Source organism: Miscanthus floridulus, chromosome 1, assembly GCF_019320115.1.
Source record: "Miscanthus floridulus cultivar M001 chromosome 1, ASM1932011v1, whole genome shotgun sequence".
In the NCBI taxonomy this organism is placed as follows: Eukaryota; Viridiplantae; Streptophyta; class Magnoliopsida; order Poales; family Poaceae; genus Miscanthus; species Miscanthus floridulus.
The window spans coordinates 12,485,446-12,557,534 of record NC_089580.1 but is presented as its reverse complement, the minus strand read 5'-3'; the positions used below and the strand labels follow the sequence as shown (position 1 = coordinate 12,557,534).

At 43.3% G+C, this 72,089-nt stretch overlaps 3 protein-coding genes, 1 non-coding gene and 1 pseudogene across 4 annotated transcripts; 1 reads left to right on the top strand and 4 right to left on the bottom strand.

The window, feature by feature from the left end:
* The first annotated feature begins 8,510 nt into the window (after nt 1-8,510).
* On the top strand, nt 8,511-10,324 carry LOC136473180 (transcription factor NAI1-like; annotated as a pseudogene).
* Nucleotides 10,325-17,555: 7,231 nt separating this feature from the next.
* TRNAT-AGU (transfer RNA threonine (anticodon AGU)) lies at nt 17,556-17,629 on the bottom strand. The gene has a single exon. It is a non-coding gene; the product is annotated as a tRNA-Thr (tRNA).
* Nucleotides 17,630-19,390: 1,761 nt separating this feature from the next.
* On the bottom strand, nt 19,391-24,217 carry LOC136473168 (pyruvate kinase isozyme A, chloroplastic-like). The gene is made up of 7 exons (XM_066470853.1): nt 23,685-24,217; nt 22,025-22,112; nt 21,742-21,932; nt 21,284-21,402; nt 20,501-20,744; nt 19,993-20,227; nt 19,391-19,919 (listed from the first exon to the last, which is right to left on the bottom strand). Exons 1-7 carry the CDS (start codon nt 24,099-24,101, stop codon nt 19,585-19,587), a joined length of 1,629 nt encoding a protein of 542 aa, XP_066326950.1. The 5' UTR covers nt 24,102-24,217; the 3' UTR covers nt 19,391-19,584.
* An 18,179-nt stretch (nt 24,218-42,396) lies between these two features.
* LOC136473160 (uncharacterized) lies at nt 42,397-45,292 on the bottom strand. The gene is made up of 3 exons (XM_066470846.1): nt 45,061-45,292; nt 42,706-44,933; nt 42,397-42,605 (listed from the first exon to the last, which is right to left on the bottom strand). Exons 1-3 carry the CDS (start codon nt 45,170-45,172, stop codon nt 42,528-42,530), a joined length of 2,418 nt encoding a protein of 805 aa, XP_066326943.1. The 5' UTR covers nt 45,173-45,292; the 3' UTR covers nt 42,397-42,527.
* A 4,136-nt stretch (nt 45,293-49,428) lies between these two features.
* Nucleotides 49,429-55,255, bottom strand: LOC136452121 (disease resistance protein RGA5-like). Its single transcript, XM_066452765.1, has 5 exons — nt 54,477-55,255; nt 53,640-53,805; nt 51,974-52,600; nt 50,794-51,813; nt 49,429-49,533 (listed from the first exon to the last, which is right to left on the bottom strand). The coding sequence occupies exons 1-5, from the start codon at nt 55,253-55,255 to the stop codon at nt 49,429-49,431; spliced, it is 2,697 nt and encodes an 898-aa protein (XP_066308862.1).
* Nucleotides 55,256-72,089: the final 16,834 nt, after the last annotated feature.

Genomic DNA, 72,089 nt, shown 5'->3' with positions numbered 1-72,089 from the left:
CGAGCTGACTACATGTCTATAGAACAAGACATGCTACAAACCAGGACATGTGGTCATATTCTTTCTCACAACATTGTCCACTCCCATTATTTTGAAAACCTCGGTTATCCTCATGTTGTGCAGGGTCAACTTCAAACAAAATCGACGCCAAGGACGGCTTTTCGCCAAGAAGGGGAGGATGATGAGGACATGACACCCATGCTTACGACCATGTTTGGCACATGGTTAGGAGGGGTAGGAGGCCAGCAAGGGTGTCCAAGTCAAGAAGGAGGCCCAAGGCTAATTCGGTTCGAGTCCCCGAGGTGGAGGCTGAAGGGTCAAGATGGCGACTAGAGGGGGGTGAATAGTCTTTTCTAAAACTTAATCGCATCGGCTAACCGATACAAATGCGGAATTAAAACTATCGGTCTAGCCAAGACTATACCCCACTATATATGTTCACTAGCACCTTGCAAAGATAACAATTATGCAACAAAGGTGCCGGGCTAGTTAGAGCTCTCCTAAACAATTCTAGGAGCAAGGTTACACAAACCTATGCCACTAGTACTTTAAGCAACAAGGGAGCTCCTACACATGCTAGTAAGCAAAAGTACAAAGCTAACTAAGCTCACTAGCAATGCTCAATAACAAGGCAACCAATGCCTAATTAGAGAGCGCAAATACTTAGCTACACAAACTAAGCAATGTGACTAATAAGGTTACTAAAACCAAATTAGCCACGCAAGGAAGCTACTTCTATGCTACACAAGCAAGAAGGTAATTAGTAAGCTACACAAGCTATCTAATTACAAGAGCAGCTACACAAGCTTAATATGTATAAAAGTAATTGCAAGCTTGTGTAATGGGGATGCAAACCAACGAGAAGAACAAGGTTGACACGATGATTTTTCTCCCGATGTTCACGTGTTTGCCAACACGCTAGTCCCCGTTGTGTCGACCACTCACTTGGTGGTTCGGCGGCTAATTAGCATCACCCGCTAAGCCCGCACGTCGGGCGCCGCAAGAACCTACCCCTTAGTGAGGGTAGCTCAATGACACGCTTTACTAGAGTTGCTCTTCGCGGCTCCCGCAGGGCGAGCACAAGTACCCCTCACAAGCTCTTCTCCGGAGCCCCGCACAAACTTCTTGTGGGCTTCGACAGAGACCACCACCAAGCCATCTAGGAGGTGGCAACCTCCAAGAGTAACAAGCACCACCGGCTTGCAACTCGATCATCTAGTGCCACTCGATGCAACCACACAATGCAATCGCACTAGAATCGCTCACTCACACAATCAGATGATCGCTATCAAGTATGTGTGAGATGGAGGGCTCCAAAGCACTCTCAAGCATGGACACAAAGTCCCCCAAGGTGCTCCACACCAGCCATGGCCGAAGGCCACTTCTATTTATAGCCCTAAGGGCTAAACTAGCCATTACCCCTTCACTGGGCAAAAATCGGGCCGACCGGACGCTCCGGTCGTGTTGACCGGACGCTAGACCTCAGTGTTCGGTCGCCCACAGACGGCCACGTGTCCCGATTCCAACGGTCACTTGACCTGACCGGACGCAGCAGCTTCAACTGACCGGACGCTAGACCCTCAGCGTCCGGTCGTTTCTAGTAAGGTACCGACCTCGACCGGACGCGTTCGGTCACACTTGATCAGACGTAGCCCAGCGTCCAGTCACACTCCAGCTTCTGCGTCACCGTACGTCAGCCTGATCGGACACACCCTGCCAGCGTCCGGTGCTTTTTGACCCAGCGTTCGGTCAGTTGACTGACACCAGCGTCTTCGCGATCAGCTCGTTTTCACTTCTAACTTCTTCACCCTTGCTCCAATGAGCCAACCACAAGAATTTGCATCCGGCGCAATAGAAAATAGGCATTCCATTTTCCCGAGAGAGGGACCCAAACCCATCTCACCCCTACAAACACCACCTCCTTTGTAAATGTGCCAACACCACCAAGTGTACACCACCATGTGTATGTGTGTTAGCATTTTCACAATCATTTCCCAAAGGATGTTAGCCACTCAACTTGCCACGCCACTCGATCCTAGCGACAATGCAAAGTTAGATCACTCGAGTGGCACTAGATGACCGATATGCAAACAAGTTTGCCCCTCTTGATAGTATGGCCATCTATCCTAAACCATGTCATAAACTTCTCTACACACCTATGACCGGTAAAATGAAATGCCCTAGGTTATACCTTTGCCTTGCGCATTCCATTCCATCTCCTTCAATGTCGATGCAACACATGCACCAACACGATCAACAATGATATGATCCACTTCATATCATCACATGATCATATTGGTTCATCGATCTTGACTTGCTCTTCACCGTTGCCATCGTCCATCGGCGCCAAGTCTTGCTCAAGCTTCACCGCCACACGGTCCATCACTCCAAAGCCTTCGACTTGCCCTTCACGCTTGCAACCGGTCCATCAAGCCAAGTCTTGTCTTGATCTTCTCCACCTTGATCACATGACTCAATGTCATGTCTCATGTGCATTTAAGCTCCTTCATCATCACATGTGTGAGCTTTGCAACATTTCCAAGCCATTTTCACCTTCATGGCATATGTTGCTCACACACATGTACCTGTGGACTAATCACCTGTGTATCTCACATAAATATAATTAGTCCACCTAGGTTGTCACTCAATTACCAAAACCAAACAAGGACCTTTTAGAGACCTAAAGCAACTCAAGTTCGAGTCTGCCTTCGTCTCCAGGACAAGTCTGCCTTAAATTGGTCACCCAGGACGTATCTGGACTCCGTTTTCAATGATCCACATATGGTTGGAAAGCTAATTTGATAAGGAAGCCAATTCAAGTGGTTTCACGTCAAAAGACCTTTGGAATCAACGGGAATCATCGAAACAAGTTAGCATCCAAAATCTGCCAGGGTGCTGCGACACCGTCTTTTGGTCCGTTGGACCGTGTATCGTGTTTGGGCCCATTAGGGGACGCATCCAGGGGTGACGCCTAAGACTCTATAAATATCAGTCATCACTCTTCTTAGGGTTTGGGTTTTGTTTAGTTCTTGATTTCCTCATGAAACAGACATCGTTTTGCTGCAACTGTGCCGCCAAGGCTGCTTGCTGTGAACCAGGGCCCGAGTTCTTGATCTTGTTTGCCTGTGGTGATTAGTCCTTTCGAATAAAGACTTGAATTCCTTCTCGTTATCATAAGCCTCATATTTATTTGCAGTTTTAGATTGCGTTCATCCTATTCTTGCTTGTGTTCTCGATCCGCTTGCAGGAAAGCCTTCTCGGCGAGGTCAATCGTGTTCGCGTGGTTGATAACCAATGGAGCAGTGGTGTAATGGTTGCGGGGGTCTAAATCAGTCTTGGTTCAAAGCCTAGATCATGAATGTCGAGTCTCCACTAATCGATGCTATCATAGCTATCGGAAGATCGGGCCTAGTCTACATCACAAATACTTTGGATGAAGGCCACTTTGAGTGACTTTGGAATCAAGTTCAAGGAAATGCCATTGTTATATGACAATGCGAGTGCAATCAAGTTAACCAACAATCCGGTTCAACATGCAAGAATAAAGCACGTTGATGTCCGCCACCATTTCATAAGAGGTCACTAACAAAAAGGGAACATTTGCATTGAGAGTGTAGGCACCGAAGATCAACTTATCGATATATTCACCAAGCCATTGGATGAGAAAAGGTTTTGCAAGCTAAGGAATGAGTTGAACATATTGGATTTCTCAAATATATGTTGATGCACCCCCCACTCATATGACATGCCTCTCCTTCGAGCAATCCAAGGTCAAAGTTGATTGGCATGGCATATATCCTCGCTAAGGACATGTTTAGTGCATCTAGTCATCTCTCATATTTAATGGGCTCATTCAAGAAAATCAAATGAATTTGATGATTGTATGGTACCACTATTGCTTCTATGCTTATTTTGATCTAGTGGTAGTATATGACATGTTTGTGGGCTTGTAAACCTAGTGTTTGATCTAGAAAATATGCTCTAAGTGTTTAACTCAACATGGTACAAGATAACCCTTATTTGGAGGTGTGAATAAGTTTGTCCTTGGATCAAACCGAGTTAAATATCTTTGGCAAATGATCTAGATTGGACCAAATTTGGGAAAATGATCCTCACCCCATTGATTGACATTGATAATCTCAACCTATCTATAATTTAAGCCTTTGTGGTCATTGATGATAAAGGAGGAGAAATAGTGTATAAAGATAGTGAAAAGATAACAAAGAGGGAGAACTTGACATAGGGGGAGAGATATGACAAAGAAAGGGGATCAATTAAAATTTTGAGCACACAAGTAGGGGGAGCAAGCTCATGAACTTGAATGATGCATTTGAATGTGCATTTCATATGTTTGCATGCATGGCACAAGTTTTAAATTTCAATATTCATGCTTGTGTGGTGTATGCTAGTTATAGGTTTGAATGATGAAATGAAAATCTAGCATGCATAGGTTATCTAGTGATTTCATTTCCAAAGTGTTTCCAAATGGTATCAAGCTAACCATGGTGTTAAGGATGGTATAATGGTGCACTCTGATTGGTATCACGCTTCAAAGGTCTATCTTTTATACCTTAGCATCATTTGGTAGACATTGTCTCCTATATTTCCTATCTAAGCATATGTGCAAGCTTCAATCTAAACTCTTAGCACATATGTAGGGGGAGCAATTGCTACCATTTAGGGTTCATGAAACTTGTCCATATCCTTTTACAAATGGTAAAAATGTTTGGGCAAGCAACATGGATTTAATTGAATTTTAATTCATATCTTTGTGTAAGGGTTGTCATCAATTACCAAAAAGGGAGAGATTGAAAGCTCTAGTTTGGTTTTGGTGAATTGATGAAACCCTAAGTGCTAACCTAGTTTATCAAGTGATCATGAGATAGGTAGCACATTCCAAGTGATGAAGCAAATGAAGATCATGACGTGATGATGGCAATGCCATGATGATGATCAAGTGCTTGAACTTGAAAAGAAGAAAGAGAAAAACAAAAGGCTCAAGGCAAAGGTATAAATTGTAGGAGCTATTTTGTTTTGGTGATCAAGACACTTAGAGAGTGTGATCACATTTAGGTTTGATAGCCGTACTATTAAGAGGGGTGAAACTCGTATTGAAATACGGTTATCAAAGTGTCACTAGATGCTCTAACTCATTGCATATGCATTTAGGATCTAGTGGAGTGCTAACACCCTTGAAAAATGGTTATGAAAATATGCTAACACATGTGCACAAGGTGATACACTTGGTGTTTGGCACATTTGATCAAGGGTGAAGAAGATAGAATTGAAATGGAGTTGGTCACGCAGTGACCGGACACTGGCCTCGGTTGGACTGGCGCGTCTGGTCAGTAGAAGCTACGAAGTCGCTGGTGTCGATCTCTGACCAAACGCTAGGACACTGAGTGACAAGACATTGAAGGGCTGCGTCCAGTCATGCTGATGTGGCAACACACAGTGAGGAAGGTGACTGACCGAACGCTAGTTGTGTCCGGTCAAGTGTGGCCGGACGCGTCTGGTCGAGAAATATTGTCTCTGGATACTTACTGGAAACGACCGGATACTAGGGTTCAGCATTCGGTCACTCTTAGCTACAGCGTCCGATCATCACATGACCATTGAGATCAGGCGATTAGCATTTGAAGAGAGGGGACACGTGGCACGCATCACATGACCGAACGCTGAAGACCAGCGTCCGATCAAGTATGACCGAACCATCCGGTCACCCCGTGTTGTGCCTAGTGAAGGGGTACAACGGCTCTATTTTGTGGGGGCTTCTATTTAAGCCCCATGGCCAGCTCAAGCTCACTCTCTTGACCATTTGCATTGATATAGCAACCTTGTGAGCTTAGCCAAAGCCCTCCCACTCATCTCCATCATTGATTTATCATCTTTTGGAGATTGGGAGAGAATCCAAGTGCATTGCTTGAGTGATTGCATCTAGAGGCACTTGGTGTTCGTGTTTCGCTGCGTGATTCGCTTGTATTCATCATTTGATTCTGAGGTGATTGGTCTTCATTGTTATTCATTCTTGTGATTGATTGGCTCCTTCCTCGACACGATGGTATAACCTTCTTGCTCACTCTCTTTACATTACCGCAAACTAGTTGTCAAGCTCTTTAGTGTAACTAGTAGTGAGAGCTTGTTAGTTTGGTTAGTGTGGCTCTTTAGTTAGCCTTTGAGAGCACACTAACTTAGTGTAGTGACATAGCTATTTGTGGATAGAAACTATATCAACTAGAATTGTGGTAGGTGGCTTGCAATTTTAGTAGGCTAGCGCAACACTTGCTTCGTCTTATAATTGTCTAACCGGTTTGCTAAGTGTTGTTGTAGAAATTTCTATTAGGCTATTCACTCCCCCCCTCTAGCCATTAGGACCTTTCACTTGCCCAACATTTAAGGGCAGACTCCGCTTCGTCTGACCCCCAAGGGCTGACTCCGCCTCGCCCGACCCCTGGGGGCTGGCTCCGCCTCACCCGACGTCTAGGAGCAGACTCCTCCTCGCCCAACGTCCGGAGGCTGGCTCCGCCTCGCCCAACGTCTGGGGGCTTGCTCCGCCTCACCCGACGTCTGGGGCAGACTTCGCCTCACCAGACATCCCGAGGCTAGCTCCACCTCGCCCAACGTCTAGGGGCAGACTCCGCCTCGCCCGACGTCCAGGGGCTGGCTTCGCCTCGCCCGACGTCTATGCGCTGCTCCTTCATAACTACGCGCGTAGATAAGGCAGGGCACTCAAGTCAACCACAATATCGAAGGACCATACCCTGCACGCCTGCAGAAAAGTACCAACAGGATATGACAAGATGGGTGCTTTAAGGCCCTTCCAGGCATGTCAGAGCCCGAACAATATTGTGGGCGCCGACATCTGTTTTACAGTGTTGTGGGCGCCACTGTTGGCCCTCGGGCGTGGATCCTGACGGGACCATACGACAACCACTACAGTCTAGGAGGAGACTCGCGTCCTCTATAGTGATGGACGTGCAGTCACTGCGCCGTCCACTCCCCATAGGGTTGCGGATCAACACCCCGGCCCGTCGCGCCACCCGTCAGGGTAGGATAGGACGTAACCACTTGTTGATTAAGCTAGAGCGTGGCATCATCAATGAACAGATGCCCAGCATGGAGCTATCCCTGGCACCGTCTGTCGTGTCAGCAGGACGGGCTCAGAGGAAAAGGAAGACCCGGCACCTTCGAAGGACCTTCTTGGCCTCTGGTTCTTTTTCTTTCTCCCATCTGTAATCCCTGCTTTCCCTTGGTCTATAAAAGGGAAGACAGAACACCCCACTTAGGGGACGGATCAAATAGAACACACCACGCATCACATAACACACATCTGAGCAGCAACCAAGCTCTTAGCGTCCTTTCAACTTTTCCATCAGAGACTTGGGACTTGTCCCCCTCTCACCCGTTTGTAACCCCTACTACGAACCTTTCAGTGCTAATAACACGAGCAGCAGTCGCAAATTGGACGTAGGGACATTCTGCTCGAACTAGTATAAACCTTGTGTCTTTTAGCACACCATTCGTACCCAACGCACAATAATACAAATTTACTCGTTGGTGTTTACTCGAAACACCGATACATATACCTACGATGTTAGAAGAATGTTGGATCGATAAAAGATCAGCTACCTCTGTTAAAATTATTTGTGGAGGCGGCTTTGGATTTCAGCCGCCTCTAAAAATAGATTTTTACAACCGCCTCTATAAATCTATTTCCAGAGGCGGTTGAACACCCTCCTCTACAAATCGCCGATTTATAGAGACAGAAAAATAGAGGTGGTTGGGAGAACCGCCTCTATAGAGGTTTTCCAGCTGCCTCTATTTGTGAAAACTGTAGTAGTGAATATGACATGTAAAAACGAGCGGATAGAGTAGTAGCATATGACTTATGTATGCTTTCATATTTTTATAAGGGTTGTTTATGTCCTTAATTAACTAAACCATGGACTAGCGGATCATCTAATGGTACAAAATCTTTTAGCTGACGTGTACTGTGGTTGTGGGTATATAACATTCACCTGTCATCAAAGCACCCCCAAATAGTTAGAGCTACTTGCTAGCTTTAAGATCTCTGTGTCATATCCATCTTAACAAGATGTATCTAAAGGATAATGTCTCCAATGGCCTAGCTTTTACTCATTGCTCAAATCTAATTTGGTCCCAAAGAAAAGAAAGATAATTGGATGAGCCACACTAAACATAGATAGATGCGCAAGAGACTATCTCATCATTAAGAGCCAGCTCTTTCCTCCTTCATCTCCCTCTCTTTTCCACGTAGGAAAAAATGATGATGTGGATCTTGTATACTAGCTGAGTCAGCAACTCAGCATTGTTGGAGCTGCCGTCGTATACGCAAGATCTGGGGCAAGTATGCCTGTGTCCCGTCTACTCCTACCTCTCTGTTGTGCTTCACGAGCTTTGTTTTTTTTTTTCCCTATTTGCCTTTTGATCTGGCAGTCCGCAGCAGACTGGCCAATTAGGGAGGTCACACTCACATCAGTCTTGCTGCCTGCAAAACTTTTGGTGCCACTATTTGGCAGTCATTTTTACGTGATCGGGTTGATTTCTGGGTTAAGATCGATGCTGATTTATTATGACAGACGACCAATCTTGTGCGGATCGGCAGTCTTCTGTTCTTAGATCCAACTGTATATAGCCAAATAGTTCTTCACGTGTCCGTGCAGTTACTTTGTCGCATGGAATGCATTTTTTCTTGATGATCTGCATAGCGATCCTTTTCTGATTTGGTGCGTGTTAATTATAAATAGGAGAGGAGGAGTATCTCTCTAGGCAGCTCAATCAATATCTAGCAACATGGAGGACTCGAGCCAGTTCTTGCAGTGGGCCCTGAGCACGCTGCAGTACGACGAGCTCCCACCGGCAACGCCGGCGGCCACCGCCGCCTACGACGACAATGTCTGCAACACCACCGCCTTCTCCTCGATCCCGGCGTTGGGATACTCCGCTGCAGCAGTGAACAGCATGGTCCCGGGTAAACCACCAGCACGGGAAGGCCAGCGCGCCGCCGCCACCAACAGCTGGAGCTCGGCCGACACCGACAGCGGGAGCGGCGGCGGCACCGCCTGGTCGCCGTCTTCGCAGCAGAATTCGGTCAACTGTGCCACGCCCCGCAGCAGCGGGAGCAGCGGCACCAACCAGCAAGTGAGCTGGGACTTCAACTCGGCGTCGGCGTAGCTAATCAGGCCAACCCTGCCGCCGCCGCCGCAAGGGCAGAGAGCGCCGGTGGCGGTGTCGGCGGCGTGCCGGTGCCACAGCCACAGATGGCACACAACGGGCCACCGCCAACGAGGAGAGCCTCTGCCAAAATGTCGGCGGCTTCTTCGTCTGCACTGTGCTCCCAGGATCACATCGTCGCGGAGCGGAAGCGCCGGGAGAAGATCAACCAGCGTTTCATTGAGCTCTCAGCAGTCATCCCCTGCCTCAAGAAGGTCAATCCCTGAACTCGCGGAGCGGAAGCGCCGGGAGAAGATCTCTCAGCAGTCATCCCCTGCCTCAAGAAGGTCAATCCCTGAACTCTATATATATTTCATCATCGTATCTCTGACCCAGATTATTTCACAATGCTCATCATCGGTCGGTTACTCTGTGATCGATCAGATGGACAAGGCGACGATCCTCTCCGACGCGACGAGGTACGTGAAGGAGCTCCAAGAAAAGCTCAAGGCACTCCAACAAGACGGCAGCGGCGGCAGCGCCCGGGGCAGCATGGAGTCGGCCGTGCTTATCAAGAAGCCGCGCATAGCGGCGCCGGCCGGGGATGACGAGGATGGCGGCGGCGGCGCGCCTTCCCCTTCGTCCTGCGCGCCAGCTGGGGCTGCGGCGACCGCCAGGAACGCGCTGCCGGAGATCGAGGCGAGGATCTCGGACGGCAACGTCGTGATGCTGAGGATCCACTGCGAGGACGGCAAGGGGGTGCTCGTCAGGGTGCTGGCCGAGGTCGAGGGACTCTGCCTCAGCATCACGCATACCGGTTGTCATGCCCTTCTCGGCTTGCATCCTCATCATAAACATAATGGCAAAGGCAAGTTCTCCATTAGCCTGTTCTTAGCTAGGTTTAATTTGGAGATTGACAAATTCACTTCACTGTGCTAATCGAAATGAAAATGTGTGATTTATTTGTTAATTTCAAGTAATAGATAACGGAACGAAAAGACAAATAGATTTCGATCACCAGCCCCAACGTTGAAGAGATCAGTCCACGGTTACATATAGGACATGCTTTTTTGTTTGAATGAGTACTGCTCTAGCAATTTTTTAGGGTTTAGTTCAACTTAATTTGATCTTGGAGATTTGCATCTGAATTTCAAAGGACCGTAGTCAATTAACTAATTTTGAACTAGATGATGAGAAGTGCCTCAAAGTGCAAGGTTGCATTTGAAATGTACAACATACCAACAAATTGAAGCATAATAAACTTCGTACTTGCCAATGTAAGCTATAATATCTATATCCGATTTTATATTGTTATACTCTGATCCGTTATGGCCTGAAAGATCATTCTCTTTCTTTTTCTTGTGTTTAATGACAAATTTCTTTGTTTGTTTTTTTTTTGGCATTTTATGGATTAATTACTGGTCCTCAAGGCGCGAATAGAATGCCTAGGTTTGACCTCTTCTTTGACTCCGGTATACTCCATCCGTCCCTAAATAAGTGTCGTTCTCATTTTCTGAAGAGTCAAATATTTTAATTTTGACTAAATGTATATAAAAAAAATATTAATATTTGTAATACATAATTAGTATCATTAGATAGACCGTTGAATCTATTTTCATAATAAATTTATTTAAGATACAAATGTTGTTAATATTTTTTATAAATGTAGTTAGACTTTAAAAATTTTTACTGACATAGATACCAACAACGACACTTGTTTTTGGGACAAAGGAAGTACTCCCTTCGTCCCAAAAAGAATGTAATCCTAGGATTCAAATCTTATCTAAAAAAGAATGTAATTATGTGTTTTGACCAACTTTTTCAAGTGAGACTCACCCAATAAAAAACAACAAAAAAACCACCACATGATTCATGGCATTGGATAATGTAAAATATTTTGAACTTGTGGAGAATTCTCTAGATACAAAGATTATTTTCTATGGAACTCTCTAGAATATTGTAGAGATATATGCCTAATTTTACAACTCTGTTAATATAGCCTCGAAATTTGAGATTTTTATTTTTTTTAGATTTTTATTTTTTTTTGGGAAGGAGTATACAGAACGAATAGTGTTACTCTGTTCGTAACTGACAATGTCGAGTTGTTGGTGAGTGTAGTAAAGGGTGTACGTATTCGATAGTACACGTGGTGTAAATTTTTCATCGAAGAAGAATTTAGTGGTGCTGCATGCGCCACGTGTCGAATCAAGCTTGAAACCTGGAGATCTGTGTCCTCTCTTTGCAGGTGGCGGAGGGCGGATTTTGGATGGTTTTGACGATTGAATAGTATTATGTGAGAAGAAATAAGCTAAAATAAGTGGGAACAAGCCGTGATGTGACCAGCTGAACAGGGCGGACATTGCCCTGTTCGAATCAGTCCTATTTTTTTTATAGAATAATATTTTTTTATAATAAATCAACTCTATAAATCAGCCACAAGAGCAATAAATCATGGACTATTGTAGGGAGGCTTAATGCTGTGCTAGCAGCTGGACCAGCGTGTTAAAGATTGATTGGTGTGCAGAAAAATACAAGAAGTTGTGTTAAAACAACTAGCGGCGCCGAATAATTTCTGGACCGGGTCTGTACATATGTATGCCATCAACAAGTACTTTGGCGTCCTATCGCATGCATCTTATGCATGCTCGCAGGTCCTCTTCGATGTGAATAATTTGGTGTGTCGAACGTTTGTTTCTGCACCACTGCACACACACACCTTGAAGCTAGTAGTATTAGCTTAATCTGGCCGGTCCGAGTTTAGTTTGTTCAAACTTGTCAATTCTCGTTGCTCGATCAAGTCAAATTGATCATGTCTCTCTTGCTTCCGCGAAAATGTTAGAGCTGATATATATGTTCTTGCAAGTTGCTGGTGCGGGCATCAATCGGACCTCCTCTGCAAATTATTGAAAACTATTCTCCTCGTTCCAATTTTTTCTCTCGAATACGTAAAAGATTTGTATATCATTGCAATTAAGAAGAAGAGTTTAATCATACAAACGACGCGCTTCTGACGAGTGTCCTCGGAGGTCTTACAGCCGTAGGACCGTCCTAGCAACAACTTCTCGTTCTAAATTATAAGTCATTCTTTCTAAGTGCATAGCTTTATATATCCATTTACCTAAATATACACTATATCTAAATGTATAGTAATAACAAGAGTAAAGTGCACTTGTGGTCCTCGAACTTATTTGGCTGTGTCATCCCGGTCCTTAAACTTACAAATCAACCGCTCAAGTCCTCAAACTTATCTGTGTTATCCGGGTCCCTAAACTTTCAAGTCGCTTGTTTAGGTTCTCACGGTTGTATCATCTAGGTCCCTAAACTTGCAAATCACCCATTTAGGTCCTCAAATTTATTCAGTTGTGTCATCCCGACCCCTAAATACTGTAAACTTGTAACTTCAATATATATTTATAGACTGTCCAAAAATTGTATAAATCTAATTTTGTTAGACCCTGGTAACATGTAATTTAAATTAGAATAAAATGAATCACCATGTACTTTCTATTTTTAACTCTATATAGTTCAATAACTAAATAGACATATACATTTTTAGTATTTATAAAAATATACGTGCGTATTTAGTCATTTCACTACATAGTTAAAAATAAAAAGTATATGATGATTTCTTTTATTCTAAGTTGAAATACATGTTACCAGGAGTCTAACAGAATTAGATTTACAATTTTTGAACAGCTCTATGAATATATATATAGAATTTACAAGTTTACAGTATTTACAACATTTAGGGACCGAGATGACACAACTGAACAAGTTTGAGGATCTAAACATGTGATTTATAAGTTTAGGGATCTAGATGATATAACTGAACAAGTTTGAAGATCTAAATGGGCGATTTACGAGTTTAACGACCGGGATGACACAGATAAACAAGTTTGATGACCTAAACAGTCGATTTGCGAGTTTAGGGACTGGGATGACACAGATAAACAAGTTTGAGGACATAATTAGTCGATTTGCGAGTTTAGGGACCCGGATGACATAAGAACAAATTCGAGGATCCCTAGTGGACTTTACTCTAATAACAAACTTATATATCTAGGAAAGCTAAGATAACTTACAATTTCAAATGGAGGGAGCAGTACATTGAGCAACAATTTTTAACATCAACATCATGGTCTGGAGATCGTACAATTTTTAGCACTATTGTAGAATATTAAAAAAACTACAAATAATATATCATGAAAGTTTCTTGATAAAGCTTGCGGTACAAAACTAAATGATGCATTAGCTGTTTTGCAACATCAGCCTAAAGTGTCGCATATATATCAATAGCTTGATCATTGTTTAAAGGAAGTACACACATCCATAGTCAGTGAGAGTTTGATATAGTTTTATGGGCATTAAATATACTGACATGGCACTGTATTTACGAAGGAAGATGATAAAAGTTTAATGGAAGTAGATAGAGTTTCATGGAGATAAAACTTTTATGCACTAATTCTAATATAATATGGGAGTGTTGGAAACTGGGACATAAAACTCCCAGTGAGACTAACCTTATAGGTCGTTAGTAATACTTAAAAGACAACTCAGTGTAGTAATAGTTTAATTGCTAAGTCTCTCAAAAAAAAATGTGCCACTGCATATTTGCACCTAGAAGATAACACTAATGTACTTGATAACTTTAGTAAATCTCTTGAACAATTAATTAATGTGCCTATCTCTTGATCAAATAGTAATCGGATTGTAAGAAAGAAGTTATGCTAGTTTTGACTTCGGGGCCTACTAAGTCAAAACCTGGAGTGAACCTTCATAGGGGGGAGAAATGACTCTTGTCAATTGTAGAAGCAACAGCATGTACAAAGCTAGGTTGATCTACAAAGATAAAGAAGAAATAGACCTACCTTTCTAAGTATCTTTTGAAAACACTAAGTAGGTCATGTTTGGCTTATCCCATAATCGGCTGGTTCAGCTTCTTTTTTTAGGCGGAACAGTGTTTTTCTCTCACAACAATTTAGCCGGAATAGTGTTTTTCATCCAGTTTCAGCCAAGTTTCAGACCAGCGAACGGGACCGTAGGGATCAAAGCACTATTAATAGGCCCTCCTGAAGTAATCCTTAACCGTTGTGAAATAATGGCTTTTATATAGAAGTGAGAACGTTGCATTGCATTGCTTGTCTGTCTCCTTCTGATCGATTGCTATTCTGGTTTGTTTAAGAGATACTCCTACGTACATTGATCTTATTCTATTTATTTATTTACCCGCTTTGAACCAAGGATTATATATATCTCTGAGCTGATTCGCTGAAAGTTGTCACTCTTTTTTTAAAGAGTGAACCGGCACCAAATTTTATCAATTAATTTCATTGAATTGAATAGAGAGAAGAAGGAAGTTGACACGATCTGTCTACAGGAAAGGTAGCAAATCGGATTTGGTAGGCAATGCAGCAAATGATGTCCACCTCAGACAAATCCACATGCATCAGAACGTACGGTTGCAGCTAGCATTAACTAGTCCATATGGGGTTCATTTCAAAAGGCTTCATCAGCAGCTTGTTCCGTGGATATTATTATCTGCGCGCATTCATTTCAATAGTCCAAGTGGGGGTTTTATATATATTAACAAGATTTCAGCATCTTCTATGCAAGTGTCCCGCTGAGCTCTTCATGCATTATCGCAGCTGGGCGCGCGCGCGCGCGTCTGCATCTTTATGCTGACTGTGAAAGGACGCAGTTTCTTGCGATTGGCTGACAAAATATACACGCACAGGTTCCACGTTCCTTTCGAACGATATCCGCTGACAGACGGCCTGTTCGCTGGTTAGTTTCTGGGCTGGTTTGGGTTGGTTGGTGCTTGTTTATTGTGAGAGAAAAATATTATTGACTGGCTGGTTTGGGTTGGCTGAAACCAACAAGCGAACAGGGCGAGAAACAGCTAGCTAGCTCACATATATTCCTACATTTCATCCACGAAAGTCCTGCCACACATTTGTCTCTCTCTGTCCGTCTCTGTATAAAACTTGGCGCCTGTTTAGTTGGCTGAAGTTTAGAATCTGGGCTACTGTAGCACTTTCATTTTTATTTGACAATTAGTGTTCAATCATGGACTAATTAGGCTCAAAACGTTCGTCTCGTAATTTTCAACCAAACTGTGCAATTAGTTTTTTTCGTCTACATTTAATGCTTCATACACGTATCGCAAGATTCGATGTGATGAGTACTGTAGCACTTTTTGGGAATTTGGATGGGAACTAAACATGGGCCTCCATGATGATGCAGTGCTGGATTCCAATATCTAAATGTCCTGTTCGGCAGGACTAAAAAATAAACTAAAATATTACTCCGACTGATTGTTGTGAAATAAAAATACTGTCTGAAAATACTGTTAACGTAATCAGTTATTTCGTGAGTGGGCCTGGAAGCCGACACCATGGCATTGTCCCAGACAAGAGGAGACAAGTGTCCTCAAGATTCGATGCCGCGCACTTTATGGGGCTTCGGTCTGCAACTGGCTGCAACCCCACGCCATGTTGCTGGTGCTGTGCCAACAGCAATCGGGTAGAGACACATCACACCTGCATGCAGATGCAGTGGCTCCGCTCGCTCTCGCTCATCGACCGGGGGTCAGTCAGTCGCAGCGGAAAAAAATTGTATGCAGACCGGCTGCACCGACGCAGCATGCATACCTTACTGCAGCACGGGCACTTATTTCTGGGCCATGCAGCCTCAACCACCCGTTCCGACAAACAGGTTAGCCGATAGAGATTCATAGTTTTTTTTTACGCCTCTCATCTAGGTACAACTATAGTATCTGTTCATGGACAGACACACACTCACACCATACACTCACACACACCGCACTCACACTACATGTACACAAACAGATCCTACAACTACACCTAGATTTCACGATCGCGTCATTTGTGAGATCACCGGGTCCATGGATCCGTAGACGACGAGGTGCGTCGCATTCCCTTCGTGGTATGTTTGACATCGTATGTTTGACATGTATGTTTGACATGTATATAAATATTAAATATAGACTAAAAAAATAATTAATTGCATAGATTACGGTTACTTTACGAAATTAATTTTTTAAGCCTAATTAGTCTATGATTTAATAATGTGGTGTTACAGTAAACATGTGCTAATAATGGATTAATTAGGCTTAATAAATTCGTCTCGTTGATTACTGAGGACTTTTGTAATTTATTTTATTATTACCGTCCGAACACTCCTATGTGACACCCCCATATGATACTCGATATGACACCCCTAAACTTTAGTCCCTAGATTTAAACACCACCTTATTATTAGTACTACCAATTTTGTGGGACGGCCACTTGCCATTTGTGCCCGAGTTCCTGTGCAGCTGAAGGAGCACGCTGTCCTCTCAAATATGCAGGCAACAAATGCAATTACTAGAGTAAAGCTCGATAATAGAGCTAATTGCTTGGCTATTAGCTAAGTTATACAATAGTGTTTCTTATTTGTCTATAATTTTTTTTTTTGTTATTTTTATCTATTCCACCTTCTCGTTTATAATACTCCTCACATTCTCTTCAAATACGAGTCCACCACTGTATATGTTTCTGCTACTAGCTTGTTGCTCGTATATGAGCCAAGCTCTCCTCCCTCTCTCTCTCTCTCTCTCTCCTCTCTCCATATCGGCATTTGTTTGGCTATAAGCTAGTAATTATTACTTGCTCTTGTGGCATCTGCAACCAGAGAGCAGTGCTAGTGCTACATGTGTGCTGTTCTGTAATGTAGTTGGCAGCAAGGAAAAAAAAACACATTGCCATGCCTCCGAAAGTTCAGACAAGGATTTCTCACTAATGTTTTTACAAGGGAGAAAATGATTCTCACAGTATAGCGCAGGAAGTGCTCACCAGAAAAAAAATTAATTAAGGCTTAAATAGAAAATTGCTGAGTGATACAAATTCAATTCAACAAAAAAAACAAAAACAAAGAAAACCAGGCACTGATACAAGTTCAGAAGATTTAAATAAAAAAGTGCTGAGTGATACAAATTCAATTCAACAAAAAATTTAAATTAAAGAAAAACAAAAACGTGTGAGCTTCGTAAAATGAGGAAAAAGAAAACCAGGCAGTGATACAAGTTCAGAACAAAAAAAAAGAAAAATTGGAAAAAAAAAACAAAAACAAAGAAAACCAGGCAGTGATACAAGTTCAGAAGAAGATTTATACAAAAAACAGTGCTGAGTGATACAAATTAAAAAAATCAATAAAAAAACAAAAACAAAGAAAACCAGGCAGTGATACAAGTTCAGAAGAAGATTTATATAAAAAAAGTGCTGAGTGATACAAATTAAAAAAAAATCAATAAAAATAGATTTATATAAAAAAAGTGCTGAGTGATACCAATTTAAAAAAAATCAATAAAAAAACAAAAACACTGCTTTCGTTGAGAGTTGAACTCAAGACCTCCCGCTTACTAAACGGGTGCTCTAACCAACTGAGCTACGAAAGCTTCAGTAATTTGTTTTCTCAACTGAGGCTGTTATTTGCATTATCTGAAGTACCACTACAATATTACCTCTAGCCAAAATACTTATCACAATATTGCAATCTTTGATACGTACGTATCTTTTATCACCAACTTTTTGAGTATATTCTTAAAATCTTTGGAAAAAGTCTACTCCACCCCCTCAACTATGGGGGTGGTCTGATTTACCCCCTCAACTATGAAACGGTCTGATTTACCCCCTGAACTTTCCAAAACCGTCTATTTTACCCCCTGGACGGTTTTTCAGCGGCTGTTGCTACAGTAACAGCGGGTCGCTACAGTAACAGTGGTTTTGAATTTTTTATTTATTTTTGGTGAATTTTTGAAAAATCATAGTAAATCATAGAAAAATCATAAAATGAAAAATCTAATTTTATTGGACTCCATATGAATAGATCTACACAGTGAATATATAATACGGTATGCTTTAGTATAAATTTTTTTGTAGCTTTAGATTAATTGGAAAATCCAATTTTGTCTGTAATTAATTAGAATTTATCTATAACTAAGTTATACATAGTCCAATGAGTACGAAAATTTTACTATAGTTCAAGCATACAATAATTAGCGTACCATAAAAATTTCACCACAATTGGACCATAGAAGCTGCAGCTATGAATTATTCCAATTAATTAAAGACAAAATTAGATTTTCCAATTAATCTAAAGCTACAAAAAAAATATACTAAAGCATACCGTATTATATATTCACTGTGTAGATCTACTCATGTGGAGTCCAATAAAATTAGATTTTTCATTTTATGATTTTTCTATGATTTACTATGATTTTTCAAAAATTCACCGAAAATAAATAAAAGAAGAAAATTCGAAACCGTCGTTACTGTAGCGAACCCGTTGTTACTGTAGTAAACCGCCGCTGAAAAACCGCCCAGAGGGTAAAATAGACGGTTTTGGAAAGTTCAGGGGGTAAATCAGACCGTTTCATAGTTGAGGGGGTAAATCAGACCACCCCCCATAGTTGAGGGGGTGGAGTAGACTTTTTCCTAAAATCTTTCAAACCTATGAGATTTTGCAAGTATGTGGATACAAATCTACATGTTCAAACTTCAAACAAAACAATGATGTTTTTAATTTTTACAAGGTTTGGCCAAATCTTATCATGAATAACATGTTTTTGTGACCGGAGGGAGTAGGATCAAAGGAATGCTGGCAATAGAAAAATTGAAGTCGAGTAATCTTTTTTTTTACCAAAAGATATAGAATTCATAGCAATTTTATATGCATCCAACTTTCAAAGAATACATTCTGATGTTAAATTTGTTCATTCCAAAAATCTTGTGGGGATCCAGAGTTGCATACTGCTGCCATGATATTTAGTATCTATGGTGTGTTTGGTTTATGGAGTCATTCTATGTTTCATGAGGTGATACATCATGAGTTCATCCCATGAATTTTGATGGAACCAACCAATTCCTCATGCATATACTAATTATTAGCTTATGAGGAACGAGGCAGTGATGGATCAATTTATTCCATTCCCCAAACCAAATACAAAAAAGTGAGGAGTGAGAAGATGATGGACCAACTTATTCCTCAAACCAAACACAGGGTAACTTTCCATATTTTCACAGCGTGATTGCACATTTGCACGTACATCGCAAATACGATCAATAATACTTGACCACATGCTCCGTTTGTGTCGACGTGAGATTGGAAAACAATTACTACGATATACTTACTGCTAAGCACACAGCTCAAACATGACTGGCTCCTTTCAATTATCCTTTCACAATACAGAACGAAGGATCTTCGACAAAGGCAGTAATCATTTACATGGACTACTATGTATAACAGTCAAATGGCTCTCCTTATTGAAGAATGGAGACACGTAATCCATGAGACATTTGCAGCAACCCCCGTACTGAAACAAGACGTGAACACTAGGATCTTACACGGAATCTACTCCACTAACCGGACCTGAATGGATTGGAACACCGAGGTGGCAGCACAAGGTCGGTTTAGATCAGAGTCTGATACCACCAAGACCGTGTCTCCAGGTTTCACAGAACCCTTTGACTTCATCAGGCTGATGGTTTTATTAAAGTTATCTTCCATGCTGTTTGACAATGGTATATGAAGCGGAATCACTCCCCAGTAGAGGTTCATGCTCTTTCTTGAATTGGCATTATCAGTGAATGCAAATATGGGGGGGTTGGGCCGGTTGCGTGATAGAAGTGATGCCATGTGACCATGCTTTGTGTAAACAAATATGGCATCCACAGCAAGGTTGTTTGCTGCAGAATAAATAAGGTTTGTGAGAATTCAATAGAAAGGTCAATGTTTTGAAAGAGAAGAAAATTTAAGTACCCATTTCTACAGCACAGTTGCAAATTTGCTCTGAGATCCGGTCAGGCAGAGCAATTGCAAGCTGATGTTGTGGAAGAAGTTTCTGCATGTTTTCCTCACGGCTCCATGATTCCATCCTCTCACTGGCAGCACGAAGTACAGATAGTGCTTTCTGGGGATATGCACCTATAGCTGACTCTGCTGATAGCATCACAGCGTCTGCATATTGCCGCACTGCTTCAGAAACATCGGCCACCTTCATAAAGAAGTAAATAGGAAATGGTAAGATATAACGATCGAAGCCTACCCCAAGCAAGGGGTAGGTTATAGATGAAACCCAACATGAGGCACCAACAAAAAGGGAAAAAATGATTAAAAATAAAAGCATCAGTAGCAGTAATATTACTAGATACTACGGGATCCAAAGTCTGGTTTTAAGGCTCAGGTGGACTGCTGAAGGCAAAAGTTAAATGGAATGAAAACATGTGTTGAGATCTATGCTTCTTCTGATGTATTATAGTTAGGTTACCTCTGCTCGAGTTGGTGTTGGGTATTCAACCATTGATTCGAGAAGCTGAGAAGCAACTATCACAGGCTTGTTCAGGTGTCTACATAGTTTAACAATCCACTCTTGAATGGCTGGGATTTGTTCTAGAGGAATCTGAACTCCAAGATCCCCTCGTGCTACCATAACTCCATCAGATGCTTCTATGATGTCTTTCAGGTTCTTGAGAGATTCTAGACTCTCAATCTTTGCAAATACTTTGATGTGCCTGTTATACAACCAGATGCATAAGATTGGCAGCTTTAAATAATATCAACAGTAATACAAGTACAAGCTGCGGTCACAAAATATATCTAAACCTTATTCCTGAGTTTTTATTGAAGAGGTGGTTTCACTTGCTATGTTTGACACAAATACATCAGCCAAAATTTCAGGTAAAATTTTCAATTTAGTATTCAGTTGTATATTTTGTAAACACTTAACTATAGCAATAACATTAAACTATATTGCTACACCAGCTTCACATTCTCCAGATTAGATGCAGTGTTCACTAGATACAAAATGGATCATTTATTTGTTGGAAGTCATACTTGATGCCTACATTTCTTTGTTTAGATTTCAATTCGGTAATGGTTGGTTATAGCAAACATGAGTTTTCATTTAATTCACAACAGCATTTTTGTATTCAGCATCCAGACACCACTTACATTCTACAGTCCTTATGTATATTTTAAGCAGCTATCAAGCAACAAATAACTCTATGAATATTTTAGAGCATTAGGAAGTAAGTGGCAGCTATCTACTCACTCTAATGATCTTCTAGAGAGGTAAGCCTTCAACTGCTTTATATCATTAGCATCATTTACAAATGATAGAGCAATGCAATCAACTCCTTCAGCTATCCCAAATTCGATGTCTGCCCAATCCTACAAGATAATACGGGCACTCAGCAAGCAGCAAATACATAGTCGTGGCCAATGAATGATAGAGAGATTAGGAGATTATATACATATCACAAACAACAAAACTTTTTCATGTCAAGCAAATTGGGAAGGTATTAGATGATATTGCTCACATAAAGTTAGCCAGAAATTTCATTATGTCAAAAGGATTTGTTTTTTTAACTATGGACCATAAGTCAAAAAAAGTCCATGAAACAATTGCTGCATTCTTAATATGTCAAGAAAAATGTTGCTTCAGAAGGGAACTATAAAAAAATTAATACATGAGTTGCAGGAATATCAAGTCTTTTCTTCCAAAATAACCTTTGTTGACAACGTAGGAAGGCCAAAGTTCCTTTGAACTAATTTTCCATTCCTCCAGAATGACAACTTGGCTCGAGGAAGAAGCAAACCTGGGTCCGTGCACTTACAGCGCAAATCATTTCCTATTTTCTCAGTAACTTCAAATGTTGCCATTCCACCGTCTATTACAAGCTCGTCACCAACCAAAATGCCTGTAAATGTGGAGAAAGTTGTTTTCTAATGAGCAATGTTTAGAACTCATATTATGGACAGACAAGAAACAAAGCTTTTCTCATCTTCAGACCTTCAGAAAACTTATCAAAATTCACATGCATTGTGAACTGATGGGCTTCATCAGCTCTTCTGTTTGTAAATATCCACTCTGACCCATCCTGCAATACCACAGAAAGACGAAAAACTATCACATTTTTTCTCAAAGATGCAGCATACCACTACAGATACTATGATCCTTTTACTAATTCTCAGCAGATCCAAGAAGATGTTTGACAAATCAGTGAAGAGTATCTTTTAATTAAAACCTTATTGTGTGTACAGTAATATAGTTCAGGGACAAGGGAATGGTATCACAGTTACTATATAGTAGCCTCAGTAATTTAGTTTAGTGTAATGTCCACAATTCAATATCATGATACACATTGGATAAGGATACAAGTCCAATATATCTCCCTCACAAAAATAAAGCTCCAATATATCTCAATAGATATTGGATGACATTCATATTAATAGAGGGTAATTTTCATCTGTACTACCATTTCAGTGCACTTTTCATATATACTGCCAAGCTATGCCAATGAGTTGTGGGGTCTGGTTCTACATGTGATTGACATGAACTGGTGGTATAGATGAAAGATGCACGTACAAATGCTTTGTGTCAAGTATAGTACACTATATGTATATGCATATTACTATACTTTATAATAAAGATAAAATAATCTGGATTGAAAAAGACAGTATACTCTGGATAAACCTTTATTAAACTCTTTGCCACAAGAGAATTTCTCAACCTACTATTGCCAGCCCCCACATTCAGTAATTACCAAAAAATAATAATTCTTAATACTAACCCAATATTCTGACAGCTAAAGCTACCTACTTAGACCAAATGGTTTCAGGACTGGCACTTGGGCCATTCCAGTCACCATTCACCAATCACGTTTTTGGTGTGGCAGGAGCAAACAAAACATGTATGCAGGTTGCTATTTCCCCACTACTTGTCAGGATTCAGAAACATCTAATCTCTTGAGTGAGATTCTGGGAATTAATGTCTGTGTGCAAAACTTCTAAAATATGACTGAGCAAGATCAAGATGAAGGTGAACCAATGTATTATCAATACTAAAGTATAAGCAGTTAGGAACAGAAAAAATAGCAATTACTTTTGAATAACAAAACATCAAGTACATCAAATACCCTCAGCATAATTGTACTTTCAAGTTCAACATATCATTACTTCATTAGCAGTCAGTCTAGTAGAAATCCAGTAATAGTCCAAGTATCTCAGCATTACGCAGGTACAGAAATGAGAAATCCTTATAAAAGCAAGTGGACCTCAAACAGAATCCAATCAAACATCAAAAGAACTGGAACAGGATAAGGCTCACATTGTACCACTATCAATTTATCATCATGTCGCAAGAAGCAAAACAATTCCAGAATATGACCATCCTAACCAAACGGGGGATGATTCCAATCTAGTCACACAAATGAGTATGGGTCACATACTCACATCAATGAAAGCAGTGCACACTTACAACCGGTTCACTGCGCAACCACATAGTCATACGTCAACAACAACAAAGACAGTACAGAAATCGTGTATGCAGTAGATGAAACGAGATCACGATCATGATCAGATGTGGCGCGGGGGACCTTAATGACACAATGCAACAACTGGATGAGATCATGAGAAGCAATGCAGATGCAGAGTAGCGGAGACCAACCTACCTCGGCCTTGACTGAGGTGGCGCCTCCGTGGTCCGCGACGAGGAGCTGGGAGCCCTCGGTGTCGACCATAAGCGAAACGCAGAAGCCGTCCTCCTCGTTGAGCCTCCGCACGGCGCGCATGGCGGCGCGGTGCCACTCGCGGCCACCGTGGCAGAGGTTGACCCGCGCCACGCCCATCCCGCCGCGCGCCAGCGCCGGCAGCGCCTCGACGCAGGCGGGCCCCACCGTGCACACCAGCTTCGTCTTCCTCATCCCCATGAACCCTTTCTCCCGCAGCTCCGCCTCCGACACCACGTCCATCGCCGCCTCCCCCACCGAGGCGCGGATCCGGTGTCTGGCCCCGTGGCGGTGGGCCGCGGGGGAGGAGGCGGCGACTAGGTAGGGGAACGAGCTAGTAGTCCTGGCGGAGGCGGCCATTGGGATTAGGGTTTGCAAAGACTGGGGGAAGAATCGGAGGCTGCGGAGGGAGAGGAGTCGGAGGTGGTGGGCCGGCGGCGGATGATGCGAGGAGGGGCGAGGGAGGCTTGTGCGAGTAGTTGTGCTGCCCCAAGCTGGAGGACGGCAGCCGGCAGGCTATGACATGTGGGTCCGAGCTGGCAGGCAGATGCGGATTGGGCGGCTTGGGTGCTGACGTGTGGGGGAATGTGGGCCTAACCGTTGTTTGATTTTTTTTTCCCGCGCTCTGCGGGGTGGTACTACGTGTATCTAAAATGAGAAGAAAAAAGATATCAAACAAAATGAGAAGAAAAGAGATCTGAAGATTGCGGCAAATTGATGGGTATAGAGATTCAATTCAAAACTCCAATTATTGTTTGAAGAAAGAAGATTCGATAAGCCCGAGGAAACGAGCATATATGAGCAAACATACAACAGACCACGGGAGAAACTTCTGTATTTCGAAAGAGGCCTCAAAAGCGCCTGACCACTTAGCAGTCTGAAACGTAAATTCTGCTCAGATATATTTGTATCCAAAGAAAATTCAGGGTGTGTTTAGTTCGTGAAATGAAAATTTTTGGATGTCACATCGGATGTTTCGGGGATGTCGGAATGGGTTTTCGGATACTAATAAAAAAAACTAATTACATAGCTCGCCTGGAAACTACAAGACGAATTTATTAAGCCTAATTAATCCATCATTAGCGTATGCGCATGTTAGTACTATAGCACTTATGGCTAATCATGGATTAATTAGTCTTAAAGCATCCGTCTTGCGATTTCCAACCAAACTGTGCAATTAGTTTTTATTTTCGTCTATATTTAATACTCCATGCATGTGCCGCAAGATTCGATGTGATAGTTTGGTGTGAAAATTTTTTGGAACTAAACCAGGCCTCAAATCACATATGCAGTAACAAAATGTTGAATGTAGTCACATGTCAATCCTCGCGGGAAAATGGAAAGAAGATAAATGGAGGTACATAGTGACAATCTCTGAGCCCATAATTCAGAGAATACTGATATTTTGGCAACTGAGAAAACAAGAGTTTTACAATGAAAGAAGCACCTGCATTGTCGTTGCTATTTAACAGGGACGAAGCTGATGAGTGATGACCACATTGACCAGGGGAGAATACTGATATTTTGCTAAGATGTCAAGTTATTCCTCAAAAAGAAAAGTTTCTTTTTGATAACTAAAAAAAAAGAAAAGTTATTTAACTGGGAAGAAGCTGATGACCAGGGCTGCTTGCTTGGTAAGCCGCACGGGGGACATACATGCCGACGGCCACGGGAGTTACACTGAAACATCTATCCAGATAATCAGATGGCTCTGCCGCACTGGGAAAAGTTGAACTTTGGTTGGTGACTTTGTAACAGTACTACACCCGATGATCTGATGTTTCTTTTGCTTCGGGTGACTTAGTGCAACGCCATCCTAGAAAATCCTTTGGATTACCAAAAAGGAAAATTACCTAGCTGCCTCAAGATTCATGCAAAATCTGGCCCATAGGCTCCGTTCGGCTTGCTGAATCTTGGCTGAAACTAGCTGGAAAACATTGTTCTAGCTGAACTGTTGTGAGAGAAAAATACTGTTCCGGCTAAAAAAATAAGCCGAACAAGCCGGTTTCTAGGTAAACCGAACGGGATGTGTTTTACTCCAGGTGAACTGTTTCTATTCTGTTCATGATTTTAAGAATTAGAAGCTACAGCATGAACCATGTAAACTACAGCTGGTGGTCCAGTTGTTGATGCATGCATGAATTGTTACGTACATTAGCAGCATTGTTAAGCACAGGCACCATGTGTGGTTGGAAGACAGTTTATCCTTGAACTAAAGGCCCTTAGAATTTTTTCCCTTTTCTGATGTGTTTCAGTTGCAGCACGGAACAAAATGCACGAAGCGATGTTTGAAAAGCAAAGCTCTGATGATGTGTCAATACGACCATTTGGCCCCGTTCGGCTTGCTGAAACTTGGCTGAAAATACTGTTCTGGCTGAATTGTTGTGAGAGAAAAATACTGTTCCGGTTAAAAAAAGAAGTCGAACAAGCCGGTTTTAATGTAAGCCGAACGGGGCCATTATTGATATTTAATCCTTTTCCCATGGGAAACACATAGATATGATTATTTTCCCTTGCATTGTACCCCATTCTCCTATCTGTTCTATTACTGCAAAACTCCGATTTCTCCCATGTGACCTAGTGCTGTCTATCTGTTTAATCTTTTAATTTAAAATGTTCATATGATCTTTGAAGCATAGTTTATGAACTACTGTTTGTGGCTATGACTTCTTGACTGGGCTGCCAGAATAGCCCAATTCCACATCAGTAAAGTTACAGAACAGAGACAGCTGTTTGTTTTATAGTTTTCTTTTTGTTACTCTTGTGAGCTATGATATTTATGTTCTTCATTGATGCTTTACATTGTCTGATGCTTCCTTGTAAGCACAACAACTAATTGTGCAACAAAGTGAGAAGATTTGTGCAATCTTGATGAAGCAAATATACCGTCCAAATGAAAGGTTCCATAAGGTCTACAAATCACCACGCACATCAGAATAGTGACCGAAGGCAGATAAAGCTCCTTCACAAACTGAATTATTCAGTTCAGCAAGGAAAGAAAACAACGATTGTCATTCTTTGATAAGATAACCACGACACTCATCCAAATATGATAAGCATACTGGAAATTCATGAACCTCAATTGATAGGAATGTGAAGGAAGGACCCAAACCTGTTATTGAGAAGTCGGCAAGCCCTGTAATGAAAGCAAATTACTGTCAGTAATGCAGACATAGCTGCAACTGGGAGTTTCATCATAGACAATTAGACGTAGCAACTGAAACTAGCTTATATGTTGCCCATATGCATGCCAGCATGCGTCAGTTGTACCATAATTCATAGTCACATATGCATACATGATGAAGAGAGAAAATTAATCATAGATTTTTCATGCCCACGGAACATAACAACAACTCTAGTGATGCCATTGTCGCGGACATGATGCAGCCCGAGCTCCTCAATCGTCATGGGGCACCGTAGGGGAGGGCAGAGAGCCAAGTGAAGTACTCGAGACGAAGGCGCCACAGACGCGCCATGGCTCGATCTGCGCATGCCTGAGCAGGAGGGCGTGCAAAATTTTTAGAGACGACCCGAGCAAACCAATCCAGAGAACTACACCCGTGTACAAATATGTTGTCAAGTTCAGGCATAAATATCACCATTCAAGTAAGAAACATTGAAAATAAGAGGATTCATCTCAACCAGAGAACAGTACAACAAGCAATTCAACATCAATTAAATTTTATGCAGTTATACTGAACACACAAGTCCTAAATCATCTTTGAAGGAAAAACAACAGATAGTGATAGACATAGTGGATCACCTAGACATAGATCTAGCAGGTACAACCTTATATACGGGATAAAAACTTCCTAGAATATGATCTAGAGAGAGAAAGGGAGGTGAGATGTCACCGACCATCCGCGGGCTTAGAGTAAAAGCTCGACGTAGCCATGGCGAAGGTGATGCGGTCCGGGTTGGCGGTGTCACGGTGACGGTGTTGAGGTCAGTCGCAGTTTAGTGGTGGCGTAGAGGCGGCGGTGAAGACGGCAGTGGAGCTTCCCGTCGTTGGCTGCGCCCCTCACTAGATTGGATTGGGTTTGTTGGTGGGTGTGGCGGCTCATGGTGAACCTCGTACTCAGAGCCGCTGGCCACCCACCTCTCTTTATAGCGCAGTGCGACGGGGACCCATCAACCATGTAGGGTTGGGCGTCCCCGATCAGGGCGCGAGGTCAAGGCTCAACTCGGCCGTTGGGCCGAGCTGGAGAGATCAACACTAACAATCTCCCCCTTGATCTTATTTTATTACTTAAACTTAACTTACTTTATATTTTTTCCAATTCTATCACAGATCAGTGCACAGAGCGTGCCTCAACGTCACGGTTAGTGCCATTAGATTAACAGCTACAATGCCCCTCTCTGTTTTTGAAACAGATTCTCAACTAGTCCCTTATTGTCCACGAATTATATGCTTTCCCTTAAACCCATGCCGACTAAATGTTCTCTGAACACGTTGGGTGGTAAGCCTTTTGTAGGCGGATCTGCGAGCATCTTTTCTGTACTTATGTGCTCAAGACTAATTATATGATCCCGGACTTTGTCTTTCACAACATAATACTTTTATGTTAATATGTTTGGCAGCACCACTTGACTTATTATTGTGAGCATAACATACTGCTGGATTATTATCGCAGTATAACTTGAGTGGCTTATGTATATCGTCTACCACTTTTAACCTGGGCATGAACTTCTTCAGCCAATTCACCTACCCTATGGTCTCATAACACGCTACAAACTCGGCATACATCGTAGACGATGTAGTGACGGTTTGCTTAGAGCTTTTCCACGATATAGCTCCTCCTGCGAGAGTAAATATATATCCTGACGTGGACTTTCTATCATCTCCCGCATAATCTGAATCTGAATACCCCTCTATATGTAGGGAATCAGATCTTCTGTACATTAGCATGAGGCCTTTTATGCCTTGCAAGTAATGCAAAACTTTCTTTACTAGTCTCCAGTGTTCTATTCCTGAATTACTTTGATATTTACCAAGTAACCCGATAACAAACGCTAAGTCAGGACGTGTACACACTTGAGCATACTATAAACTTTCGACATCTGAAGTATATGAAACCGCTTTCATTTGATTGATCTCATATTGGTTCCTGGGACATTAAAATTCCCCAAATCTATCGCCCTTACTATGGGAGCAGGTGAAGGCTTACAATTTTGCATACTGTATTTCTTTAGAACTTTTTCTAAGTATGTCTTTTGTGATAATCATAAAACCCCATTTCTTCTATCTCAGTGAATCTCTATTCCTAGAACGAACGAAGCTTCACCAAGATCTTCCATGTTAAAATTTGGGGATAAGAACTTCTTCGTCTCCAGTAGTAGACTAACATCACTACTAGCGAATAAGATGTCATCCATATACATGATTAGAAAAATAATTCTTGAACTTTGTATAAACGCAATTGTCCTCTACATTTTCTTGAAACCCAAACTTCCCTATTTTACTATCAAACTTTAAATACCACTGTCTTGATGCTTGTTTTAATCTATAAATGGATTTCTTCAGGCGGCATCCAATACGTTCTTTTCATTCCACAACAAAACCTTTTGGTTGTGCCATGTAAACATTTTCCTCCAAATTCCCGTTTAGGAACATCGTCTTTACATCCATCTGATGTAATTCTAAATCATAATGTGCTACAAGCGTCATTATAATTATAAAAGAATCATTACATGAGACTGGATAAAATATCTTATTGTAATCTATGCCTTCTTCTTGCTTGAAGCCTTTCATCACAAGTCACACTTTAAATCTTTCTACATTTTCTTTAGAGTCATATTTAGTTTTGTAGACCTGTAAGTGCAATCAAGCCCTATTGTGGGTTTTGGTATTAATGACCACCAAATTAGAGGACTAATGAGATTTATCGAGATGATAAGCAGGGAATCGAAGAATGAGGATGATGAACAGGTTGCAGGTGTCCTCATTACAAAAGGTGGCCAGACCTAGCTAAAAGGAGGTTTAAATTCTTTATGTTTTGAATTTGAGTTTAGAGAAAGCCATACTATTAAGAGGGATTTTAGGACAGTTGGTCAACTGTTGAATCAGATGCTCAAATTCACAGATTTATATCCTCCCACCTAGTCAAAACAGCCGGCCAAATTTAATATCATATTACCTGTTTTGGCTAGGGCGGCAGTGCCGCCCTGTTAAGAGCGGCAGTGCCGCCCTTAACTAACCATTAGGCTCGGGGGGTATTTATACCCTTCAGGCCCAGTCCACAGCGGTCATCTTCTCCACTGAATCATTCCGCTCGAAATCAGACAGAACCAAAGCTTACCTCTCTCCTCCATTGTTGCTCCTCCATTCCTTAAGCTAATCCTTGATTCCAACCATCAAAACTTGAGAAAAAAGGTAGCAAAACTCGATTGGAGAGAAGATCCACTGATTCCCAAAGTCTAAGAGCATTTGGTTCACGTTTGGCCGGTGGTTCTAGGGTTTGTTACTCTTGGAGCTTGCTCCTAGCCAGCTAGGCGTCGCCCTTGTGCTTGCCAACTTGTGTGGCAGCCTTGGGAGGTTTGTAACCTCATTCGAAAGCTAAAAAATCACCCCTCACTTCAAGAGTTCACTCTCTTGACTTGAGAACGAGGGTAAGGCAAGCCTTTGTGGCAAGCTCAAACCTTTTGTGGCTTCCTCAACAACGTGGACTTAGGCAAACCTTAGTGGTGAGCTAAACCACGGGATAAATCTTATGTCTTACGTGCTTCATCTTTACTATACTTGTTGTTTATCTTATTGCTAGCTGTTGTTAGGGTTTAGTTGCTTGATTCACATTTGTGTGAAGTTTCTGTGGTATCCAGTCTTTGAACTGGATCTTGAAGTTATATTGCAGGATTAAGCAGCTAGTGGGGTCAGGTTCATCTCTGTTAAATCTCAACTATGTTAGATTATTTTTCATAGAGCGGCAGTGCCGCCCTCTGTTCTAACAGAATTTTGAGTTGAATTTTTACAGGCCTATTCACCCCCCCTCTAGGCCTTCTATATCTTCCTGAAGATCCTACAAGTGGTATCAGAGTGAGGTTGCTTCGTATATGCTTCACCGCGTGAAGTATGGAAGAAGGAGAAGGTTCGAAGACCGTTCGTGTTGCGGACGCAAGTGGTGTGCACGTCGAGGATGTTGGCAGCAGCAACGAGCTATCCATGTCCACAGCAAGTGATACCACCATCAAAGAACCCAAGACCACCGATGCTGAAAGAAGAAAGGCAAGAAAAGAAAGAAAAGCCGCAAAGATCGCAACAAGAGAAGCTAGAGAAAATAAGAAGGAAGGGCAGTGGCTCAAAGACAAGAAGAAGAGAAAAGAAGCTAGAAGAATCACAAGAGAGGCAAGAGCTAAGAGAAGGGCAGCAAGAGCTCAAGAGCAAGAGAAGAATGAGTATGATGCATCATCCAGGGAGCTCTCTAGTAGCTCGGACGATGGAGATGATGATGTGTCATACCATACTTCAAAAGATAGCGAGGTGAAGAGCATGGACAAAAAGAAGGATAGCAAGGACAAGGGCAGCAACAACAACAAGAACAAATATGCCACCGTATCCTTTAATTACTCTTATTTGTCTAACCATAACAAAAGGTCTTTTGTCAATGTGCCCGCAGGTAAGTTGCCTCATTTTGATGGGACAAATTTTGCCAAGTGGAAGCACTTGATGAGTGCCTATCTTGTTGGTCTTCACCCCGATCTTTGGGAGATTGTGGTGAATGGATTGCAGCCACCGAAAGATCCCGAAGCACCAACAAATGAAGAACTAGCTGTTGTCCATCTCAATGGCCAAGCCACAAGTATTCTTCTTAGTGCCTTGGATGGAAAGGAGTACAACCGAGTGATGAATGTCAATGTTGCAAAATAGATTTGGGACACTTTGCATCTAGCACATGAAGGTATTGATAAAGTAAGGAAGGCAAAGATTGATTTGTTGATGGCCAAGCTCAATAGGTTCGTGATTGTAGATGGAGAGGGGCCACAAGAGATGTTTGATAGATTGATGACCTTGGTGGGCAAGATTAGAGGCTATAGATGTGATGAGCTTGATGATCACAAAGTGGTGAAGGTTATGTTTGAAGCCTACTCACCAAGAAATGAGACCGTAGTCACCTTGATTAGGGATAAAAAGAAGTTTGAGCACTTCACACCTAATGATGTGCTTGGAAGATTGTTGACATTTGACATGCAAAGAGAAGAAGCTAATGAGAGGAGAAGACTTGGTGAGTTGCAAGCCAAGCTAGAAGGCATGAAAATCAAGGAAGTAGCTCTCAAGGTCAATAAATCAAGCAATCAAGGCATCTTGAAGGGTCGAGATGGCGACTAGAGGGGGGGTGAATAGTCTTTTCTAAAACTTAATCGCGTCAGCTAACCGATACAAATGCGGAATTAAAACTATCGGTCTAGCCAAGACTATACCCCACTATATATGTTCACTAGCACCTTGCAAAGATAACAATTATGCAACAAAGGTGCCAGGCTAGATAGAGCTCTCCTAACCAATTCTAGAAGCAAGGTCACACAAACCTATGCCACTAGTACTTTAAGCAACAAGGGAGCTCCTACACTTGCTAGTAAGCAAAAGCACAAAGCTAACTAAGCTCACTAGCAATGCTCAATAACAAGGCGACCAATGCCAAATTAGAGAGCACAATTACTTAGCTACACAAACTAAGTAATGTGACTAACAAGGTTACACAAACCAAATTAGCCACGCAAGGGAGCTACTTCTATGCTACACAAGTATGAAGGTAACTAGCAAGCTACACAAGCTAACTAATTACAAAAGCAACAACACAAGCTTAATGTATATGAAAGTAAACGCAAGCTTGTGTAACGGGGATGGAAACCAACGGGAAGAATAAGGTTGACACGATGATTTTTCTCCCGAGGTTCACGTATTTACCAACACGCTAGTCCCCGTTGTGTCGACCGCTCACTTGGTGGTTCGGCGGCTAATTAGCATCACCCGCTAAGCCTGCACGTCGGGCGCCGCAAGAACCTACCCCTTGAGTGAGGGTAGCTCAATGACATGCTTTACTAGAGTTGCTCTTCGTGGCTCCCGCAGGGCGAGCACAATGCCCCTCACAAACACTTCTCCGAAGCGCCGCACAAGCTTCTTGCGCGCTTCGACGGAGACCACCACCAAGCCGTTTAGGAGGTGGCAACCTCCAAGAGTAACAAGCACCACCGGCTTGCAACTCGATCACCTAGTGCCACTCGATGCAACCTCACGATGCAATCGCACTAGAATCACTCACTCACACAATCGAATGATCACTGTCAAGTATATGTGTGATGGAGGGCTCCCAAGCACTCACAAGCATGGACACTAAGTCCCTTGAGGTGCTCTGCCCCAGCCATGGCTGAAGGCCACTTCTATTTATAGCCCCAAGGGCTAAACTAGCCGTTACCCCTTCACTGGGCAACGGTCGGGCCGACCGGACGCTCCGGTCGTGTTGACCGGACGCTGGACCTCAGCGCCTGGTCGCCCGCAGACGGCCACGTGTCCCAGTTCCAACGGTCACTTGACTTGACCGGACGCAGCAGCTTTCAACTGACCGGACGCTGAACCCCCAGCGTCTGGTCGTTTCCAGTAAGCTCCCGAGCATGACCGGACGCGTCCGGTCGAACACGATCGGACGCAGCCAGCGTTCGGTCACACTCCAGCTACTGCGTCACCGTACGTCAGCCTGACCAGACGTAGCCAGCCAGCGTCCGGTGCTTTCAGACCCAGCGTCCGGTCAGTTGACCGACGCCAGCGTCTTTGTGACCAACTCGTTTTCACTTCTAACTTCTTCACCCTTGCTCCAATGTGCTAACCACAAGAATTTGCATCCGGCACAATAGAAAATAGGCATTCCATTTTCCCGAAAGCGCCGAATCCCGCCGGACCCAAACCCATCCCAACCCTGCAAACACCACCTCCTTTGTAAATGTGCCAACACCACCAAGTGTACACCACCATGTGTATGTGTGTTAGCATTTTCATAATCATTTCCCAAAGGATGTTAGCCACTCAACTTGCCACGCCACTCGATCCTAGCGACAATGCAAAGTTAGATCACTCGAATGGCACTAGATGACCGATATGCAAACAAGTTTGCCCCTCTTGATAGTACGGCCATCTATCCTAAATCCGGTCATAAACTTCTCTACACACCTATGACCAGTGAAATGAAATGCCCTAGGTTATACATTTGCCTTGCGCATTCCATTCCATCTCCTTCAATGTCGATGCAACACATGCACCAACACGATCAACAATGATATGATCCACTTCATATCATCACATGATCATATTGGTTCATTGATCTTGACTTTACTTGCTCTTCACCGTTGCCATCGTCCATCGGTGCCAAGTCTTGCTCAAGCTTCACCGCCACGCGGTCCATCACTCCAAAGCCTTCGACTTGCCCTTCACGCTTGCAACCGGTCCATCAAGCCAAGTCTTGTCTTGATCTTCTCCACCTTGATCACATGACTCAATGTCATGTCTCATGTGCATTTAAGCTCCTTCATCATCACATGTGTGAGCTTTGCAACATTTCCAAGCCATTTTCACCTTCATGGCATATGTTGCTCACACACATGTACCTATGGACTAATCACCTGTGTATCTCATATAAACACAATTAGTCCACCTAAGTTGTCACTCAATTACCAAAACCAAATAAGGACCTTTCACATCTCCAACAAGGCAAAGGGCAGCAAGCAAGCATCAACAAGTCAACCCAAGGAAATCAAGTCAACTCCACAAAATGATGATCCAAGTTCATCCTCAAGTGAAGATGAAGATGATGGGGCTGATTATATGAAGATTGATGACATGGCTTTGTTCATGAAGAGCTATCACAAGGGGTTGAAAAAGAATGAGTATAAAATAGTGCAAAGAAGGTTCCCCAACAAGAAGAAGAGGACTTGCTATAATTGTGGCAGCACAGAGCACTTCATTGCTAAGTGTCCCTATGACAAGAAAGAAAACAAATACAAGAGGGACAACAATGAAGGCAAGCACGAACACAAAAAGAGATACAAACAAATAGGAGGCACACATTGGGCATGAGTGGGACTCAACTAAGGAGTCAAGTAAAGAGGATGTGAAAGTTGCAACCATGGCTATTCAAAAGCCATCCTCTACATCAAGGCTCTTCAACAACATGTCCGATGATGATGACCACCGCTCCACTCACTTTTGTCTTATGGCAAAGGGTGAGAAAGTAAAACGAAGAGCCAAATCTCCTCTACCTCCTAGTGACATCTCTAGTAGTGAACTTAGTGATTCTAGTGATGATGATACTAGTGATATTGAGAAATATGCTAAATTGACTAAAAAGTTAGATTCTAAGACCAAGCTCTTTATCATGAATCTAATGGAGGAATTAGAAAGTGTCAAAGCCGAGCTAGCCGATAGAGATGATTATCTTGAGGAAACTGAAAAGATGTATATTGGCTACAAGGAAGCTCTTGAGTTAGAGAGAAGTGAGGTGGACTCTTTGAACAAGGCCTTGGCCGAAGAACAAAGAGAACATGCTCTCACAAAGAAGGCAAATATTGCACTCAATGACAAGTATTGTGTCTTAGTTGAAAAGCACAACAAACTTGAGAAGCAATATAACCTTCTATGTGAGAGCACCCCACTTCCCTCCAACACAAATGACACTTCTATTCCCTCCGCTAGCCAAGGATATGGAAATTGCCATAATCTTGACTAAATGTTCATTCCACTAACCTTGCAAACTTGGAGGTTATGAAAAAGGAGATTGCTAGGCTCAATGCTATGTTAGAAAAAAGGTGCATGGAAGGCAAGAAACCTGCTGGTGGCAAAGGTGAAAAACCAAAGAGGCCACAATACAAAGATGGAAGAAATCCATACATCAAAGATGGGCTTGGGCACACTCATGGAGGTAAAACCAATGGGAGAAAGGTAATCAATGGATATGAGTGTGTTCAGTTCGTGAGCAAAGGGCAGGAAGGTACAGATAGGTCTACATAGATGGTGGCACAAGGTCAGCCCAGAGCAGCACCGTGGCCTATGGGCGGCAGTGCCGCTGTGAAGGGTGGTAGTGCCGCCCCCCACAGAAAAGGGAAGACCACCTCCTACTTATCTGCTCATGTCAAGCCCAAGAAGAAGGTGTCTCATCCAGAGTAGGTTGTCTAGAAACCAAAGAAATCTGTCTGGGTCACTCCAAATAGATATGCTTACCAACCAAAAGCAAAAACACCACCACAATGTTTGGATTCTAACTTTGTTCTGCAGCACAACAGCAAGGGGGAGGTGTTCGCCAAGTTTGTTGGCAATGGTTGAAATGTTTATCATAATGCTTTCATTTGGGTTCCTAAAGTTCTTGTGACTAACATGCAAGGCCCCAAGAATATTTGGGGACCTAAAACTAGGAACTAAATATGTGTTGCAGGCATACTCCTCCGGTGGGTCAAGTTGGGTGCTTGACAGTGGCTGTACAAATCATATGACTAGAGAAAGGAGTATGTTCTCATCATACTCTCCAACTACAAATTCAGATGAGAATATCATATTTGGTGACAATTCAAAATGGGGTGTGATTGGACTTGGTAAAGTAGCTATTACACTTGATCATTCAATTACAAATGTCTTACATGTTGATTCCTTGAAGTACAATATGTTGTCTGTTTCTTAATTATGTGAGATGGGCTACAATTGTCTCTTCATGGATAAGGATGTGGAAGTCTCTAAGAGGGAGGATTCCTCTATTGTCTTTACGGGTCACCTCAAGAACAAGCTTTATCTAGTTGATTTCAGCAAAGGGAAAGCTAAGGTTGAGACCTGTTTAGTGGCAAAATCTAGCATGGGTTGGCTATGGCATCGCCGACTAGCTCATGTTGGGATGAGGAACTTGGCCAAACTCCTAAAAGACAACCAGATCCTTGGACTAACCAATATTCAATTTGAGAAAGACAGGATTTGTAGTGCTTGCCAAGCCGGAAAGTAAGTAGGTGTACCTCACCCACCAAAGAGCATCATGACCACCACACAACTATTGGAGTTGATTCACATGGATCTCTTTAGACTGGTCGCCTACATAAGCATCGGGGGTAATAAATATGGTCTAGTTATTGTTGATGATTATTCCCGTTTCACTTGGGTGTTCTTTGTTTATGATAAGTCCAAGGTATAAGAGAAAATCAAGATATTTGTGAGAAGGATACAAAGAGAGTTCGGTCTTTCTATCAAAAAGATAAGAAGTGACAATGGGACCAAATTCAAGAACACTCTAGTTGAAGAGTTTCTTGATGATGAGGGCATCAAGCATGAGTTTTCAACTCCTTACACTCCTCAACAAAATGGTGTAGTAGAGAGGAAGAACTGTACACTTCTTGATATGGCAAGGACAATGCTAGATGAGTACAAGACGTCGGACCTCTTTTGGAGTGATGCCGTCAACACCGCTTGCCATGCCATCAACCGTCTCTACTTACACAAGAAACTCAAGAAGACTTCATATGAGCTTTTAACCGGTAACAAACCAAAGGTGTCATACTTTAGAGTGTTTGGGTGTAAGTGTTTTATACTTAACAAAAGACCCAAAACCTCTAAATTCGCACCCATCCCTCAAGCTAATCCTTGATTCCAATCATCAAAACTTGAGAGAAAAGGCAGTAAAACTCGATTGGAGAGAAGATCCACTGATTCCCAAAGTCTAAGAGCATTTGGTTCATGTTTGGCCGGCGGTTCTAGGGTTTGTTACTCTTGGAGCTTGCTCTTAGCCGGCTAGGCGTTGCCCTTGTGCTTGCCAACTTGTGTGGCAGTCTTAGGAGGTTTGTAACCTCATTCGAAAGCTAAGAAATCACCCCTCACTTCAAGAGTTCACTCTCTTGACTTGAGAACGAGGGTAAGGCAAGCCTTTGTGGCAAGCTCAAGCCTTTTGTGGCTTCCTCAACAACATGGACTTAGGCAAACCTTAGTGGTGAGCTGAACCACGGGATAAATCTTGTGTCTTGCGTGCTTCATCTTTACTATGCTTGCCGTTTATCTTATTGCTAGTTGTTGTCAGGGTTTAGTTGCTCGATTCACATTTGTGTGAAGTTTCTGTGGTATCCAGTCTTCGAACTGGATCTTGAAGTTATATTGTAGGATTAAGCAGCTAGTGGAGCTAGGTTCATCTATGTTAAATCTCAACTGTGTTAGATTATTTTTCATAGAGCGGCAGTACCGCCCTCTGTTCTAATAGAATTTTGAGTTGAATTTTTACAGGCCTATTCACCCCCTCTAGTCCTTCTTTATCTTCCTGAAGATCCTACAAGACCCATTTATAGCCTACTATCTTGGCTTCTTTAGGAATTGTTTTATAAATCTCAAATACCGTTGGTATTCATTGATCTTATTTCATCTTGCATGGCTTCAAGCCACTTTGATGAGTGAGCACTTCTCATGGCTTCTTCAAATAAGGTGGGATCACCCTCCATTTGAAATTCTTCACATTCATAGACTTCGTAGTCATCAGGAATGCCTCGTTAGTTGACGCTTGTTCTATATGAGGTTGTTGTTGCTCTTTCTCATGTGTGACAATGGGTTCTACAGGATCCTGAAGGACAGGTTCCTCATGTTCATTCATTGTCGCCATGGGAGAACTAACAACAAGTGATGTTACTACAGTGTCTTGCACTGTTGGTGCAGCAACAACAGGTAGCGTGAAGAATAGCTCCTGAACCATCAGAGTAGGCACGTGTACCTACTTCTCCTCTACGTTAATTTTTGCACTACCATGCTCCCCCTGATCAACTCTTCCTCCAAGAACACAACATGTCTTGTTTCTACAAACTTCGTATGTCTGTCAGGACAATAGAAGCGATAACCTTTTCACTTTTCTAGATAGCCAATGAAATGGCAACTGACTGTCTTGGAGTCTAGCTTCCCTATGTTTAGGTTAAAGAATTTAGCCTCAGCTGGACAACCCCACACATGTAAATAGTTAAGTGAGGGTTCCTTTTCCTGTCCACAACTCATATGGTGTTTTGGGCACCGGCTTGCTTGTCACTCGATTAAGAATATGAATGGTGATTTTTAACGCCTTCATCCATAAATTTATCGATAGAGTAGAGTAACTTATCATACTTCTCACCATATCCATTAAGGCACGATTGTGTCTTTTAGCTACTCCATTCTGCTGAGGCTCGCTCGGTGTAGAGTACTGGGCAACTATGCTATTTTCCTATAAGAACCTCGCAAAAAGTCCAGGAACTTGGCCATATGGGGTATGTCAACCGTAGTACTCCCCCATGGCCAGATCTTACTATCTTAATCTTTAAATTGTGCTGATTTTCTACTTCAGTCTTAAATATCTTAAATTTATCCAATGCTTCTGATATTTCCTTAATTGGATAAATATAGTCATAACGAGAATAATCATATGTGAATGTTATAAATGAATCATAACCATCCACACTCTTCACAGAAAAAGGACCACAGATGTCTGTATGAATTATTTCTAAAATTCCTACGCTTCATTTGGCATCTTTCTTTATTTTCTTAACATACTTTCCTCTTTTGCAATCAATGCATTGTTCTAAATCTAAAAAATCTAATGATGGAAGAATTGATTTCTTAACCAATTGCTCTATTCTCCCCCTCGAAATATGACCTAAATGACAGTGCCATAATTTCAATGATATATCATGAACTCTTTTCTGCTTATTTCTTGCATTCATAGATGAGGAGATATTCTCATTCTTAGTTCTCACAACATTTACGTTCTTAGAAAGTGATAACAAATAAAGCTTGTCTTGTCGGAAGGCAAGACCAACACACTTATTATTAAACACAATTTGACATTTGCTATTACCAAAATAGCAATCATATCCATCATCGTCTAGACGTGAAACACTTATCAAATTTCTACAAAAAGAGAGTACATAAAAGACATCTGAAAGCTGAAGTACAAAACCATCATCTAGTTCTAGAGAGAGATCTCCAATGGCTTCAACTTCAGCTTCAACTCCATTTGCTACTTTAATTTTTCTTTCTCCTCTTTGCAGGGTCCTCATATGGAATCCCTGTAATGAATTTGCAACATGAATAGTTGCACCTGAGTCAATTCACCAAGTAGATTTTGCATAACTTAAATACAAGGACTCATCTATGAATGTAATAATGTCCCCACCTCTCTTTGAAAGGCTCTTTAGGAAATCTAGACAGTTCTTCTGGTAATATCCATGCTTCTTGCACCATTTATATTGATCCTTGTCAACTTGGACATTGTTGTTCTTCTAATGGTGATCATTCTGAGGGGCTTTTCCTTGTGGTTTGGCATTCTTGTTAAAGTTCTTTCTTTTATTGTCCTTCACATAGTTAGCAGAGTCACCATATGAGCTTTTAAGCCTCTCCTCTTCTTGCACACACATGGCAATGAGCTTCTCAATGTCCTATTTATCGGGCTGCATGTTGTAATTAACAATAAAAGTTTCATACTCTTTGGACAAAGAAGCAAAAACCAAATAAATTAGGAACTCATTTTTGAGCCCCAAATTCATTGGCTTGAGCTTGGATGCCGTATTGCTCATCTTCAATATGTGCTCTCTTATCCCTCCACTAGAGTATTTCTCATTGAATAACTTCTTGATTAGGGTGCTTGCATAAGCCTTTGAAGAACCAGTAAACTAACTCTCTACTTTCTTGAGATACTCGGTGGCGGTGTCACAATTTGGGATTGATTCCCTTATTGCATCTGAAATAGTAGACTTAGCCACCATCAAGCACTTATGGTTCAAAATCTCCCACTTCTTACGATCAAGATCGTATTTCATTCTCACTTCTGCATGATCTCGTCGCCAAGTAGTGAAATCAGCATCAGTTTCATTCTCTGCCCTCACCGGGTCCACTGGCTCAGTAGTATACGGAGAGGTAAGTGTCAGGTCATTCTCGGACAGCGCAAGTGCCAACTCATACTTCTCTCGCCATACGTGATAGTTGCCCCTTCAAGAGGCGGAATGTGCGAGATGAATGCTATAGGGTTGAGTCCTGAAAACATCATCAGAGAAAGTGAGAAAACATGACATAATAATTGCATGCCGTAATTTAACGTTGGTCAAAATTAAAACATACAATATGCTTCTACATTAAATCTACTTCACCATTGGGCATAAATAGAACTAATGCATAGAAAAACCCATGAATAAAAAAATATAATATTGTTATTATCAAAGTTGGTCAGAAAAATAATAATATCATAATTTACTGAATACTATAACTACTCTTCAAAATTAAATCCTCCCGTTGGTTCGAATTTAATTAGAAGATAATAAAGATCAACTTTGCAACGGAAACATAAAAAAATAATCTTAAAATGGTATTATCAAAAGCATTTCATTAGTACTTATCTACTCTCTAAACAAATTTTCCCGTTGGTTCAAATTTGAGCAAAGATTGAAACATTTAAACTTAATAAAATTCATCAAAATCGTTTCTGAAAATTATAAAACTTAAACCCATCTGCTATTGTTCATTTTGGGCCGGCCAGAGCTATGCGGCCTGCGGCCCATTCCGTAATAGCAGTACGCGGCCCAGCGAAAACATGGTGGCCTAGCGGTGAAACTTAGCCCAGCGGCGTGCTTCGCGCGACGCGCACGCCCGCTCCCCCGCGCCCAGGCCACAACCTAGGCCTGGGCCAGGAATCTCTTCGCCCGCCTGGGCCTAAAGCAGGCCCGAGCACTATCAACCAGTGGATCCGATCCAACGGTTCTCAGTGCGCTTCGACGGAACAAAAACCCCTCCCCAGTCACTCCTCCCGAACCCTAGAGCATTTGCTTTTCTCCCTCCCCTTGCTTCCTTCTCAGCGTCGCACCGAGTGAGGAGAGCATCAGCGGCGGTCGTCCATGGCGTCCGGAGGAGAGATAGTGGCGCCGCCGCAGGCCCCTCGCCGGCGTTCGCATTCGCCCGAGGGTGAGCGCACCGCCGTCAAGCGGCCTCGCGCCGGTGCCCTGAGCCCGAGCCACTGCGGTGGCACTCTTTGCCCGACGGCGCGTGGCTCGGCTCGTTCTCCCGCGTGACGACAGTGCGACGATGGTGGAGGAGCCTTGGTGAGTCCCTCTCCCGATCCGTCCAAGTTCTTTACGGTTAGGGTTTCGGGTTTAATCCGAATCCTAGATCTACGCCTAAACCTAGATCTACGCCTAAACCTGACTTTGATACCAATGATAGACATAGTGGATCACCTACACATAGATTTAGCGGGTACAACCTTACATACGGGATAAAAACTTTCTAGAACATGATCTAGAGAGAGAGAGTAAGGGAGGTGAGATGTCACCGACCATCCGCGGGCTTGGAGGAAGAGCTCGACGTAGCCATGGCGAAGGTGAAATGCGGTCCGGGTCGGCGATGTCGTGGTGAGGGTGTTGAGGTCAGTGGCAGTGCAGTGGTGGTGCAGAGCCGACGGTGAAGACGACAGTGGAGCTTCCCGTCGCTGGCTACGCCTCTCACTAGATCGGATTGGGTTTGTTGGTGGGTATGGCGGCTCACGGTGAACCTCATACCCAGAGCCGCTGGCCCCCACCTCTCTTTATAGCGCAGTGCGACGAGGACCATGTAGGGTTGGTCGGCCCGATCAGGGCACGAGGTCAAGGCCCATCTCGGCCGTTGGGCCGAGCTAGAGAGATCAACACTAACAGAAAGCTGTTAATCGCACCATACAAATATGTTGAATGCCTAGACATGTCCGTGATACTTCACTGAGCAGCAACCCAAGTGGCAATAGCAAGTATCTAAATCTAAAAGTTAAATCCTCTAAAAAGCAGTTCACGCTTGTCCCAATCCTAGGCTTCAGGAGTTTTCACATTCCTCAGCCTGCTGGAGCGCCGGACTGGGGTCATCGCCTCGTCCTCCTTGTTTCCCTGTGTAGTGAGAACAAGGTCGGTACATGTTAAACACAAGGCCAGACATAAAACAAGCAAAATGAACAAAACCAAATGATAAATATCAATTGTAGCTTACTTTCTTGGCAGGGATCTTCTGGAATGTGGTGAAACTACCATAAGACGATGTGGATTGAGCTGTGGAATCCCTCCTCGTCCTCGACACTACTGGCTCAAGGTCGTCACCCTTGGTATTCCTCCTCCTGCCAAGCCCAGATGACAAGCTGCTGCTATACTGTGACGGGCCAGAGCCACCAAGCCTCTCAGTTTCTTCTACGCCAAACAGTGAACCCTTGGCAACAACATGCCCCTGGCTACTTCCTGAACCAGAAAGACTTTCAGCCTGCTCAACTTGTTCAACCTGCTCAACTTGTTCAATCTGCTCAACTTGCTCAGCCTGCTCAACTTGCTCAGCTGGTTCATTGGAGGCAACGCGAGCTTGCTTCTGCCTCATGTAAAGGTATGCCAGAGCAGCAGGAACAATAATGGCAGCAAGAGCAGCACCAATTGCAGCCGGATTTGATATTTTGTCCAAGTAACTTGGCCAAATATCTGATCCCAACTTCTTACCATGGTGAGCTTCCTGATCCTCCTTGCCATCAGCATGATCGCCCTCGGAGTCCTCAGTCTCATCTTGCTGCAAGGAAGCCTCGTCAATGCCCACTGCTTGTTCAGGCTCGGGAGTGGATTGAGAAGAAATATCTGAATTCTGAATGAAGGCTGCCGTCTCTTCTCCACTACTGCCAGACACTTCTTCGGCCATCTCAGCATTGATTACCTCTACCGCTGCATCAACATTTACCTCATACATGGCACTTGGTACCCCAGATACATCTTCCTGTTCCATTTCAGTATCATCAAAAGGTTCTGCATCAGGGTCACCATATGTTGCCAGTTCCTCTACATCAGGCCCTGCAATCATCTCAGTATCACTTTCTGAAACAACCTCCTGAATCCCCAACTCCTCCAAACTGATTGGGCTTGTCTGAGCAGCACTGAAGTAGAAACCAACAGCATAATCTGCATCTACATCGGTAGCAGCAGCACTCAAATTGGCAGCTAAGTGCGGACCAAAGACGTCTCGATCTTGGTAAGATGCAATAGCCTCCCAGTAGGTCGTGACAAAGTCCAACGAACTGCTAGACCATTGCTTCAGCCTAGCAGCCAACTCCACAGGATGCAATTCTTGAACTGAAAGAAAGTCTGACACCTTTGACAGGGAGGTGTTCAGCATGACCGGACGACCCGGCGGCGGTGGCACACAGACAAACGCTGCAGCCATCAACAGAACTAGAGCAAGAGGAGCAAGCAGGAACCTCATCGATGACCTCTTCTTCTTGGGACGAGCTCGAGCGGGGCTCACTGCAGGTTCCTGCTCATGTATCAGCACGCCACCAGCTCGCGGGGACTCCTTCCCCTCCGGTGTCAGGACCCGAGCTAGTGGCGAATCCAGCGCGGGCTGCGGCAGCAGGACGCCATCCAGGGCTGGAGCAGCAGACTGACCTCTGGCCTCCGATGGAGAGGCCAGAGCCGAGGTTTCCTCCTCCGAGGAGTCATCTGGCTGCTCTACCCCAGATACTTCCTCCTCCGTGGTGGTTGTAGTGTCGACCTCCTCGCTGCTGCTCTCGGAGGCGAATCTGTCCTCGAGCCCTCGCACCGCGCCGCCGCCATGACGGTAAATTTCGAGGCGGCGGTTGGGCTGGTAGCGCAGGTAGCGAGGCCTCGGGGAGAGGTAATTCGTCTTGGGGTCGTACGGGGCTGCCACGGCCTCCGCGTCCGCCGAAGCCGCCGCGTGGTGGTCGTTCTGGGAAACGGGATTCTCGACCATCACGGCGGCCTCGTCGCCTCCGAACGACCGGCGGGCGCCGCAGGAGACGATCGGCCCAGCCGCGGGAGGAGGGGCGGACGCCCCGTCGAGCGAGAGGCGCAGACGCCTCGGCGCGCCCAGCGCCTCGTCGGGCGGCGGCGGATGCGGCCCCCTGGGCTTGCTGCTGCTGTGCGTGAGGTCGACTGGCGAGGAGGGGACGGGGTCGTTGTTGCGCTCCCCGAGGACCTTCTTCCTCGGCGTGGCCGACGGCGCGACGGCCTTGGAGGCGGCGGAGATGGTGGGCGCCATGAAGCTCTTGGCGACACCGCCGCCGCCGGCGCAAACGCCACCACTGGAGCGGACCTTGTGCGTCCTCGCGCTCGCGGCCCCGGTCCCGGTCGCGTCCCGCTCCCGCGGGTCGTTCTCCTTCTCAGCGCCCCAGGTCCGCGGCGATGAGCGGCCGCTGTTCTTGCAAACGGAGGAACTCCTCTGCGGCGAATCTGCGAAGTGAATCACCCGAGAAAATCTGTAAGAAACCAGCGGCAGATCGAGGGAAAGAGAGAGCAACGTTCCGCAAATTAAGAGATCGAGGCACGGAGCTTTAGGGGATAAGAGAAATCGGCTTACCTGTTGGGGACGCGGCGGGCCTGAAGGGGCTGGAGTCGGCGCTCCTCCTGAGGCCGCAGCACGGCCTCGCCGGCGGGCCCGGGGACGGGGATCTGGCCGCCGCAATCGACATCCGGCTGTCGGCTGCGTTCGAATTGGGAAGGAAGCGTGAGTTGTGGACTGCGGTGGGGGAGAACGTTGCCTGGGAGACGGCGGAGATTTTGGGCGAGGAGAGGTGAGGAGAGGAGGGGATGGGGGATCTGTTTCCCGATGCGTAACGGCTAGCTGGCTCTTATACTGTGTGCCTGTCTATCCGTCCGTCCTTGTGACCGTTGGGGATTTGTGTTCCATGGACGCGCGTCGCTTCTGCTCTGTGCTCGTGCTCGTGCTCTTGCCCGTTGGATGCCCTGCTGGCTGCTGCCAGGCTCAGACGCTCAAGCAGTCGACCGTTGCGGCGTTGCCAACTGCCCGCAGCAGCAGGTACTCCGTACACCGCTGGTAGGGGGCTAGGGGCTGTGTCTCCTGTTTGCTTGAGGCCGTGTTTAGTTCACGAAATGAAAATTTTTAGATGTCACGTTGGATGTTTCGGGGATGTCGGAAGGGGTTTTCGGATACTAATAAAAAAACTAATTACATAGCTCGCCTGGAAACTGCGAGACGAATTTATTAAGCCTAATTAATCCATCATTAGCACATGCTACTTACTGTAGCACTTATGGCTAATCATGGACTAATTAGTCTTAAAATATTCGTCTCGCGATTTCCAACCAAACTGTGCAATTAGTTTTTTTTCGTCTATATTTAATACTCCATGCATGTGCCGCAAGATTCGATGTGATAGTTTGGGTTGAAAATTTTTTGGAACTAAACCAGGCCTGAATTTCATAGGAATCTCATGTGAATTAGTTCAATTTTATAGAAAAAAAATATAGAAATAGAAATTTTTTCTACAATCCAAACAGACCCTGGTGTCTTGTGGTGTCAACAGAACAGCGGTCGTGGCTGTAAAAGATTCACAGCGAACATGTCAAGAGTCGAGATCACGGGGAGACAATCCGAATTTACTGGTTTGATTTTCTATTCGAATTTGTATGTTTGGTTAGAAATAAGTTAGAAAATACTACTAATGGACTGGATCGGTTTGCAGCAGTCAACTAGGAAACCAAAGAAAACAAGGAACCTTTATTGCTTTAGATGCCTTACAAAAAGAACATGTAATGGAACAACGGAAAGAAATAATTCTACGAGGCCTATGGTGACATTAGTAGGGCGTACTTCCCTCTGGCTGCGTTCGGCTGGTTGGTTTTTCAGCCGTTTTTCATCACTCTGGGCACGATTTACCGAAAACCGAGAACCAAACCGAATTTATCGAAACCGAAAAATTCGGTTCCAGGTTCGGTTCCGAGATCTCAGGTACCGAATTTACCGAGGTATTTTCGGTTCCGTACCTCGGTAAACCGAAAGTACCGAACAATACCGAATTTACATAGTAAAGCACTAAGGCCCATGTTCTGCAGCCCACCAAGGCAGTAAACCCTAGTCACTACTTGGCACTCGCAGCGCAGTCGGCCAGTTGCCCGCTCGTCCCACACTCCCACCCCCGCGCCACGCAGCCGCCCGGCGCCCGCCCAACCCTGCGCTGCGCCGCACAGCGCCGCCTTCCTCCCGCCGCCGCGCCCCGCAGGCGCGCTGCGCGCACCGCGCAGCCGCTCGCCCGCCTCCGCGGCGCCGCTGGTCCGCCTGCCGCTCGCTCGCCCGGCTCCACGGCCACGCGGCCGCGCCGGCGCCGTCCCGGCGCCCCCAGAGGCCCAGACCTGAGACCCCCCACGTCGTCACCCGGTCGTCCAACTGAGCAAGAGCAAGGAGAGGCAGCGACAGCGAGGCATCGAAGACGGCTACTTCCATTGCTTCCTACGACTCCAATCCAAGGTAAGTCTGATCTGAGTCTATGTTTGACTTAATGGAGCAATTTGGTTCTCTAGAATCTAGATGTTTATTTTGACTTCGCTTGAATGATGATATATAACAGATGTCTCAGTCTGATGAAGACATTGGCAAAGAAATCAGTGATTGGGGGCTCCAGGAGGACGAGCGGCTAAGGAATGAAGAGGGAGAGGCCTTGAGTCATGGCAGGGCTACTGGTGCTGATGGGAAGGAAGCTGGTGCTGATGAGAAGAATGCTGCTGCTGATGGAGAGAAACAGAAGGAGGTCATCGATGTAGATGCTGATGCTGAGGATGGGACGAAGAAAAAGGAGATGACTATGAGTATTGCTATGAGTATTTGTGTTAATCCATCGTGGACAACTATGAGTATTTGTGTTAATCTATCGTGGACAGCCTGTTGTGTTGTGGCATTTTATATGTGTGATTTTAGCACTATTATTTTTATATGAAACCATATTAAATTTCTGACAATTTGCTACTGAACCTGATTTTACATGCTGGTTCGGTTCTTTCGGTAAATACCGGAACCGAACCGAAAGAACCGATACCGAATTACGTCGGTACCGAATTTTTTGTGGAACCGATCGGTACCGATGTTCTCTGGAACCGAATTTACCGAGGTACCGAGGAACCGAACCGATCGGTTCGGTAGTACCGAACGCCCAGAGTGAGTTTTTCAGCCGGATTTCACTGTTTCTGGTTTAAAATATTGTTCACATTCTCACAAATTCCTTCAGATTCATCTAGATTTCTCTAAATTTCTCCCAGCGAATAGGGCTTTGTTCCTCAAAAAGAGCAATTCTCGTTTCCCAAAAAATCAACAACGTTTAACCCTTTGATCAAATATATTTAATAAAATATTAATATTTATGTGATATAATTAGTATTATTAGATAGATCGTTGAATATACTTTCATAATAAACTTATTTGGAGATACTACGCATTTTCTATAAATCTGATTCAAGTTGAGAAGGTTTAATCAGCACGATTCTCATAACGACTTTTTTTTAAGGGACGGAGAGAGTACCCTTTCACCTTTCATTTTATTAAAGGAGCATGACCATTGACCAACAACTTTCAGGCTATTCGGCTGGGCTTATACGATCATATACGATTGTGGATTATAAGCTAGAACAGTATTTTTCTCTCACACCAAATCAGCCAAACCAGTCAGCAGTAAATAATCCACGATCATGACGAAACGATCGTGCTGTTTATCATGTAGTCTCGCGGTTGATAATTTGCGTTTACAAAGAAAGAAACACCGTAGTGACTCGTGGGGCAGCACCGCAGCAGAGAGGCCGGAGTAGGATAGGAAAGGAAAGAAAGATGCTACTATTCCTATTGGGCCGTACATGGCGTCCACGAATTTTAGGCTACAAGACCTGCGGTCTGCGGAGGCTTGTTCCAGAAAACTCCAACAAACGCAGGGCTCGGCCAAAAAAAAAAACGTTGCTTCCTTTTTTTCCCTAATAAAAAAATAAAATTAGTCCATCAAAATTTCTCAGAAGTTAAACTAATTTTAGCTTTTTTTTACAAAAGCATTGATAAAAATATGCTATTTTTAATGGAAATAATTTGACATTATAAAAAGTAATTTTCATTTACAATATTTTTGTTATAATAATGTCTGACAGGCTTTCAATGTGACCTCGTCCACTAGCATAGCGCCCTCAACGACAGACACCAACGCAAGCAATGCAAATTTATTACTCACCTGATTCAGGCCCTGTTTAGATTCCACCCAAAATCCAAAATTTTTTAAGATTCCTCGTCACATCAAATCTTGCGGCATATGCATAGAGTATTAAATGTAGGTAAAAAGAATAACTAATTGTACAGTTTGTCTGTAATTGGCGAGACGAATCTTTTAAGCCTAAATAGTCCATAATTGGACAATTTTTGCCAAATACAAACGAAAGTGCTACAGTAGCCAAAAGCCAAAAATTTTCGCATCTAAACGGGGCCTCAGCTTGAATCGCTGATCGACAGAGCCTCTACGAGGCCTTGTTTAGATTGAGGTTAGGAATCAGTATTTGGCATTGTAGCACTTTCGTTTGTATTTGACAATTATTGTCCAATCATGGTCTAACTAGGCTTAAAAGATTCGTCTCGTAATTTACAATCAAACTGTGTAATTAGTTATTTTTTTATCTACATTTAATACTCTATGCATATGTCCAAAAATTTAATGTAATAAAGAGAGAGTAAAAAAACTTACAATCTAAACCAGGCCTGAATTGAGGCACAGCGTCCCACGACCTGGGAACCACTAGACCTTCTGCACCCAATGACCCAAAAGCTGCTAAAGCATTAGCACTAGCAGTTTTATTACAAACTCGAGGACAGACACACACATTCCAGGAGCTGAACTCTAAACACAGAATGAGCCTAAGATCAGTGATGATTCCTCCCAGAGCAGATGGCCGATACTCATCACCTTTAATCGCTGCCTTCGACATGGTTGCGCCAATCTCCAGGCAAACCCATCCTTGCCGCTTCCTTCATGCCTGCTAAGCATCCCAGCAGTTCAGCATGAAACACGTCCTGCAGAGAACCCGAACCAGCATCGCTATCAAAAGCTCCATCTCCATCTGTGTTCACTTTAAAAAAAAAAAGCCACTATGAGGTTTCCTCCATTTCTGTCTCTCGTAAATTTATCATGTAGCAGACTCGGTTCTGTTTTCTTCTGAAACCTGTCCGTCATCTCCAACAATACCACCCAAAATACAAGACAAATTTGATCTTTGGTAGCGCTTCAGACAAAGGGTTCAATGCTCATTCGGTATCTTCTCCAACAACAGGACCTAAAAAAAATCCTTTCTGCAAATGAGTTTTTAGGAGAGAGAATGCTCATATTTGGGTTGTGTCTCGGTCAACCCAAAATGAGTCTCCTGTGTAGTTTGTTGAAGGCCGATTTTATGTCTCTTGTTAACCGTTTTGGGTCTAGATGTCTAGGTTAGTCGTTGGAGATGGTCAATTTCCCGTGCAGTTCTCCGTCGCCCTCTTTGTTCCACTCACCCCATCACAGCCACAATAGCATCACAATCGTTAGCTGCGATCTCTTATCAAGATTCAGAATCCATCATGTTTCTCGCTGAACTAGCTTCAGCTAAGTCCCGTCGCGCCTCTTCCAGGTTCAGCTCCCTCTATATACCTTTGACCTCTTTACACTTGAGAAAGAGCCTTCTGCACATACACCAACGCAATTCTAGATTTTACTTTAGTATTCTTGCTTTCTTGGGTGAGGGATATAGTTTGTACTTCCTCTAATCAGTTCTCAGTTCTCAGAGAAATACGTAATGTAGTGTCTTGCTCTTTCTACCCCTCTGATTAGTAGTTTTGCTAGTCCAGCGAGGAAATACCGCTTAGAATTTTGGCGTGGCTTGCGACCGAAGCAGAGATGGTACAAATTAAATGAAGTTGCTCATGGATGATCAATTATCAAGAGTTCGTTGCAAAGAAAAGAACGGCAGGATAGACACTACAGATTGCAGGTTTGCATGCTTTACATTGATCTATTAGGCTCGGTTGCCAAGACAACATATGTAATCAACAAGACAAAACAAAAAAAAAAACAAAAGCAAAATTTCTAGACTCGGAGGTGACCTCGAGTTACACTGATCTGTCCCTGGTCCGAGCTAGGGATCCCGAGGAAGCCTAGGGTGGTCGGCCAAGGACTGAATGATCGAATTGCATAACTAGCATTACATGTAGAAAGCTTTAGGGGGTGATCCATAGAATCGAAGGAGTACCTTTCTGGCCTATATTATGTTCTGTCCGTCCATGATAAATCCGACGACCGACATCGGTCTGGAACATGGGAGCACCAGAACTGTTGTCGCTTTGCTGTTGCTGGTCCTCCTCTTGGCCATACTTGAGCATCTCACGTTCCTTGATTCTGGACTGTACCAGCTCGATCATGGGGTGGTTGGGATGGCTGGAGACTGCACTGCTTATAGCCGCCTCAAAAGACTCCACCTCCGTGGTAGTGGCACCATCACCGATAGTGTCGAAGCCGGCACCAACGCTATGGTCGCCCTTGGTCCCTTCTGCTCTGAGAAAAAGACGGAGCGTCTGGAGGTCCGGCATAGCTCCTGGCGCAAACACCAGCCCAATTCTTCCCCCAGGAGCAAACATGTCGAAGACGAACTCCTTTAGGCACCGAAATCCGTTACCGCAAACGAGGTACCTTTCTGCGGGAGCAAAATCGTGTACGCCCATGCGAAGGAAGAGAAGGCAGGGAAGCTCTCTAAGGCAACGGAGATATCTCGCTCGCATGGTGCGAACCCACGTATCCAAGTGAGAGAGATGAAGAAGCGGGGTCATCGGCGTCATAGGACTGGAAATTGCGCCGAAGCATCCATCATCAAACGGATTCGTGACTCCACTGACATCAGGGTACCGAAAGATGCATAGATGGTGGAGGTTGTGCCTTCGCAGCTCACGTAGACTTGTCGCGAAGCTTTCGTTGTAGCTCCTAAGATCATCTGACCCGTTTGGCTTGATGCTCCCCATGTAAAGCTCTCTTAGCTCTTTCACTTCCCCAAGCCATTCTACCAGCTTCATGGAGTTTATAGTGAGCATCCACAACACCTGCAAAGCTCGCAGATTTGTGACCTCATCAGGCAACACTGAATCATCAGAAAGAAATAGGTGCTTCAATCTTCTCAGTTGACCTATCGCAGGCGGCAGTTTCCCATTCAGTGACCTCCCTCTCAAATCCATTGTCTCCAAGTATTGAAGATTCCCAATTTCCTCCGGGACCTCTGTAATATCTGCCCCAATTAGATTCAGATATCTCAACTGCGGACACTTGTGTATGCTCTTAATTTGCACACGTAAAGAACAGCGTTCTAAATCCAACACACGCATCGCAGGGCAATCCAATCTAACAAAAGTATACTTGCAAGACCCAAACGCATGGAAAGAACGCACATGAACCAAGTCTGTCGTCTTCAGTTGTTCAACTTCATTTTCTGTGTACCTGTGAACTGTGATGCAAACACAAACGGCGTATCTTGCCCAGATGATCTTTAGCCCCATATCCATTAAATGTCGTAACAAAATTTTCTTCAGCCGACAGTGCTATTAGAATGTCGAGCAATACATCATGGAGTTGACATGCCCTTGCCTTCCCATCATACTGAATACCAACTGGTTGGATCATGCTTCTGTTGATTAGCTCATTAAAGTAAGCCTCCCCTGTTTCCTCCGGATTCTGACCCCTTTCTCCGTCAACGAGACCTTCTGCTATCCACTTCCATATCAATTGTTTCCTTCGAATCAAATAGTCCTCTGGAAACACACTTATATATAGTAAGCATGTCTTCAAATAATATGGAAGATCGTAATAGCTGAAGAGTAATATATTCTTCATTTGAGCTGAAGCTTCTTCTCTGGCAGAACCAATACCATTTTTCACCAACTCCCACTGTTCCCTTATTTTCGGTTTGGTAGACAACAAACTTGATATAGTTATTATAGCTAATGGCAAACCACCACATTTTTTTAAGATTGCATTCGAAACATCTTCTAGCTGTGATGGACAGTCATGCTCTGGTTGAAAAATCCTTCTCATGAATAGCCTTCTTGAATCGACACTGTTTAGAGGCTTAATTTCATGGGTAAAGTACACTTTACAACCCTCAACTTACACCAAAGTTCGATTTTCAACCTTCAACTATGAAACCGGTCAAGAAACACCCTCCAACTATCAAAACCGGACGAATTTGGTCCTCGGCCGGTTTCAAAAGCGATTTTCTATTTTTGGGAGGCGCCGAAATTTTAAATTATTTTTTTGAGCATCTTAACGTCCTCAAATGAAAAAACTCAAAACTACAAAGTTGTAGATATCATTGAGGTCTACCATTTACATATAAAAATTATCTTCATCCGACATCGTATCGAAGGGTTTTCTATTTTTTGAAATTTGAGTCTCATCACGCGACAAAATATGGTGCTGAAATTTTATATTATTTTTTCGAGCATCTTACTGTCCTCAAATGAAAAAAATTAAAACTATAAAGTTGTAGATCTCATCGAGGTCTACAATTTATATATAAAAATTATCTTCATCCGACATCGTATTGAAGGGTTTTCTATTTTTTGAAATTTTGAGTCTCATCACGCGACAAAACTGTTTTGTCGCGTGATGAGACTCAAATTTCAAAAAATAGAAAACTCTTCAATACGATGTCGGATGAAGATAATTTTTATATGTAAATTGTAGACCTCGATGAGATCTACAACTTTGTAGTTTTAATTTTTTTCATTTGAGGACAGTAAGATGCTCGAAAAAATAATATAAAATTTCAGCACCATATTTTGTCGCGTGATGAGACTCAAATTTCAAAAAATAGAAAACACTTCGATACGATGTCGGATGAAGATAATTTTTATATGTAAATTGTAGACCTCAATGAGATCTACAACTTTGTAGTTTTGAGTTTTTTCATTTGAGGACGTTAAGATGCTCAAAAAAATAATTTAAAATTTTGGCGCCTCCCAAAAATAGAAAACCGCTTTTGAAACCGGCCGAGGACCAAATTCGTCCGGTTTTGATAGTTGGAGGGTGTTTCTTGACCGGTTTCATAGTTGAAGGTTGAAAATCGAACTTTGACGCAAGTTGAGGGTTGTAAAGTGTACTTTACCCTAATTTCATAGATTAGATCTTGAGAATCACTGCTGCAAGATTGAGCAACGCTGCTGATGTGTGTGGTCGTAATTACTCTACTATAATGTCTATTATGAGGTAGAATTGACTTCACGAGCTCCCAATCTGATGTACTCCAGACATCATCAATGACAATTAGGTACCTGTGTATGTGATTTAAAAGAATTGCTTTGAGTGAACTTCCATAATATCTAAAAATAATTTATGGCATGTAGGACTACAATTGAACTATTAAAGTGTGGATTTTCTCAACCAAGGCTTATATCTGACCTCATATTTTTTAGGTGTGACATGTGCACTAAATAATAATAATAATAATAATAATAATAATAATAATAATAATAATAATAATAATAATAATAATAATAATAATAATAATAATAATAATAATAATAATAATAATAATAATAATATACACACTAGTCCATCGACCCGTGCTACTGCATGGGCTAATATCATAGAAGACATAATACATTAATATTTATGATACCAAATATATTTATTATGAAAACATACATGATGAATCTAATGATATTTATTGGGCATCATAAATATCGGTATTTTTTGTATTAACTTAGTGAAACTGATAATATATTGGAGGTGGTAGCAATTGAGGTGGACCATAAAAAGGCTTCCAAAAAAAATATAGTCAATTGTAAAGCTATCTTAAGTGTATCATCTAATACCCTGTTTGACATTTAATGAAATGTATGAGGAACCGAGAGTTATACATAAGCAATATCAAACCAGTTTTGTTGTATACAGTTGTATATAGATGGAGTATGCACTAACAAAGGGAAGTAACTATAAGTACCTCTTATCTTGCAAATAATCCCTAAGAGTGCGTATCAATTGCTCAACCTCCAGTCTGTCAAATTGTCCACTCTCATACTCTTTGCGTAGAAGCTGAGAAAGTATATCCTTAGTAAGCCTTTTGAGATCGAGGATCCGAGGCACCGATGTGGAGGCCTTGTAGTGGATTTGTCCCCCAATGGAGCGATAAACCTCCATGGCAATCGTGGTCTTGCCCAGTCCTCCAAATCCTACGATCGAGACGACCTTCAGTTGTGGCTCTCCATCCATCAACCACCCAGTTATCACGTCTCGTGGACCATCAACGCCTACAAGGCCCTTGGATTCGGCTAGGAGTACAGGCAACCGGGGGTCGATAGCCACATGGGTTCCACTCCTGACGATACTCTCGTCGAGCTTATACCTAGACCGGCGTTCACTGACTTCCTTGACGCGGGCGGTGAGCTCCTCGATCTGGTCCGCCACCCGGTGCCGCACCCAGATTCTCTTCATCTTGCGCGCCATCTTCTTGATGACCCCGGGTTTGGCAACCCCGTGGCCGTGGGCGAGCTTGTGCATGAAGGCGTCGATGCAGTCCTCCATGTCGTAGGCAAGCTCGCGCACGTTGTTCCTCCAGTCCTTGAGCTGCTGATGGAGCCCCTGCACATCGGCCAGCTTGAGCAGCAGCGCGTTCATGCTGCTCAGCTCGTCTCTGGCGGAGGCGATCTTGCGGCGGACGCTCTTGTGCTTCATGTACTCCTCCCCGAGCAGGGCGGTGAGCTTGGCGAGGAGGGAGTTCATCCCCACGATGGAGAACACCATCGCTAGCTCCAACGATGATCCTCTGTGTCGGATGGCGCTTGCCAAGCAACAAGAAGATGGTGGATGCGGTGAGCTGGGCTTAGCATAGCTGTTGGTGGTTCCCTGCATTTTCTTGTAAGCAATAAGCGTGCGTTTGCAATGTATATTAGCGTTGCCGGACAGTATGAACCAGTCAGGGTAACAGGTTTTGATGACTTAATAGTTATGATACTTTGCTATAGTCAATAATCGTAGCACCAAGTTGCAATATAATGTAGCTTATTTGCAGTCGCAAACAATTGTAGCCATGTCGCATGACAAGGCAAGATTTACTAGTAGTATATGGCAACTTGCCCTTAGTGAAACTAACACTACAACTGGTGAACTGTAATGATTCATAGAGTTGGCTTCTAATGATATTTGCCTGGAAGGTGCTACCAGCCTCCCATACCCATCAACGCTGATCACGCTTGTCCTTTTGAGGGGCTGTGGATTTTTTTTAGCCTGCTGAGGTGTTTCTGCCGTTGAGGCAAAACTTGGTGTTCTTTCTTTCCTTACTTTAATGCAACATGCAAGGCAGAGCTCCTACCACTTTTCTTTTGAAAAAAAAAACTTACGAGAAAAATGTTCAATAATAAGGTGTCAAGAAATTGTTCACCCACTCCTGCAATCGTTTCACAGTAACCAATCCCAGGCAAGGAGTATCATCGCTACGATGTAACACAAACAGTTCTAAAGTTGGGAAAGGCAAGTCAGTCAGTCAGCAACAGTTGTTGGCAAAATATTGCAGTAATATGGTTGGCATACAAACAAAAACTGGTTCTTTTCCACTTCTTTTCCATTTGGTTTATAAATCTTAACAAGTAATGCAAGGGTAATCAACCAAACGCAGTTCAGCATTAATCGATGTTCTGATACAGAGAAAATAAAACTTACGCAAATGATGAAATTAGCTTAACTTTTCACAAGCGATGAATTTTAGTATAGTCCTTGAAATGCTGCTAGAATGAGCAATCATGGGAGAGAGCAATATCAAATCAGGTACCTGCAAACAATCGTTTATACAAGTTCAGATTTTGCTTGCGTTATGTCTAAGACAGCTCATCAGTTTCCTCAATGCTCAACATTGTCCTCTCATACACGATTGTCTTCCAAATTCTCATTTTCCTCAGTCATGTAGTTTGCAGAAGTTTTGATAATTTGTAGCATAGGAAGATTCGGGTGGGTTTTGACTGCATGCTTGATAGCAGAATCAAAGGACTCCACTTCTGCAGCAGTGGCATCCCAACATTGAATTTTAACGATGAAATGTGTCAGACATGAAAGGTGCTCAAGGCCAAAATCAGCATCAACGCCATGGTTGCACCTTGTTTTCCTGGCATAAAACTCGATACATAATATTTCGACCTCTGGCATAGCTTCCGGTGTGAACGCCAGACCCATTCTTCCATTCAGCACTTGGAAGGAGAACTCCTTTAGGCACTGGAATCCTTGGTTGCCCACCACAAGCCTTTCCACAGGGAAGTGGCATCTACACAGCTCAAGATAAAGCAAAGTAGGCAGATTACCCAATATATGGAGACCTTCATTATCCATGGTTTCAACAACAATTTGCATGTAAGAGAGATGGACTAGTGAACCAACCCACTTTGGTAAGCTGCAGATGGACATGGTGATGGCAAGCTTTTGGAGAAGCGGAAAAGCATTCCCAGAATCCATCAGCATATCTAGGATATCATCACTGTAGCACTGAATCTCAAGAAACTGAAGGTTATGTTTTCACAATGCCTGAAGAGATGAGCAGAAAACTTTGTTGTATCCACCCACATCACTATTCAAACCATCAGGCTCTGAGTACTTTATCCCAAGTCTTCTTAGTTGAGTCATCTTACCAAGACCTTCTAAGAATTTTGTAGAGTTGCAGGAGATAGTATATAGCACTTGCAGAGCCTGAAGATTCGTGATCTCCATTGGCAGCGTTAATTTGGAACAAACAAATAGGCGAACCAATTTTCTCAATGGCCAGTTGCACGAGATAGTATATTGTTGCTGGTAATTTTCCTTCTATTGAATAAGATGACACGTCCAGTGTCTCTAAATTTTGTAGTTTGCCGATTTCTTCTGGGATACTCATAATATCTGTGCAACTGAGATCCAAATACCTCAACTGGCAACAATGTCCTATGAATTTCACTTGTGCAGACGGGCACCATCTCACAGAATCCAAGACACGCAGAGCTTGAAAGTTCACCTGGTTAAGCATTTCGTCCCAAGGCCCAAAGGTAGTGATGGAACGAACATGATCCAAATTATTCATGCTCACTGGTAGCACTTCATGTTCTGTCTCATTATATTGCATGGACAAACGCCGAATCTTGTTAGTCATAGATTTAGGGTCATCTCCATCTAATATTGTAACAAAATTCTATTCGCGTGATAAGGATATTAAAATGTCAAGGACCAAATCATGAACTCGGTAAGCTCGTGCTCTTCCATCATACTGAATATCAACTGGTTGGATCATGCTTCTGTTGATAAGCTCATTAAAATGTATCTCTCCTACTTCCTCCAGATTTTGGCCCCTTCCTCCAACAATAAATCCTTCAGCTATCCACTTCCATATCAATGTTTCTCTCGTGATCACATAATCCTCTGGATATATACATAGATAAAGCAAGCAAGTCTTCAAATGAAGAGGAAGATCATAATAGCTAAAGAGTAGTATCTTATTCACTTGACTTGAAGCTTCTTCAAATGCATAACTGATAGACCTTCGTACCATCTCCCACTGGTCCTTTATTTTTGGTTTAGTAGCTAACAGACTGTAACACTCTTAGTGTTACCCTGTTAATCATCTACTAAAACATGTCATGAGCATCATACTTGTGTGTTAATACATGTGCTGAAGTGTGTAGATCAATTTCTGTAACTCAAAATGATCAATAAAAATGCTAAACGAAAGTTGGTTCGATGGTTCATGCATATCAAGTATGGTTTAAAACCAATTTTTATTAAGCAAAAATACTATAAAAAAAAGTGTGTGATACTTAAATAAAGTTGGAAGTGCAAACTTTGTAGATGACAATGAAATACTTGCTGTTGAAAAAGAATATTGCTAAGTAATATTTTCAGTAGCTTAGAAATGCAATATGAAATTAAGATTAGCTCAAACGCTTAGAAATTTTTTAAGTCCGTGGACAGCTAGACGCTGTTATGTTTAGCAATTTATTTGGAGAAGCAATTTATTTGGAGAGATTGGGCTAAGGAGTGGTGTAGTGCTATGATTCGATTTAGTAGTTCCATATGCCATCTTGAGTGTAGTGAAGCCAGTTTAGGTTTAGGAGCAACGGTTTGGTCGTGATCAGCACTTTAAAATTTGTGCACGTCACAGCTTTGTGTTGCCTAGTGCCATGCACATGGTTACCAAGCGTGGCCGACCCGCGTCGCCGCGCGGTTGTATCGTGCGCGCGCGTGGCCGCGCACCGGCTGGCCGTGGCCGCCGTGGCCTTGCCGCGACTTGGCCGCTCTAGCCGCACCGCTAGGCCGTCGGTCCGCTATACGCCCGACTGCCCCTACCACCGTGGCTGCCGCTGGTGCTGCTGCTGCCTCCGCGCCCGCACCGCGATGACGCCGCTGCCGCCACCGTCGCATCACCATGCTGCGCGCCTACAGCTGCGCTGCGCCGCTGGCCCGCCTTGACACTGCGCGCAAGTGGCCGTGTCGCCGTCGCCTTGCCATTGATGGTAGTGCGGCCGCAGGCCATGCCGGTCGCGAGCATGCGTGTCTGTCGGCTTGTGCCTGGCCGCGGGCTACGCCGGTCGCGCCAACCGCGTCCCGCCAAGGCATGCCCTTGCCGAGTTGCTGGCTGCCCCTCCCCCACCGCTCCCTCGCTCGCTCTCTCTCTCTCTCTCTCTGTGTTCTCGTCTCCCTATCGCTGTCGAATTGCACCGGCGCCGCAGCTGCGAGGGGTCACCTCTCATCAATCCCTCTTGTCCGCGCCTCCGCCCTCACGTCTCGTCTCTAGCCGCCCCACCTTGCTTTGATTGTGGCTCAGCCGAGCCTCAATTTTGGAGCTTCGCCCCGCCACTGCACCGTTAAGACCCGTCACCGCCCACGCTAAGGCCAGCCTCCACCACTTCACCCCGCGCAAATTCCTCTGCACCAGTAGCTCGCCTTGGCTCCCTCTCCACCGTGCGCACTCCAGTGGGAGCGCTACCGCCTCCCCGTCGCCGCTGACGCGACCGTGTCCGCCGTGGCTCGTCGCCGTGCTCGTCACGCGTACGCGGCTAGCCCTGCTCAGGTAGTCGCTGGCTGAACCACCACTTCGACCGGGTTCGCGGGGTGCCCCTGGTGCTTATCCTTTATCTCTATCGTCTGTTAGCGCTATAGCTCACGCGGGATGACCGCGACGCTGTCGTGGGCTACCGCATGTGGTGGCAGCTCGCTCTAGTGTGCCCTGTTGCTCCGTATCACCGCTTAGGATAGGCGTTAGGGTCGTAGATGGGATTCAACTCGTTATTTTGGTTAGTGCGAGCCTCGAGTGGCCGACGTACCGCCTAGTGCCACCGTTCGCCACGCCGGCGAGCGCGGGGCGTATCGGGGACCTCTTCGGTGCGAAGGTAAAAAGATACGAGGGCTCTGTTGCAAAGTCGCTGTCTATAGAAATAGTACGTGTAGTGTTCGCGCTATTGTCTGATAACACGAATGTCAGCGCGCGCGGGCTCCCCGCCGCGGGCCGCCTCCGCGCGTGGGCCGCGCCCGCGCGTGGGCCGCGCCCGCGCGTGGGCCGCATTGGGCCAAAATCGGTTTATTTTTTTCATAGAAAATAGAAATAGCTTTTCATTTTAATTATGAGCTGAACTTTGGAAATTAATATGAAATAATATAGATATCCAAAAATTGTGAAAGTAATTTGTTAGGTTCCCAAAAACATTGTCTACCTCTTAGTATAGTTAGTTAATACATATCTGTGTGGTTGCTAAGGAGCATTAAAATAGTTGAGATAGTTAGTATTATTTCGATTAATAATTGTAGGATTTTCTGTGGTTGATTGGTGATAGCAAAAACCCTAAATTTTTTATAGTAGCTTCATTGTATTATTATGTGCTCACTGTAATTTTGTAGCCCTAGAATAGACTACTTAATATGGTAGCTAAATACCCATTAAGGCTAAAGGAATAATGGCATGATATTGGTTTATAAAAATTAAGCACTTGTAGGGTGAGCTTGAAATCTATTTGGTAGAGATAATGATTAGCTTAGTATCTTAGTCATTAAAGCTAGCTTAGTAGCTTAGCATGTGTATTCTTATTTTAAGAGTTGTTGTTGCCAAAATACTAAGTGTTGCATCATCATTGTATGCATGTAGATAACGAGTTGGTGGAGTTTATGACCGTCAGAGAGCAGGAATACGAGGAGGTGATCGAGGAGTACGAGGAGGAGGTTCTCGTACAGGAGGAAGCCCCACAGCCACCGACGACTAACATAGCTGACAATCCTCCTGCCTATGGCAAGGCCTGGTGCATAACCCTTATTTTAAATAATCACTAGATATATATATATATATATGACGTGCATTTACGTTACATGATTTATATTGAAACTACATGCATAGATAAACCTATCTATAAGTCCTACTAGCATAGGTCGAGTAGCTGCTATGCTTAGGCTATCGATAGCGTGAGTAACCTGTCGTTACTCATAATAGGTGATTGGTGGGTGTAAGGATAAAATAGTGAAATCAAATGGAGACCGGGCAGGGATATGGTATGGGTATTGGTGGGTGTAATATGTTGTGTCATGCGGTCAACGGGGCATAGCTTGGTTACACTATTTTCCATGTTCGTGTCGGTTAAGGACCGTCTATTGCTATGGATGGTAGTCAGGTCACAGACTTATTATCCTGAGCACATACTTGCTTATGGGAGCGGGATGGCTCGTTGCTCTCTTGTCGTGGGTTTCGGCTCTTTCCGTACCGACTGATTGGAGGCGGGAATGGTAGAGGTCTAAGCACCACATTGAGTCCGGGACTCAGGAGTGGGGGCTTGGAGTCCAAGTTTGGACGGGGACCTGGACCCCTTGACATGAGAGTGGTGGGTTGGTCTTGCTTGTACCTAGGGTACAAGCGGGGCATGCATTTTGGGATACCCAGCTGGGATACATTGGTTCACAAATCGCCGTATTATACGGTACGACTTGGCTATGGTCTAGCACCGTAGTAAGAACTAGAAGATGAAAGAGGATGAATGGATTTGATTGCTCAACTCTTGCTTGAAAGTAGAACATGTGCTTACATAAAATGGTTAGCTAATGAACTAATCATGACCGCTAATAAAACACATACATAAGGATTCATTACTAGTAATGCTTTTCGCAGAAAGGAAACCCAGCAAACCATAAAAGCTTATCATATCCTTTGGAGTCAGGAAATTATTCCCACTAGTCGGGTAGGTCTTGCAAATACATTGTATACTCAGGGTTTATTTACCCCTATTGCAGGTGTAGCTTGAGGAGTGGCTATTGTGTGGAGGATTCTTCTGGTAGGCACGGACGGATCCTTGTATCTTATAGTTAGATGTTTATTTCAATTTCGCTGTTTAAATTCCGCACTCTGAACTTGGTATTGTAATAATGTATTTCCGAGAACTCTTGTTGTATGAAATTGATTAAGTATTGCAAACTCGTTCTCATTATTGGATTCTGGATGAAAAACGTGGATTGTTTGACTTCTCCCTTGGGGTGTGCTCGACGGAACTGCCTGATGTAGCTCCCTTTCGAGGTGCTTAGTGTCTAGTGGAAGACGAGCGCCTCCAGAAGCGTGTTATTTCGGACGGTTCTGCCACACAAACTAGCTATGGTAATTATGGCCAACGGTAGACCACTACATTTTCTTAAGATTGCATTGGAAACTTCTTCAAGCTGAGGAGGGAAACTATGCTCCAAGAGAAAAATCCTTCTTAAAAACAGCCTCTGAGAATTAATTTTATCTAGCGGTTCAATCTTGTAGATTTGTTTGTTGATGCCAGAGCAACATGATTCGGCAACGCTAATAATGCGTGTAGTTGTGATTATTCTGCTACAGTGGTTGTTCTCTCCAAGAACTGACTTCACAAGTCCCCATGCTGATATGGTCCAGACATCGTCGATAATAATTAAGTACCTATTTGCAATGTTTTCATAAGACAGAAGTAAGAGCGCAATTTGACCAAGTAACTCATTTCAGTTGGCATTTGTACAATTTAAGCTGCAAATTTTTAGTATCTCGAGGTGTACCTGTTCTAAAGAGTATACTTCATGCAAGCTAAATTCCATATGTTGGAGAAAAGTTTTTTTTCATTATGCCAAAAAATCAAGATTGAGAGTTGCTTTTACCAAACTGTTGACACGCACTACGTAAAAAACGATTTTTAGCAACGGTTCGAATTTTTCGTAGGGACGGCTGGTGATGGAGCCGTCCCTACAGTGACGTACTCGGGTGCTCAGACACCAACCGCCCCTACAAATGGAACAGCAGGGGCGGCTGGTGATACGAGCCGCCCCTACAAATGGGGTCTGATTTGTAGGGGCGGCTCACTCACCAGTCGCCCCCGACGTTGCTATTTGTAGGGGTGGTTGGTGATTGAGTCGCCTCTACAAATGCCCACATATAAATAGCTTCAATTTATAGGGACGGCTCAATCACCAATCGCCCCTACAAATGACCCACATATAAAACAGCTGCAGCACCTTCTTCCTCCTCGGGTCACTCACTCCAACCCGTGAAAGAAAGGTGGGAAGACCTTGGGCACCTCCTAAAAATTGCTCTACTAAGGGAAAAAGGTTTTGGTCTCAAATCCTTTGGTGGGGAGATTGTAGAAGGTAAGAAAATGCTATTCCACACTTTTTTGAAGTTTTAATGGTTGGTTAGTGAGTAATTAGAGTTTTATTTTTCTCTCTTTTATGGTGCTTGAGGTACTTATGAAGCAAATTAGACCCACGTTTTAAATGTACTAGGGTAAATTAGGGAGGGAAACAAGATCATACCCTTATTTGATCCATGTTTTTTTTATTTTAGTGAACAATTAGTTAGTTTTATGGATGTTTCATGTGCATATGGATCTAGATCTAGGGTTTGGTTTTTTTATTAATTTCATTTTTGTAAATTTATGTTTGATGAAATTGGACTAGGGTTTGTATGAAAGATATTGGGTAAAATATAATTGTTGCTAATTATTGTCTTTGAAATTATTTATTGTAATCAATAAATATGTATTTTAATTATTTATGGATAAATGTGCTATTAATTAATTTTCCTCTACCATGGTGTGTTTGTATGCTTCATGTAATTATATTAGATTTATATTCATATATATCTGAAGTATATACAATTATTCTCAAGTAATTATTAATTTGATTCATTTTTATATATATCTGAATAAGTAGTCCTTTAATGTTTGTTTTGTTGTTGTTGTAAAAGATGGAGTACAGGAACTCTTGGATGTATGGTTCGTTAAGGTTCAAGGCAGGTTTCTGTGAAGAGGTGGATAAATTTATTGAAGCCGCAAAGAAGCATGCAATGACATTGAAAAAGAATAAGGATACAATTATTTGCCCCTGTAAAGATTGCAAGAACCATATGGCATGGACAGATGTGACTATCATCAGATCACATTTGATTATGCAAGGATTTGTGGAGGACTACACAGTGTGGATTCATCATGGTGAAACGGTTAATGTTAACGACGAGGATGAGGAGGAATACGACGACGAAACCATAGAATCCTTGTCCCAATATTCAGTAGAGCTTGATGCACGAATGGATTTCGAGTTTGGCAATGAACAAGATGGTGATGCTGGTGGTTGGGATGGTAACGATGAAGGTGGTGCTAATAGTGATGGTGGAGCACGTGTCGGGGATGAAGACGATTTGGAGGACATGATTCGAGCCCTTGGACCAGAGATTTTACTAAATAGCCCGAAAGGTCTAGAAAATTTGGAAAGGGTGATAAAAGCATCAAAGGAGACTGTGTATGGTATTGAAAAGGGCTGTCCGACACATTGGACATTGCTATGTTTTGTGCTTAAGCTGCTCATCCTGAAGGCTAAGTACGTCTGGTCAGACTATAGTTTCAATGATCTATTGCATCTCCTGTCATGGGTGCTGCCACAACCAAACTCAGTTCCCACCAACACATACCAAGCGAAGAATGTCATAAGTCCATTAACAATGGGGGTTGAAAAAATCCATGCATACCCCAACCACTATATACTTTTTCATGGTGAAACGTTCAAGTCACTGGATAAATGTCTCCGGTGTGGGGCCAGCCGGTACAAGAACAATGAACTTTACAGTGGGGACGAACCCTCCACGGGGAAAAAGAGGAATAAGAAGGATACAAAAATGTGGTACAAGAATCTCAGCCCTTAGAGGACACTCCATTAGGCAACGATGCAAAGCAGAGAAGAATTCATGCCTTAGTAATGTGGTACCTGCCAATGACAGACCGCTTGAGACGTATCTTCACAAAACCCTAAAGAAGTCGTACTCATGACATGGTGGGATGATGAGTGTAAGGTGGCTGATGATAAGATTGCACACCCGGCTGATTGTAGTCAGTGGCAAAGGTTTGATGAGAAGCACAAAGAATTATGTGATGACCCAAGGAATGTACGGTTTGGCTTGAGCACCGATGGAATGAATCCCTTCAATGAGAGGATGAGCGACCATAGCACATGGCCAGTGATCTTGACCATGTATAACATCCCAACATGGTTGTGTCAGAAGAGAAAGTACCTTCTCCTCACTATTCTTATTTCTGGCCCTAAACAACCAGGCATTGATATAGACGTGTTCCTCGAGCCTTTGATGCAAGAAATAGAGAGGCTATGGAGGCATGGGGAGCAAATGTACGATGCGTTCCAAAAGGAGGACTTCAAATGTAGAGCAATAATATTTGTTACTACCAATGATTACCCCACTGTCGGGTTCATAAACCCGGGGTCCCTCGGGGACTAGCTTCCACGTCAAGGCTCGACCTAGAAGGATGGCCTTTTCTTCTTCTGGACCGGCCCAAGAGTCTGAACTCAACAAACCGGAGCACTCGCTTCAGGCCCTGGCCACCATCGGCCCATCTTTCCGACCGGAGCACCTCAGGCTCATGCCAACTCCGAATGGCCTCTCTAATCGAAGCGCTGGCTTTAGGCCCTGGCCGGCTTCACATGGCCTCTGCTCGAAAAGCCTGACCCAAGGACCGCCTCCAACCTCGACCCCGTGTTTCCGACCGAGGTTCATAGAAAACCCTGCTCATCGCTATTCTCCGACTGGCGCGCCAGAACCGACTGGGGACCATCCGACCAGGGACGCCCGCTCGGAAAGAACCAGAAGGCATGCGGAGAAAGGCAAGGCATGGCTCACAAGTCAACACCTCTATACCAGGGACCATACCCTACATGAAACAGTGCTCTGTAGCCACCCTGACACAAAGTATTGTAGGGGCCGTTAGAAACTCCCATATGGTAGCCCCCTGCGTGTCTCTGGATATCGATCGCAGTATGGGCTCCAGGATTTGCCATACCGGGTGAATATAGCATGGCCCCTCACATGCCACTAGGCATCAAGAAGTATTTTGCAGGTACCGGTGTCATCCTTCCTGAAGAAGATAGCTTGACCTCCCATACAACATCTGACATCCTACAGCGACATCGACAGTATTAGAGGGCTTCAACCATTATCCAGTTTTCATCACCGTAGGCAGCAAGGCTTAGAAATATCTGTACTCACTCCCTCTCACCTGTAAAAAGCTATCCCCTTCATCTATAAAAGGGGATGCGCTCCCTCCAATGAGGGGAGATCGACTTTTTCAAGCTTAGACTCACTAGATCGATATCAACACTCCTAGCCGCAGGACCACCCAGTTCCGACCGTGACCCTTCTGGTCGGAGCCCACCGAACTTCTTGCATCCCCCCTTCTTCCTCCTTCTCGTTTGTACCCCCACTACAGACTTTGAGCACTTGGGCTTAGGAAAAAAGTCACCGACCGACCCCAACTGGACATAGGGCACGTTGCCTGAACCAGTATAAATCCTGTGTCATTGAGTGCTAGGCCACCTCTGATCATAACGTACGGCAAAACTATAAATATTTACTAGTTGGTCACTTTCTGCACCGACACCCACGCTGTTTGCTTTGTTTGGACAGATCAAAGAAAAGATGGGATGCTTGGTTTGCTTGGATGGTACTACATGGGTGTACCTGGATGCATCCAAGAAGATAGTTTACCTAAGGAACCGACGCTTCTTAAAGACAAGTCACAAGTACCATAGCAAATTATTCTTTAGATTTTATGACAACGCTTCGGAGATTGAACCCCCTCCGGAGAGACGTCATAACAGAGAACACGTGTATAGAATGGTGAAAAACATACGCGTCGTCTATGGAAAGAAGAATCTAGATGGGACGAACAGAGATAGAAGCACACCTCCTGTCGAAGGCATACCTTTCAAGAAATAATCGATCTTCTTTCAGTATCTACCTTATTGGCCAGACTTGGAGGTCCCCCATCCCATTGATGTTATGCATGTGCAGAAGAATGTCTTTGAGAGTCTTATTGCTACCTTGATGGACATAGACAAGTCAAAGGATGGTCTGAAAGCACGGAAAGATATGGTGCAGCTAAATGTGATGCCACAGCTTCACCCGGTACCTGAGGCTAATGGAAAATACACTCTACCCATGGTGTGCTTCAACCTAACACCAGACGAGAAGAGAGCTATATGCACTTTCCTAAGGGGGATCAAAGTCTCGACTAGGTTTTCAGCAAATGTGAAGAAGCTAGTGTCGATGAAGGACTTGTCAATAACACACTGCAAGGCTCATGATTGCCATGTGATGCTGACAGTGTTTCTACCTATTGCAATCAGGGCTATAAAGCCAGAGTTCTTGAAAATGGCCATCACCCGCATGTGCAACTTCTTTTCGAAGATCTCACAGAAGACGATTGGCAAGCAAGAGCTGAGTGACCTACATGAATTTATAGTGGAGACACAAAACCAACTGGAGATGTGTTTACCTCCTGCTTTTTTGATATAATGCCACATCTCATGATTCACATGGTTCATCAGATACAGGCATTGGGCCCTTGCTACTTGCATGAAATGTGGTCCTACGAGCGGTTCATGTCGGTTCTAAGTCAATACGTGCATAATCGAGCATACCCAGAGGGCTCCATGATAGAGGGTTACAGTACTGAAGAAGTCATCGAGTGCTGTCAAGAGTACCTAAAAGTATAGAAAGGGATTGGTAAACTCGATTCTCGTCACAAGGGTAGGCTGGCTGGGAAGGGCACCAGTGGTAGAAAAGTGTTCATCGACCATAATTACAAAGAGGTGAGTCAGACGCATTACAGTATCTTGCAGAGTACACAACTAATGCAACCGTATATTGATGAACACTTGGCTATCATTATGCGAAGAGAAATAGTCGTTCGGATGATTGAGTCATGAAACAACACAAGCAACGACTAACTACATGGTTGAAGGACCAAAACATACTGCCTGGAGAAACCATAGACTTTATTACTATCAATAGGTTGGCGGAGGGGCCATCGAGACAAGTGACATCTTGGAATGCTTATGACATCAATGGGTATACGTACTATACCCACGCAAAGGATAATAAATATGTGAACCAAAACAACGGCGTTTGAATAGAGGCTCTCGATAGATTGGGGTGAAAGATCCAATACTTTGGTATCATTGAAGAGATATGGGAACTTGACTGTGGAAGGGATATAACGGTGGCCCTGTTTTGATGCCGCTAGATCAAACAACACCAACTGAACAAGATCGGATTGAGAGTCCTGGGCCTCGAGAATCTAGGCTACCAAGATGACCCTTGGGTGCTCGCTTCATGTGTCGCACAAGTTTTCTATATGTCTGACCCACAAAGTAACCTCCCCCTGAAGAAGAAGACAAAACACGTGGTTGCCTTCGAGAAACAGCACATTATTGGAGTTGATGGCATGGACAATGTTGAAGCTTACAATAACTACGATGAGATGTTGTTATTCATAGACTTTTCTAAGAAGATTAGTGTTGTGGAAAAGAACCTCCCCAAAGACATATTGCCATGGGAACGAAAAGGTGTCAAGGGGAAAGTCGTTACAGCGGGCTAGCTAGTTGTTGAACGTGGAGTATTTGTGTAAGTGTGTGTTTGTAAGACTTCATTTATGCATGCATGTGAGACTATATATTTATGTATGTATGTAAGACTACATATTTTTGTATGTGTGAGACTACATTTATGCATATGTGCGAGACTACCCATTGCAACATTCAGATGACTCTATTTGAACATCCACTCTATTACTACTAAAACTTTATGAAATCACTTAACACTTTATAAAATGAAGAAATGACCAAAATAAAAGTAGGAGATCTTGACGAGTTATACAACTTTTATATTCATCACCTTTATAGCTGAAATCATTTAGTGTTTAAAAATCAGGTTTGAAGCTATCATTTTCTGAAATTTAAAATTTGAATTGTTCAAAATTAGTGACAAAGATAGATGACTAGACTAAAATGATAGAGCATAATTTTAGACAATTTTAGGAAAAAACCATCACATTTGAAGTTAGTATGAGGGAGAAAAACTAGTTACAAGTTTCAGCCACAGATTAAAAAGAGAAATCACACTTGTTCATCATTGATCGTCATGAACAGTTGTGATTTTTCTTTTTAATCTATAGGTAAAATTTATAACAAGTGTTTCTCCCTCATACTAACTCCAAATGTGATGATTTTTTTCCTAAAATTTTCTAAAATCTTGCCCTATCAAGTTAGTGTGTTGATTTGGTCATTCTTTTCATTTAACAAAGTTTGAGCACTTCAAATTTTTAAATTTAAAAAATAACAAGTTCGAACGAGATTTTCAACTATTAAATGATTTCCGCTGAAAAAGTGATGAATACAAAAGTTGTATAAATCATCAAAATCTACAACTTTTATTTTGATTATTTCTTCATCTGACAAAGTGATAGTAAACATTGTTCACAAATTAACAAGTTTCTCGTATACTTTATGAAACTATGAATCATATGTGAATTTATGAACAATATTTACTAATACTTTGTCACAAGAAGATGTGACCAAAATAAAAGTTGTAGATAGTGACGAGTTCAACAACTTTTATGTTCACAACTTTTATTGTTGAAATCATTTAAGGTTTCAAAATCTTGTTTAAAGTTGTCATTTATTGAAATTCAAAATTTCAACTATCAAATTTGGTTACATGAAAATATGATCAAAATAAAAGTTGTACATATTGATGAGTTCTACAACTTTGGTATTCATGAGTTTTTCATCTGAAATCATTTACTCTTTCAAAATATTGTTTCAAGTTGAAATTGTTTGAATTTCAAAATTTGAATCGTTCAAACAAAGTCACATGACAAGATGACCAAAATAAAAGTTGTATATGTTGATGAGTTATACAACTTTTATGTTTACAACATTTTAATTTTATTTCATTTAATGTCATAAAATTATAGTCGAAGTTTTAAAATTCAAATTTTTAATTTTTGGTTTTTTGTTTTCTATATTGTTTTGAATATAATTGTTTATATATGTATTTCTTCATATATATAATAATACAAAATATTATATTTGTGCATATACACAATTGTTTTTATATTACTTTGTGTTTTTATGATATAAAAATACATAATTAATAATTTAAAAAGTAGAAAATATTTGTAGGGGCTGTTGGATCAGAAACTGCCCCTACAAATGCATTTGTAGGGGCGGCTGGATCAGGAATCGTCCCTAGAAATCGCCCTAAGTATAAGTACAAGGGCGCACGGGTGTTAGCCTGTTGGCGCTCTCTTCTTCCTCCGCCGCCGTCAGGCTGCCCTGACGCCGACCCGACGCTACCTCCCAGACCTGTCTCGATGCCCACGCCCCCTCCACGCACCCACGTGCCCCATTTTCGCACCCGCGCGCCCCCTCCCCGCACCCGCGCCTCCTCCCTGCACCCACATGCATGCTCCCCGCCCTAGGGTTTCCGACTGGTCGGCGGCGCTAGGGTTTCCGACCTTGAGGTGCCACGGCGCACACGGCCGGCGGTGCAGCCACGCGCCCCATCTCCACACCCGCGTGCCCCCTTCAAGGTCACGCGGCGCCATCTCCGTCTTCCCCGGGGGGCGGGCTCTGCCCCTACGACGGGCGAGCTCCTCAGCGGCGGCTGAGCGCGGCCGCGCCCCTATGGCTTCTGGACCTTCGACCGCTTCAACTTGCCAGGCCACCGGCCATCAGGACCCCTTCGACGACCTCATCACCTGCCACTCTGGCTCACCACCGTCTTCTGAACACCTATGCCGGTATGCTTCTGCTTCTGCTGGATAGATTTCGATGCTGCCCGTCGCCGTAGGAATTTGGTCAAATTGATTGCAGAATGAGGATAGGGTGTCAATTGCTGGGATGATAGGATGGATTCCTGCAGGGAGCGTTTTGTGACAATAGCTTGAATCCTTTGCTGGGAGTTGCATTTAGACGAATTGTGTGTTGGTTCTATCTAGGGTTTTATTTATCTTGCTCTTGGTCGTTGGTCGAGAGCTCTGCTGATTTTGATTCAGCCGATGTAGCATGTTTTTGTGGCTCAAAAAACTGACAGGGCGACAAAATTTGGGATTCTAAGTTTGACGCAAATCTTTATATGTGTCACCACTGTCTTCTCGACATGTGGACCTATTAGCCTTAGGATGAGTAACATATTGTATAGCTACTTAGTCTATAAGTAACATATTGTACTGAGATTGATGGCACTAGATTTGGTATGCTTTATATTTTCTTCTCAAATGCACTAAACTGCTTGCGGGCTTTATGGGATTAAAATGGATGTTTGGGCGAAGGGAGGGCATCTGACCCTTCCAGCCAAAGCACGTGCTGCTTCTGGCTAGGTCATTTGATTAGGTGATTAGTGCATCTGCTATCTAGTATATTTGTGGTTTCATGTTCATGCGGTGGGGAGCTAATGTTGAATGCATGTTACACCATTTATTTTAACTGTCCATGAGTGTTTATGAGTCTCATTCCCGGTTTGACTAGGATTCGAATTGCTTAGATTGTTAGGTTTAGTAGGTCCTCAGCACTTAGAGTGAGTATAACTGATATGCCTGTGATGACTTTGGCTGATGTTTTGTTAAATGTTTGTTGATAGACATATTGCAGTGCCATTAGACCTATCTTCAGTAAGGTGGCACTGGTTCCTAGACACATGTCATTAGGATTCTTTTGCCATCTATATTGTAAACTTAGTTGTATGCAGGAAAGCTGACCCTCCTTAAAGCTGGTCCATATTCAATTGCACCTGTGTATTCATGTGCTTTCTGGTTATTTCTTGATGAAGGGTAGGTTACTGTCTTATGTAGGAATGCTGACCCTCCTTAAAGCTTGTTTAGCTAGCATTCCCATTTACTGGTTATTCATGTGTTTGGTCCATATTCAATTGCACCTGTGTATTCATGTGCTTTCTGGTTATTTCTTGATGAAGGGTAGGTTACTGTCTTATGCAGGAAAGCTGACCCTCCTTAAAGCTTGTTTAGCTAGCATTCCCATTTACTTGTTGTCTATCGTTAAGTTTCCTAGATGAATAATATAGGATGAATAATCCTAATATGTTCTGTTACCCAGATTTTTTTACTTCACCTTTTAGGAAAGGGGTTTTGTGGGCTACAGAGGCTGCTTTAGTATTTCTAGAAATTTTGGTCATCTTTTTAGGTTGCAAGTAGTTTTATTTATTTATTAGTTGATTTCACTTGCCTAAGCTATATTTATTTATTTATTTATTTATTACTAC

Excerpts from the sequence above, each read along its gene's own strand:
- LOC136452121 (XM_066452765.1), bottom strand. The coding sequence starts at position 55,255 with ATGAACTCCCTCCTCGCCAAGCTCACCGCCCTGCTCGGGGAGGAGTAC. Across the intron at positions 53,806-54,476 it reads GATTATTTGCAAGATAAGAG|GTACCTAATTGTCATTGATG; the intron begins GTACTTATAGTT and ends TCACATACACAG. Across the intron at positions 51,814-51,973 it reads GTTTGCATCACAGTTCACAG|AGCATACACAAGTGTCCGCA; the intron begins GTACACAGAAAA and ends GTGCAAATTAAG.
- LOC136473168 (XM_066470853.1), bottom strand. The coding sequence starts at position 24,101 with ATGGCCGCCTCCGCCAGGACTACTAGCTCGTTCCCCTACCTAGTCGCC. Across the intron at positions 22,113-23,684 it reads CCACCTCAGTCAAGGCCGAG|GATGGGTCAGAGTGGATATT; the intron begins GTAGGTTGGTCT and ends GTGGTATTGCAG. Across the intron at positions 21,403-21,741 it reads TTCCTACGTTGTCAACAAAG|GATTGGGCAGACATCGAATT; the intron begins GTTATTTTGGAA and ends ATTATCTTGTAG.
- LOC136473160 (XM_066470846.1), bottom strand. The coding sequence starts at position 45,172 with ATGTCGATTGCGGCGGCCAGATCCCCGTCCCCGGGCCCGCCGGCGAGG. Across the intron at positions 44,934-45,060 it reads GCCCGCCGCGTCCCCAACAG|ATTCGCCGCAGAGGAGTTCC; the intron begins GTAAGCCGATTT and ends TTCACTTCGCAG. Across the intron at positions 42,606-42,705 it reads AGAAGATCCCTGCCAAGAAA|GGAAACAAGGAGGACGAGGC; the intron begins GTAAGCTACAAT and ends CTCACTACACAG.